General features: G+C 36.1%; 2 protein-coding genes across 3 annotated transcripts; one reads left to right on the forward strand and one right to left on the reverse strand.

Moving 5' to 3' along the window:
- Positions 1-29886: 29886 nt before the first annotated feature.
- On the forward strand, positions 29887-35232 carry LOC114299973 (ankyrin repeat-containing protein At5g02620). Its single transcript, XM_028244809.2, has 4 exons — positions 29887-30248; positions 30449-31033; positions 32740-33149; positions 34185-35232. The coding sequence occupies exons 2-4, from the start codon at positions 30535-30537 to the stop codon at positions 35040-35042; spliced, it is 1767 nt and encodes a 588-aa protein (XP_028100610.2). The 5' UTR covers positions 29887-30248; positions 30449-30534; the 3' UTR covers positions 35043-35232.
- Positions 35233-39737: 4505 nt separating this feature from the next.
- Positions 39738-60608, reverse strand: LOC114299971 (type I inositol polyphosphate 5-phosphatase 13-like). Of its 2 annotated transcripts, XM_028244807.2 has the most exons (11): positions 59542-60608; positions 55359-55611; positions 54133-54946; positions 52824-52948; positions 52525-52609; positions 42100-42265; positions 41957-41997; positions 41596-41863; positions 41232-41355; positions 40790-41150; positions 39738-40684 (listed from the first exon to the last, which is right to left on the reverse strand). In XM_028244807.2, exons 1-11 carry the CDS (start codon positions 60347-60349, stop codon positions 40070-40072), a joined length of 3660 nt encoding a protein of 1219 aa, XP_028100608.2. In that variant the 5' UTR covers positions 60350-60608; the 3' UTR covers positions 39738-40069. The 2 variants fall into 2 exon arrangements, with proteins under 2 accessions (XP_028100608.2, XP_082734449.1); XM_082878323.1 differs by having other exon boundaries at positions 41957-42265.
- Positions 60609-60948: the final 340 nt, after the last annotated feature.

The following is a 60948-nucleotide window of genomic DNA, read 5'->3' on the forward strand; positions in this document are numbered from 1 at the left end:
ATCCAATAATCAGTAAAAAAAATTTACAAGTTTTGGTATAAGTATAAACCAAATTTTAGACCTTCAAAGACTGCAACTTAGAAAACACAAAATTGAGCCTGTGTTTGGCCTTTATGGTCAGGTAAAGATGTTTTAGAATGTCAAAAAGTTTGCAAATGAAGCATGTGTGCATGGTGCAACTGAAGTCTTCACATAGTGCAAGTCTACATTGTGCATGGTGCAAAATATGGATTGTGGATGGTGAAAATTCATTCACATAGCAAATATTTAATTAGAGATATAATACTCAAAAGGTCATAACAACAACTTTCATAGTCCATAATAAGCAAAATATATAATCTACAGCAGGGGTGTAAATTTGGCTCGGCCCGACCCGGCCCACCTGGGCTCAAGCTCGGGCCCAAGCCCTCCCACTGTCGGGTTTTGCAGGCTCTCTCCAAAATTCAGGCAGGGTTGAGCTAACCCACGTGGAAAAAATCAAAGCTTGCTTTTTAGTTTGATCAATATTGGAGATTATTTGATTAAACCCTACAAAAATTGAAAAATAATATATATTTTTTCCTATTGTTTTTGTTTGTTGTTGTTATGTTTTTTTTTTCTTTTCAGATTATCAATATTTAGCACATTTTGCTATGTTTTTTCTATGATACCCCAAAAATCAGGAACATCAGAGAATATATTAGCAAATAAATACAAGATTTGCGTAAGGTTACAAGAGTAGGAAACGTCGCTAAGGAGTCCTTTGGTTAATAACCAAGTAAGATCCCAAGAAGGTCGGAGGAGTCAATATAGCCTCTCTTCGAAGTCCAACCACCTTACATAGCAAAGCTACCATTTTGACAGATCTTAACAAGGTATTATCACAAGGACTACATGAGTCGACGGGAAAATAAGGAATATGTAATATAAAATATATGCTTAGATATATAATAATTACAAAATCATGTCTTAAATACAATAAGGGATTTATCACTTACAATTTCAAAACACGTTTACAGAACTAGTTTCTAATTCTCCTAGGGTAGTCGTACGTCCTCAAATAATTCAGCCTTGCCTTTGACTGATCTAATAGTCTTCAGCATGAAATGCCATAAGTTTTGAATGCCCTGTAAACGCACACACACCCCGTCCCTTTTTCCCAATCCAATACACCATCACATTTATAACAAGCAAGTTATGAAGCATGATATTCAAGTCAATAACAAAGCATTACAAGGTTAGATGTTAGTATTCTAGAAATCCCTGAAAGAGATTTTGTCCTCCCAATCAAAAGAATTGGACTCGGATTATTCAGTATGCCCCGTTTTTTGCTGATCTACAAAACTTACCTCGGATGCCTACCAACGGTTACATACCGCATAGCGCCAACCAAGGACCTTAAAATAGGCAATAAAAATATATAACCACCTCCACCTTTATCCAACATAAGTACCTAGGGGTCTGAATGCAACCAGTCCATTCAAGGGTTCCAAAACAACCATTTGCGCAAGACTTAACATTCGGTTAAGGAACACGTCCCATCAATCCATACTTAACACATTATCATCTCTTCATTATTCAAGTGATCGAAAACCCAATACCACCCCAATTAAGTTTTTCATTGAGTTAGATGTATTAAAGTTATAACAACTTATCAAGACAATAATATCCACATAAGCATGAGCATCATCCAATAATTATGGTAAGAAACATAATTATAGTACATGCAAATATCATAACAAGTCATGAACAAGTGACAATAAGCATTTCTATGAGTTCAAGAACATAAGTTCGTCAACAAAGTAAATTTCCAGCTTTGGTGCACTTTAAAGATTGCAATTAAAGAGACTCTTTTAGCTTTTTCCTAAACTTGGCCTTCCTATGGTTTGTAGATAATTGTACATAAAACTGAGATTAAGGAGATTTTTCTGCATTTTTATAGAATTTTCGCCAGTGGGCTGAAAAATCGGTTCTTTGAGCAAAAAGCTTGAAATAAGAGAAAAAGTAAGAAAAGAGGGTAATTATGGATACTTTTTCACTCTATTGTGATGAAAACATGATAAATAATATATATATAAAATAAACTAAAAATTTGAATTGAATGTGTGCCTTTGGAAATTATGAAAGATTGATGTAGAAAAGATAGTTTTGTACCAATTAAGAGAAAACACAAGTAGGGGTGGAACAAGGCTCAATTATTTTCATTTTTAACACAAGAACACCATTAAAGCACATTTGAAAATAATATATAGAACCTCTAAGAACATGTATTTGAAAAGGAAAAATAAAAGAGAGGGTTGTATTATGGCTTACTTGTTGCCTAGCTAGGATGTTAGCACAATTTCTTCTCTTTTTCCTTTCCTCTACCACCAAAGCTCTTTTTTTATATTTTTTTCTTTTCTCAACCATGGGCTAGTGTGTGTGAGTATCATGTGTTCAACAAATGGGGATGACTGGTATATTTATAGAGAATTTTGTGCAAAAAGTCCAAAATGCCCATTGGTTCAATTTAATTAAATAGTGCCTTGATTTAGTTTGAATGTAATGGAATGAGGGATTATTAGGACCTTAATTATGTATTTAATTATGACGTAGTTAGGTTTAGGATTAATTAAGTGTCTTCTAGTTACAAATACATATATACATATATTTATCAAAATCTAGTTTGTACCATGTATGATGGCTTTCAAGATTTAAGGAATTTTTTGTCCTAAGTATATCCTAGAATATCCTAGTGTATCCTAGGGGGAAAAAATGGTTGGCCATGTGCTCACGATTTGGAGAATTTATGTGTATAATTAGATGTAATATTTGTAGATAAAGATTGAATTAAGGTACAATCATATATATATGATTTGATTATCATGATTTTAGAGAATAGTTGATTTGATTCTCATTATAACCTAGGAGGTGGTATGATGGTTGGCCATGATGAAGATTTGGAGAGATTTTTTATTAATCACTTTGTGTACAAAAGATCTCCCATGTGCAACTTGTTTAATTTGAAAATTGGTAGACGTATGTATACACACACACACATATATATATATAGGTAAATATTTCCATATATTCTCCATATCTTTCCATATCCTTCTAAATCTTTCCATATCTTAGATTTGATCACCAAAGTACACCTATATATATAAAGATGAGGTGGCTAGCCATAGTACTTCGATTTGGGGAGATTTTTTCTTGATTTTTGTGTACAAATGGTATCTAATTAGAACATATTTGTATACAAAATAAATCTAAGGTACAAATATGTATATATATATATGTTAAATTACTAATTTGGGGTCAATTTATAATTCAAGAAAAAAGTGAGAGCTAAGGTCTTAATTTACGAATTAGAACATTTATGTAGTATGTAATTTAACTAGGATTTGGAAATTCAATTCAGTTAAAATTTATTTATTTCGAATTAAACAGCGAATTGTAATGGGAATCGGAAACCTAGGGTTTTGAGCGAAAAATATAATTATGGAATTAATTTAATTATTACTAAGGCTTTGGAAATGATCCCTGAGCTCTCGAGTTCAATCAAGGCTTGCGAGTTTTTAGTTGGTGTACGTTTTCAGCTCTACAACTAAAATTGAAAACAAATAAGGTTTCAAGGGTCTTTATTATAAAATCTTAAAAGTCAAGACTTAATAGGGTTTACAAAAATTAGGGGTCTCACATTTTCACTATAATTTCTCCATTTATCTATTTATTATTATTATTATTGGTAATATTTTGGACATTACGGTGAGTCTCTGACAATGTTATTAACATCCAGCGAACAATCTGGATATTCCAGCAACTTCTAATGATATTCAGAACACTTCAGCGAACTTCCAATGATACTCCGGTGACTTCCCAGTGATGTTGAACATTCCAGCGAGTCTCCAGTGACCCTCTGAAGGAAGTCCAACAATGGTGGGATGTAGCAACATTTTTAAATTTATGATTAAAAAAAATTAGTTATAATTAAAAATATAGACTAATTGCTGTAAGTGTTTTGTTTTGGGACTAAATGAGTTTTGAACTTTTTGTATGGGACTTACCGATAAGTGCCCCTTAAATTAAATAGATAACATTTAATGAATAATTTTTATTTCAAAATGAAATAAAATATTACAAAAAATTTCGGGCCAATCGGGTCGGGCTTCAAAACCAACAACCCAGGCCCAAGCCTAACCAGGCCGGTCAGGGGCAGGTTTCGGGTGGGCCACAGGTCGGTGGGCCAGATTTACACCCCTCTACACCAATTCTACAATTTTATGTTATATTCACTAGTAACGTTCTATCTTTCAATAACGAACATTTGTATTATTCTACAAATAGCTGCAATTCTATAAAGCATTTTCCTCCAAATCTTAAAAACAATATTTTTTAAGAAGTATAAATTTGTGAAATATCTGTAACAAGTTGTCACATTTGCACTAAACACGGAAACAACTTGCACTACTACACAGTATGCACTTGCACCCACCACATGTAACTATTGCACCTATCACGTTTCAATAGAGCCTAGAATATGTTATGGAGTCACCATGAGGAGGGGGTCTTGTAACAACTTGTTATGGGATACCGCTCGAGTGGTAAATCAATCACTCAAGCGGTGAAGCAAAGCTCCCAGTATCTTGTCCATTTGTAGGCGTGACCGTTCAAGCGGTAAAGTGGTCGCTCGAGCATTGAACTGAAGCTCCTAGTATTTTCATTATAACTCTATAAAACTTCTGAGACCTTGCATTTACCGCTTAAGTGGTTTCTTTATATTATGTGCATCACTCAAGCGAAGAAAAGTTCACTTGAGCAGTCTGTTCGGGACAACAATTTTAAAACTCGATCTAAACCCATTTTGGGCTCACTTTTTCACACTCTTTCTCTTTCTACCACCCTTTTTTTGAAAACCCTAGTATTAAAACAATAGATTTCATCCATTTATAGCAAGGATCCATCCTCGTGCCTTCATCGTAGTTGTTAATCTCACCGAAAGCTACATTTTAAACCAATTAGATCGTGTTATTTTGGAAGTTCATTCCTTTGCTCTTCATCTCTTCACTCACAACCCTTGAGGTAGGAATATCTTTACCCTTGTATATCTATATTTTCTTTTGAATATGTGTTGATCTCGTGATATAGATGTGTGATTTGGAATGGGTGATATATATATAGACATTAATGGTGATAGTAAATTTTGCCCTAAAAATTGTGGAAGAATTGATTATTTCTTAATGAAAAATAATGAACACATCATGTACCTTGGAAAAATAAAAGAATGGAAGGAAAAACCCTAATTATTGTTCATGGGTCTTGGTTGGTAATAGTAGAGAAATTAATGGGTAAATTGGAAATGTATTGAGATCCCTTGTGTTGAGAAGAAATTTGAGTTTTGGATAGTTGTTTGTTGTGTGATATGGCCTTACCCGTGCGGGGAAATTGAGGTTCTCACATGCCCAGTTGTGTAAGGATGACAAATGTAGGAATGTTTGAGGTGTCCACGTTGTAATGCCCCCAAATTAATTAAATTAAAACATTTCTCATAACCTAATTAATCTGAAATCTTTCCCAACCAAAACAATAACATCAATATCAAAAGTCCTCCTTTCCATTGAATTACATATCAAATAGTACAATTTTCATATTCTTGTCTTAGTAATAATAACATTTACACAGTTCATGTCACACCCCAAACTTGCCCCTAAAAGTTTGGGCATGACCTATTATGAACCAGACACTTAACCTGATATATATATATATATATATAAAATATATGGGGCTTGAGCGGAAGCATTTAATCAACAAAAATAAAAGAACTACATCCATTGAGCGACCACTTTCATGATAGGATCACAACATAACATAAGGCAGATAAACATACAGTGACGTGCCTCAGAGAACTCAGTTATGTACATATATATAGACCCAACCCTCAAGCTTGGGCGTATAACGAAACATTGAAAGGTAAAGGAATTAAGTATACTAAAAGCTTAGTAAAACTTCATAAAATGAGCTGTCTTCATAAAAGTGTCTGGACCCGCTGAGGTTGACAAAAGAGGAATGGATGCCATGGGTTAAGACTGACCTCCAAGTGGAGTGCCTACAGAAACAAACATAACACAAAGTGAGTCAAGCTCAGTGAATAGTAGTACGTAAACAATTTAATGAGTAACTTGAATTATAATGTACCTACATAAGTGCAGAGAACACATAGTTAACTTAATCTTGTAATTATTTCTAGAATGGCCTTAGGCCTAAACTTTAAACAGAGTGGCGTTAAGCCCTTATCAGAATGGCATATAGCCCTTATCAGAATGTATGAACTCAAGAGGTGTCTCTCATGGATTCTAGAGGTGACTCGCATGGCAGCACTCAGTTCCGTGCAGCACTTTGCTTCATACTAACAGATTATACAGAATGGCCATAAGCCTCATAGCTTTCACAAAATGGCCATAGGCCTCAGTTCACATATGTATGGACTCAAGAGATGGCTCATACGGATTCTAGAGGTGACTCGCATTGCAGCACTTAGTTCCGTACAGCACTTTGTTCCATACCAGAAATCATTAGGTCTTAAAGACCGGTCAATCCATATCATGTCATAGCATAACATAAACAGAACGGATAAACAGAAACAAAGTCATACATGTTCTTAATTATGCTTGCATCATAAACAGAAATCAGAATTCATGATTGACTATACATGGTACATTCAATAGCGCTAATAAATCAATATAGAGCATACCTTTTAGTTCCATAAAGGAACCTCTCGTACCGGGGACTTATACATACTTGAACCACGGTATTATTACCCCCGGGCTAGGGCCTTGTGCTAAGGATGTCCTGAATACTTTGATATATAAGGACAGTCATTTACTGATTCGAAACATAACATATCAGAAAATAGAGCTTTTCTTGTTATCTCGTCATTACAGTACACTTAACAGAGACAAAGCAATACACTTTCTAACGTGGTTTACATAAAAATGATAAACCTTTACATTCATGTCGTATATACTAAACAACTTCAGACCCCTTAGTAGCAAAATAGTATGCTCTCATATTCACACCATAACGTGAATCATATAACAATATCATTGATATTCAATTCTTGACATCTAAGGCAACCCATGGTTCTATCCGATTTTCATTTCGTTTATCCATTCTAAACAAATGTCTATGTCATAAAACATGTGTCGAATCAAATAAGACTATAGAAGTTCCTGATAGAACGTTCAAATATCATATCCCCATTAAGCGGAGTTTATATTCATGATTTCTTCCCGTTAAAGTCTTAGGTAATTTACAAGTTATAGCACATTAATAATAACCATTAACTATAACCAGAATGCAGAGTAGTTCCAGAGTCATACCGAGGTATGCATGATCTTTCAATGTTCTCACCGATCGTCAAACAACATAAATGTTAACGTAATTGCTTATGTAAAAACAAAGCGTTAAGAATAAGAATTGTTAACGGTAAGTAAACGTACGATTACAGTACTACTACTCACAGTGTTGTGGCAGAGCGCTACTTCCCCCTGAAGCGTGTCCTACACACATACAAAGTTCACAAATTAACTTCCCTCTTTCCTTGTCAAATTACTTCCTGACTCATTACGTTTCGAATAAAATTACAGCCATCCTAAGATCATCAGAAAAATATTTTAAAAATATCAGAGGGTCGAGCACGCAAAACGGAGCAGAACATTTTTTCCAGCTTGGGCCGCACGTACGGCTATGAGCCCCGCACGTGCGGCAGTGCTTCCCACACGTGCGGCAGTGAGCCCCGCACGTGCGGCAATCTGGACAGATTACAGTTCAAAATTTTCAGCAAAACTCAGTTTTTGGCAAGCTTTTACAAGGCTCTAATTAGGCTCTTTAATTGATGATACAAGGTTCAAAAATCATATACAAAGACATTTCAAGCATGCAACAATTGCACTATGAAGTGATTCCTCAATTCCTTGCAATTCACAATTATAAATTAAACACTTTGACCCCCTACCTTAAAGTTCCCAAATCAATTCCATGATAACACATCTTTTTAATTTAACCAACACACACCCTTAATTTGCATGATTATCAAAGAAAATCTCACTCATTTTCAAGAGAGGACTTACTTCAGGCAAAATACACATACCTTAAGCTTGAGATCCTACCATCCTTCCCAATTTCCCAATCTTTCTTCTTGAAGAACTTGACCTCTTCTTCTCAAACCCTCTTCCTCTCTAATTCTTTTTCCCCCAAAATATCTTGAGTAATGGCTTTTAGTCAAAAAAATGACCCAATTGCTACAAGAGACTCACATTTATATTAGAAGTAGAATAGGACAAGACTCTATCAATTTAATCATCCCAAATCGAATTTCTACAAACATGCTTATTATTACTTAAAAATTATGTTGATCATAAATGTACATTCATTTTCAGATTATTAAGCTTCTAAGGTCCTCAATTTCTGATCTGAACATTTTAATTGTGACAGATATGTTTTCTTATTAAACAGATATGGATCTATAATTATAAGGTTCACTTAATTAAACTTAATTTCTCATGAACTTTCACAATAAGCATGTAAATGCACAGAATAAGGGACTGAAAATATATCAGAAAACATGTACGAGGGTCGGGTTATTACAATTCACAAAACTACAAAGTAAAAATAATAATGCCTTAATGGCATACAAACACCAAGGCAAGGCCTTATTACAACAAAATGGACATATGGTCCCAAAACATATATGCTCGAAGCTTCCACGCAATACATCCATGAGCCGTCGTGCTCCAACAAAACAAAGAAGTCCACCTCCTTCTCATAGGGGTGATTGCGCATTATCAATTCATGAAATTGTTAGATAGGAATGAGCTAGATGCCTAGTAGAAATACTTTTAACAAAATATCTAATTATTTGAAAATCCATATGGCATTATCACAACCAAAACATATTCTTGTTAAACTTATGTTAAAGGTCTAAGCACAAAACTTAGATTATATAATTTCCATGAAAATCACATTTCAATACCGGGGGCTAAATACACCATGAAGTCTCTATAGAGAGCCCCAAACCACATATACAAGTAATTTCCATTTAAAACTACCCCACATTTATAGACTATTATACGACGGGGCATGGGCACCTAAAATCATCTGTTTTTCATTTTTACCAACTACAATACAAGAGGACCAGTGGACACCCAAAAATATTTTCCCACATTCGTCCAGCAATAAGCTCAAGACAAGGCAATAGGGTAGCTTGACTCCCCGCATGGGTACCAACAACACACAACTGTTTTCAAAAAGAACCGACTCCCTACCCGGACTCCCATGCTATTTACCACCCCCTAAAATAACCTTTCCAAGATTTCCACAATATCCAAGACTTTATACATCCATAAGAACAAAGGTAAATATCACCATTCAAATAATTGAACTATTATGGATACATAATCTTCATATTTCCAAAGAAAAAATCTCAAAAGCTTTCAATTTCATGAGTCTCAAATCAAAATATATCTCAATCCCACAATTCAATCATAAATTTAAAGAATTGAAAGTTAATTCCAATTAAATACATCATTATTCAATTTCAACAATTAGGGTTTTCATCAAATTTGGGGCTTTTGCCCCTCCATAGTGTAAAATGCTATTTTTCAACTAAAGTTTTCATAATCCATAGACATTAATATAAATTTTGAGGGAATATATGAGAAATTCCATTTTTGAAATCAAAACCCACTTCTTTGTAAACTCAAACATCAATTGTAAAACCAATGTCACAATAATACCAATAAATATCCTCAAAGTAAAGAGATACAAAGTTAAAAGTAATCATACCTCCAAGATGAAAGTAAAGAAGCTAGATGAAGGAGATTTCTTTGAAAAATCTATAATCCAATCGGTTAAAATATTGTTCTTCACTTGTTCTTCACCTTTATTGTAAGATCCATGGTGGATTGTTGGTGAAAAATTGATGAAATCAAGGTTTGGAGGTCAAGGGTTTCAGGCATGGAGGAAAGGGAGAGAAGAGAGGAAGAAAGAATAAAGATTTTGGGCCAAAAACTCCTTTTAAAGTACCTGATATTGACCTGACCGCTCGAGCGAACAAAGCTTGGCTCAAGTGGTGAAAAGAAGCTCCCAGAATCTCTGAAATCCGCGCAGACCGCTAGAGCAAAGAAAAGTTTGCTCGAGCAAACTTGCTTCCATCATAGATACTCGAAATTCAAATGGACATAACTCTCTCATTTTAGGTCGTTCTTATGTCCAAATCGAAGCCCCATAAACAAGATTTCCAATGGTTCTAGCCACACATCCAAATTCAAAGTGTGGAAAGAGAAACGGGTAAAAGAGTGTAGACTACTGATGGGACAATTATCGAAATCAATGTTCATAACACCACCTCAATCAATATTCCAAAGTGAACCAAAGCGGCTCCAAGTACAATAACAAGAGTGTCAAAAGCAATCCCATGAATTCAAGAAGTACAAGGTGTTACATACGTACCCGATCGCGTGAGAACGATAAATGTGGAAGACTTGAGGTGCCACTGGCCATCCGTGTGAGGACGGAGAAATGTGGAATTAAATGGAACAATGTGCATTGGGATATAAAGTTGGGAGATTATTGTTCATGAGTAAGGGGCATGGTTACACATAATTTAAATCAAATGTTTATATACATTGTTAAATATATTCTCTACTGGATAATTGCTCATTCTTATCTAACAAAATTTCAAGATTTGGTGAGCCGCAACCACCCCAATGAAGAAGAAGCTGACAAACCCTTTTGTCTAAAATTCAAAGATATTTTGAAGTTGTAATTCAATTGTCGAACTTTAATGTTGTTTTGAAATCTAGGGCCCTTTTGTTCATTGAAGGCCATGTCTTAAATATTGTAAGCCCGTGAGGCATTTGTTTAACTTTCTCTAACTTCTTGAAATGTGAAAGTTCTATATGTATTTTTTAACGTGAAAGTTATAGTTTAATGAGAAAGAGAACTTTTGGGATTTGTGTTGTAAATTTGAGGTTGTTGTTATATGTATATCTCTGCCGTGTTAGATAGTTTATAGTTTTAGATCTGGGGGCATTACAGGTTTTTTGTGTTATGGCCCTTCAAATTCTAAAAATCCAAATTACAAGCTCAAACATTTGAGAAACTTAATTCATACTAATAAAAAAACTCAAAATCTAGAATGGTTCAATACAATCATTTATAGATCTACAAAATTTTTGAAAACCCTAACTAAATGAAATTACAAAATTCAAAACAATCATCTACTATGCTCACATACAGTCATGTATATAAGAAACTACAAAAATGAGAGAAAATGAAAGGAAAAATAGAGGTTGAAAGATATCTATGAAATAGGTCACCCTATTTATGGGAGAGAATCAGTGCCAATGTGAAGGCCAACTTGTGAAAGGGAGAGAGTCGATCACCGGTCGCTGGTCATAGGGGAAAGAGGGTCGATGAGAAAAGTCGGCCATGAGTGAGGAAGTTTTTGTTGTTCAAATTGTGAAATTAATTAAATAGATTTATGAAGAAATCAAAATTATATACCAAAAACATATACTGATAATTACAACTAAATTTCAATAGAAATACACGAAACAATAAAATGATAAAGAAACCAAACCGAAGCATGCACGGTAGCAGTTTCCTTAAAACAGATTTCACCGCCTCACGGGTCAAGTGCTTGAGGAATCCCGGCGTCTGTCTCCCAGCATACGACGGTCAAAAACCAGCTACGGCAGAAGCACTCTCTATCTAACTTAGCGAACAAAAATAGTGGCAGCACTCTCTCACAATAGGAACTTTCTGGCAAACTGACTACAGAATGGAAGAAACAATTTCTGTGTTGGAGACTTGACAGGAGGGTCTCAATTTATACATGTATAGGGGAGAGATGAGAAGCCTCCAGCCTTTATGACTGGTCACTAATGCACCATTAACCTCTACAATAAAGGCAAGAGTTACAAACCCCATTAATGCACTATTAAACTCTGCAATAAAGGCAGAAGTTACAAACCCCATTAACTCTTTCATGAAGCTAACTTCATGGGACAATTTTTCATTCAATTTTCAATGGTTTTGGCTATACTATTTGTGGTGTAAAGATTTCATTGCAAAGTATCTAGACCCACTTGGACCCAACACAATAGATGGTTGGGACCCACTTTAATATTTAATTAAAGTCACCAAAAAACCATTTTTTCCAACAATCCCCCATATGAATAAAAATTGACCAAAAGACTCAACAAACGGACATTGATCAACAATAATGACTCGAAGAGAGAGTGCAACGAACTAACCCCGACATCAGAGAATGTAGCTTTTGGCTTTGAACCTCTCCCAGTGAAAACCTATCGAGTTTACTGGCTGATCAGTGAATAAGACATCTTGAACTGCTCTGCCGTTTATGTAAACTGAGACAATAGATCTCACACGGAAATTACTCCTACCACCATTCTGTTCTCACTAGTGTGCCCTGTGTGGCCATGGGCACTAGCCTGGTTCAACAAGTGGTTTCAAAGAATCTTGGCCTGCCCAATTCTTCTAGAAGCGGCCCCACTTCACACTCACATAGGTGACTCTACTTGAGTATCCTGCTATACTCAGCTCAACAGCTTAACACACTAGAGTCATTAAAAGCTCAGCTTAACCTCTACACTTGCAAGTATCACTGATAGAAGGAATGGCTGGAGGTTTAACCTCCTCAGTGACATACCACCGTTACACGCAATTAGGTTGTCCCATTGAACCTAGATCTTGGGATCTCCAGTCAACTAGGTTGGGTTTCCATTCCGGTAACTTCCAAAGGCCTCAATCACATTCCTCTTGACGACGTTTCGACTAACACTCGAGAGTAGTTGTCGTATGGAATTATGTCTACGACGGATATGTCTAGACTTTCCATTATACATATTACTCTGTGCCCTACCAATTGCAGATTGACTATCACAATGAATACAAATAGCTGGCACAAGTTTAGACCAACGTGGAATATCTTCAAAGAAATGGCATAGCCATTCAGCTTCTTCTGTTGCTTTATCTAAAGCAATAAACTCCGATTCCGTCGTTGATCTAGATATACACGTTTGCTTGGAAGATTTCCAAGACATGGTTGCCCCACCAAGAGTGAACACATATCCACTAGTGGACTTTGAGTCCTTTATATCTGATATCCAATTTGCATCACTGTAGCCTTCAAGCACCGCTGGATGTCGAGTATAATGCAGCCCATAATCCCGAGTGTAGCGTAAATACCTTAACACCCGCACAATGCCCTTCCAATGAGAAGCATCGGGATTACTTGTGTATCTACTAAGCCTGCTAACTGAGTAAGCTATATCTAGCCTAGTACAACTCATCAGATACATTAAACTTCCAATTACCCTAGAATATTCTAACTGAGAGACACTTTCTTTATTATTCTTAGTAAAATGTGGACTTAAGTCTACAGGTGTCGATGACATATCTGATCCACTAAACTTCTCAAGTATCTTATCAACATAATGAGACTAAGATAGTACAATTCCGCCAGAGGTTCTGGTAATCTTAATTCCCAGAATAACATCTACAATGCCCATATCCTTCATGTCAAACTTAGAGTTTAACAACTTCTTGGTAGTTTTGATCATTTCATCGTTACTACCTATAATGAGCATATCATCAACATATAGACACAAAATGACATAACCTCTGTCAGTGTCTTTGACATAAATACACTTGTCACATTCGTTGATTCTAAACCCATTTGACAACATTACGTTGTCAAACTTCTCATGCCATTGTTTAGGCGCTTGTTTCAAACCATACAAAGATTTGACAAGTTTACAGACTTTCTTGCTTTTTCCTAGAGCTGAAAACCCTTCAGGTTGCTCCATGTAGATTTCTTCATTCAAATCCCCATTTAAGAAAGTTGTCTTTACATCCATCTGGTGTATTTCTAGATTACGCAATGCTACTATCGCAATCACCATGCGAATGGATGTTATCCTAGTTACAGGTGAGTACGTATCAAAGTAATCCAGGCCTTCTCGTTGCCTGTACCCTTTGATAACGAGCCTTGCCTTATACTTGTCAATTGACCCATCGGCCTTCATCTTTCTTTTAAAAATCCATTTGCAGCCTAAAGGCTTGCAACCTGGAGGTAAATCTACCAACTCCCAGGTGTGGTTCTGTAAGATGGAGTCAATCTCACTTTTGATCGCTTCTTTCCATAAAGGACTCTGAGGAGAAGTCACAGCTTCGTGAAAAGTTTGAGATTCGTTCTCAACCATATAAGTCAAGAAGTCTGGACCAAAAGATTTGGATATCCTAGCCCTTTTACTCCTTCTAGACTCATCTAAAACCTCAATTTGATCATCACCTTGATCATCAACATGATCATCATCACTACCAAGCTCATCAAATTGCTCCAAAGACCTTGGAACCCTTTCATGGGTTCGGCAAGGAAAAATGTCTTCAAAGAAACATGCATTCCTCGACTCCATGATGGTATTCCTGTGTATGTCTGGAATTTCAGACTTATGTACAAGAAACCAATATGCACTACTATTATGTGCATAACTAATGGATATACAATCCACGGATTTCGAGCCTATCCTAACCCGTTTGGGTGTAGGAATTGTCACTTTTGCAAGACACCCCCACATTTGAAAAAATTTATACGAAGGCTTAACACCTTTCCATAACTCATATGGCATCTTATCCACCTTCTTCCGGGGTACTTTAATCAGAATGTAATTTGCAGAGAGAATTGCTTCCCCCCACATGTTCTGTGGCAATCTAGAACTTATCAACATTGCATTCATCATTTCCTTTAGCGTCCTATTCTTCCGCTCAACAACCCCATTTGATTGAGGAAAATAAGGCGCCGTGGTTTGGTGGATAATCCCAGATTGAGCACAAATCTCAATAAACGGTGATTCATACTCACCACCACGATCACTTCTTAAAGCCTTAATCTTGCGGCCTAATTGATTCTCAACTTCATTCTTATAAAAAATAAACTTGTCAATAGCCTCATCTTTGCTTTTGAGCAAATAGACATAACAATACTTAGTGCAATCATCAACCAAAGTGATGAAGTATTTATTGCCACCACGTGATTGTATAAACTTTAAGTCACACACATCACTATGCACTAAGTCCAATCGCTCTGAACTTCTTTCAATAGAATGAAACGAAGATCTTGTCAATTTCACTTCAACACAAGTCTCACACTTGTGTTTTGGATTAATCTTAAAAGATGGTATGTGATCTAACTTGATTAATCCATGTAAAGATTCAAAGTTCACATGTCCTAGTCTACTATGCCACAAATTGGAAGACTCAAGCATGTAAGCAGAAGAAGATGCATCTTTATTCATCTTTGGGATAACAGTTATTACATTGAGTTTGAATATACCCCCCAACATATAACCCTTACCCACATGCACTTCGTTCTTGGTCAAAACGACCTTGTTGGACTCAAAACAATGCGAAAACCATGTTTGCTGAGAAGAGACCCTGAGACAAGATTCTTACGAATATCCGGAACATACAGGACTTCGTTCAAGGTTAGCTCATTTCCTGACGTCAACTTCAGGACCACCTTTCCTTTCCCCTCAACAATCGAGGTAACAGAGTTTTTCATAAACAACTTCTCACCGTTTGTAACCGACTCAAAAGTTGTAAACAGCTTCTTCTTGGAGCAGATGTGGCGTGTAGCCCCAGTATCAATCCACCATTCTCTTGGATTTGAACCCACTAGATTCACCTCAGAGACAACGGCAGATAAGTGCATATCATCTTCCTCATGGGAGTGCTCTTGTAAATCTGCCATATGAGCACGGGGTTTAGTCTTGTACAGCTTCTTCTGCTTGCGGCAGTCACTAGCCCGATGCCCCTCGCTACCACAGTTATAACTCTTCCCAAAGAACCGATAACTTAGTTCCGGTGGCTTGTAAGCCGGCTTCTTTGCAACACCACCTCTAGGCCCCAACTTAGAGCCCTTGTTCACAGGGGGCTTCTTTCTTATCTCAGAAGATTTGCCATGCTCAATGACATTGGCTTTTACTAAGGAGGTACTCCCTCCCTTCTTTCTATTATCCTCCTCAATCCGGAGTCAGACAACCAGCTCTTTAACTGACATTTCCTTGCGCTTGTGCTTCAAGTAGTTCTTGAAATCCTTCCAACCGTTGGGAAGTTTCTCAATGATCACAGCAACTTGGAATGACTCGTTCAAAGGCATCCCCTTAGCATGAATTTCATGCAAGATCACTTGAAACTCCTGGACTTGGCTCATCACAGTTTTTGAATCTACCATTTTAAAATCAAGGAACCGGCCAACCACAAATTTCTTTACCCCGGCATCCTCAGTCTTGTACTTTTTATCCAGAGATTCCCATAACTCTTTTGCTGAGCTCTTGGAACAAAACACACTATAAAGTGAGTCTGTCAAGCTGTTAAACACATAGTTCCAGCAAAGATAGTCTGTCTGCTTCCATGTGTCAAGCGCCATGACTTTCTGCCTGTCAGGCTCATTCTCTGCCACAGCTGGAGGATCCTCGCTCAAAACCTTTTCAAGGTTTAGCGTGGTCAAGTAAAACAGCATCTTCTGCTGTCATCTCTTAAAGTTTTTCCCAGTAAACTTTTGTGGGCGCTCATGGTGACTAAGCGGTCCTCCCGGAACAGCCGGAGTAACGCCAGGGTTGACCACAGAGGTCACAACAGTAGGGGTCGGCAACCCAGTTGCCCCGGGGTTCAGATCCCCACCAACATTAGTAGTAGCAGCAACATCAGTGATAGTTGCCATTTCTGAAAATTACACCAGAATATCACTTCTGTGTTCAAGAAATTAAACTTAACCCTTAGAAAATCCCTTAGATGAAAAGTTAATTCAAAATTAGTCTCACCACAAAAACCTAGAATCGAACATGGTCAAAAAAGTTCCCAGGAAGACTGGGTGGGTCACACCGGTCCCACTTAAAACCCAGTTAACCTTTTGATAAAACTTTTAAGAGCATGTTGACTCCTAGTCCGTGATAAACAATTTTAAGAATTAAATTTTCTTAGGGATGAACTAGGTTAAAACCAACCAAGGTCCAAAACTTTTACAAGCAATGTAAAATAATTGCTATAACAATATAAGCAAATAAAACTTGCTACTACAAATTGGTAAACAAACCAACTACATCTCAAGCAAACATGCTTCAAACATTTAAATAAAATAACCAATCCATAAGGATTCTATTTAGTCCAAAAGCCTTTCCACGCTTAGGTATGCCTACAAAGAGAGTTAGTAGCAAACGACAACATAATATAAAGCAACTAATCTAAAGCAATTGTACATACAATCAAATATTTTTTTTAACCTTCTAGCAAATCATAGAATAACAAAATAACTAAGGAATTAAAAGACTATACAAGTTACAAAACCTTATAACTCCTACATTAAATTAAAAATTAATTGCCATAAATTATATAAGAATTTAATTCACAATAACCATGTAAATAAATATAGGCAAGTTACACAAATTTTATAACTCCAAAGAACTACATTTAATTCAAACTTTAATTCATCCAATTAAATCACATTATTCATGGAAATAAAACCACACATTACAAATCTTAAAAATTATATAAGAATTTAAATAATAAACATGGAAATAACTTATGTGTATAACTCTAGAAAACTAGAAGCAATTTCACATGCAAATTAGATAGTAAAGCTAGAAGCATGCAAAACCAAAATATGCATATACAACATTAGTCAAATAGGATGAAACCAAATAAGTAGCATGCAGTTTATGTAAATAATTTGAATTGTTTATATGTAATAAACTAATAACCAAGCACTTCAGGTATATAACCATTTAACAATTAACATGCAAAAAATTCTAAAGATTAAATCATGTAATCTAGTCTAGAAAATAATAAGCATGTAACAAATTAAAACCTAAAATAGAATTAGCATGTCAAAATTGCAACATCCATAAATTATATTTTATAACCTTAAAATTCATGCAAATCATAGAAGGGGAATGATGAACCATACGCATAAAATAAGATCAGATTAATACAATTAAGTATACAAATTATGATAGAGCATTCTAATTAAACTAAGCAATTAGAGAATCACATTGCATAATTTACAATCATTGAAATAGGGAGCAATTCCACAACAGTTCCTAGTAACATTATACAAGTGTCTATATAAATCTATTCGATCAATTTCATAGAAAAAATATATATAGAAATCTGCTTTAAGCTTGTTGTTCAAATTGTGAAATTAATTAAATAGATTTATGAAGAAATCAAAATTATATACCAAAAATATATACTAATAATTACAACTAAATTTCAACAGAAATACACAAAATAATAAAATAATAAAGAAACCAAACCGAAGCCTGCACAGTAGCAGTTTCCTTAAAACAGATTTCGCCGCCTCATGGGTCGAGTGCTTGAGGAATCCCGGCGTCTGTCTCCCAAGATACGACGGTCAAAAACCAGCTACGGCAGAAGCACTTTATGTCTAGTTTAGCGAACAAAAACAGTGGCAGCACTCTCTCACAATAGGAACTTTCTGGCAAACTGACTACAGAATGGAAGAAACAATTTCTGTGTTGGAGACTTGACAGGAGGGTCTCAATTTATACATGTATAGGGGAGAGAGGAGAAGTCTCCAGCCTTTATGACTGGTCACTAATGCACCATTAACCTCTACAATAAAGGCAAGAGTTACAAACCCCATTAATGCACTATTAAACTCTGCAATAAAGGCAGAAGTTACAAACCCCATTAACTCTTTCATGAAGCTAACTTCATGGGGCAATTTCTCATTCAATTTTCAGTGGTTTTAGATATACTATTTGTGGTGTAAAGATCTCATTGCAAAGTATCTAGACCCACTTGGACCCAACACAATAGATGGTTGGGACCCACTTTAATATTTAATTAAAGTCACCAAAAAATTATTTTTTCCAACAATTTTGTCATGAGCGAGAAAGAAAGCTATGTTTGTAAGGAAAATGGGGCTAAAGGGTAATATTATCCTTGAACATATCTTGTTCCACCATTTTGCATTCTTTTTTAACTTTTTACATATCCTACAATATGAGGAAACACCCCCACTGAATTGAAAATATTTCTTGTTAATACCATTTACCTGCAATTTTTTCATTTTTTTATTTATAATTTTTTGGGAAAGGAAAATTATATTTCAATCGAAAATTTAAAAAATATTTACAAATTAATGAAAAAATTTATAAATTCAATTATTAACGTTTATAAACTTTACTACTAATTTAAAAATATTTGTAAAACGATGGGTGAGTTGTAATTTTTTTTATTTTTTATTTTTTTTTCTTTTCAATTGTGAGCTGGACACATGACGCATCAAATTTAGGTTGGTTTCTTCGTTCGGCCATTCCTTTCGTTCTTTCTTAGGAGTCTATTACTCCATAGCTGACTATGATGGATTGTGACTGGAATGGTCTAAGTCAAAATTGTTAAAAAATAAATATAACACGTGCAAATTAAGAAAAGTGTACCCAACCTAACAACTTCAAAGCTGAGTTGATTATTGTTACCAAAGCCACCAATGTTTGACCATCTTCTATCACTAGATTTATTAAGATCAAGTTTGGCATCTACTAAATAATACAAAAAGTCAAAAAGTTATTATCCTATTTAAGTCACATCATCTTATTTAAATCACATCATCTCTCTAACACATCACATCAAACCCAACCCAAACCCAACCCATATAAGCTAATAAGTCAAAAAATGTACTTTTTTAGAACATCCCAAACCAACCCTAATTATAAATAAAAAAAAAAACGATTAATATTTTTTTTTTTTTTTTAGGACAAAACAATGAAAAATCTTGAAAATATTATGTAATTATGTCACTCACCAATTACTAAACAACATGGTCATATTATTTCTTTTATGTCCTAATACAAAATCATGTGTTCCATTCCCTCCCCAATCACTACCAATCTCCATAACAACTTTAGTTCAATATCGGGCTTTAATTCTAGAAAAAGCTAATCATAGTTGAGGTTTTACAATTATTATTTTAATAATTTTTTTTTTTTAAAATTTTAAAAAGGATAAATTACAAACACACTCCTGAGCTTTATTCAAATTACAAATTACCCCCTCTGGTTCTAGAATTTACATTATGCCCTTTAAGGTTTCTAATTTCATGACAAATATGTCATTTTATTAATAAATTATCAAGTTAAATAACATTTTTTAATAATATTAAAATTTTATTTCACTTAATAATTTAGATAATTTTATTATTGTATAGGTGAACAGTTAGAAATTTCACTTTTTCAATTAATTCTGTTAAATAAAAAATTCTGACAGGGAGGTATTTGTAATTTTTCAAACCACAATGGGGGCAATTCTTATTGTAAGTAAACCTCAGGAGATGTATTTGTAATTTACCTTTTTAAAAAATTGATGTGTTCGATAACTGTTGACGGAAGTTTATTTAAAACTTAAGGCAAAAAATTTAGAATAAACTACCAATAGATTTTACGATAAATTACAAATACACCTTTTGAAATTTGTTTAAAATACAGTTTATCCGTTGTAATTTGAAAAATTACAAATATCCTCTTATCAGAATTTTTTATTTAACAAAATTAACTACAAAAAATGAAATTCATAATTGCTTTCATATACAATGATAAAATTACTTAAATTATTAATTGAAACATGTTTCTAAAATTATTAAAAACTATCAATTTGTTTGATGATTTATTAATAAAATGAACGATTTGTTATGAAATTAGAAATTTCAAGGGGTGTAATATAATTTTCAAAAATACAAGGGGCTATTCGTATTTTATTCAAACATCAGGAGGTGTATTTATAATTTACCCTAGATTTTAATAGTTTGACTTAATTCTCATAAAATTTTATTGAAAATAATTTTCGCTAAAAATAATTTTTTATGACAATTTTTACATATTACTAAAAATTGACAATTAGTAACTTTTTTTGTTGTGAAATTTATAAATTGTTGCCAAAACTTATAATTAATGACGTTTTTCTGTGATGAATTTCTCAAGCTGTCACTGAAAGTTAAAAATTAGTGATTTTTTTTGTAAAGATTTTTTTAAACCGTTGCTAAAACTTATAATTAATAATATTTTTTGTGACAAAATTTTCTAACCGTCACTAAAAATTAACAATTAGCGACGTTTTTTTAATAGTATTTGATGAAAAATGACATTAATTCTCTCAAGATCTATTGGACAAACCCAACTATTAGGACCCACATGTAAGTCTCTAAAAAACTTAAGGCCTTTTATAAATTTTTACATCGTAATTTTTTTTGGGATTGGGCTTCCATCCAGCCTAAGAGGGTGCTGTCCAAATTCGTTAGGTCCACCATGGATTTGATTTTGATAATTCGAATTATTCATTTGACCGGGTCCTACGTTTATATCACCCATAAAAAAATTAGATCGATCCAATATCTATAGCCCTTTCATTTTTTCAAGTTTGTCTCTAAAAATATTAATGGTCAGTGTACTTTTAAAAATAGATCATTTTTTTTTAATATAAATATGATAAAATAGATGAGTTACAAATATCAAATCGATCTATATACACACAAGACCCAACAAATAAAAATTTTAGATCATAAAAATAGGCTTGATAGCCCTCATAGCCTCAAACAGGACCCTCCAATTCAGTTGACAAACCCTTTTTTTTTTTTTCCACTTTTTATCATGAAAAATTAATAATTATATTTCTATATTTAAGTTTTACTAATATATTATTCATAAGAAGTACAATTTATATTTAGAATTGATTGTTGCTAATGTAATTATACTAATAACATAAAATTAACCACAAGACTAACCATAAAATCACGTATGACAAGAGGTTTTGTGGTTGATTTTGTTAACATTTTTCTTGTTTTTAATTTTTTTAATCGGCAAAATAGAAATATTATTGATGAAAGTCAAAAGGCAAAGATACAGCAAGAAAAACAATGGGACAAAGATGCATCATAGCTGGGCAGGAACATGATTTTTTTTGTTTTTTTTTTAAACAAGAGATACATAATGATGAGAATCTTTTATTTTAAACAAAAGAAATGTCCAATGAGAAAGGTTTTTTTTTTTTTTAAATAAATAATGATAAAAAAATGTGAAAAATCATTTTCAAATATTGACGACGTACCTTCGTCAAGATGAGGGTATGAAGGATTTTTGGAGCCTAGAGCTCATTTTTGCTTTCTTTTTGTAAAGCCAAAGGCTTAAATGTATGTGGGTTTAAAATGCTCTTTTGATATAATAGGGCAATATGCTTATTAAAATTTGTAAGATTTTAGGGCATCTATTTGAATGTTGTTTATTTTCATGTCTTGTATATTACATGCTACATATTCAAGTCTTAGATTGTGAATGTATAATCACATGTAATTATATTTTTGTAAATCTCGAATTTAGACATTTTAATGAAATACAAGAAATTGAGGTTTATCTGTTTGTGACAATTGATCCACATTGAATTATTCAACAGCTTCCACATATGTAATCAAGTGATTAATGGGTAATGAATATAGATTATATCTTATGGGCCGAAATTGAAGGCATTACAACTTGATATCAAAACTAATCAAGTTTGAATACCTTGAGTTTATGGAATGTGATTTTTACTATAATGGGTTCATTTCACTAGTTAAAGATGTTTGTATGACTCATGTGCTAAGTGATAATATATTTATGTGACTAAATGGGTATGAGATTAAATTTTTAGTATGTTATTTGCGTCTATGAAATGACAAGATATTATAAGATGGTGATACTAATACTATGATATGACTTTAGTAAAAAAAAAAAAATTCCCCAATCTAACAGACTGCCCTTACTTACCCAAAAAAAAAAACAGACTGCCCTAAATAAGAAGTATTTTATTAAACAAGTGTATTCTTAGATAACGAAGGGTTACTTAAAATGTTAAACCCAATCTAATTTGCATGGTAAAATATAAGGTTTATTGGTGATAAATTCATTTCTATGAGAGATATGGTATTAGGTCTAAAAATTGATCTTTTGTCTAAATAAGGACAAATTTAATAAAATTATTTAATGAGAAGAACAAATTATTGTTTCGATTTTTAGTTTAAATGAGGACATAATTAATGTTTTTTTTTTCATTTTTATCTCACTGTCGATCGGTTACTAGACCGCCATCGGCGCCAAAAAAGTTATTAGCAAAATGGCTAGAAACATCACTGGGGGACAACGACTGTAGTTAGCAGTTGCAATTGGTAGTGGTGGTAACACGAATAAATAGACAAATGAATAATAAGTAGATAGATGGATGACATATGGGCATATAGATTGATAATAAACAAATAGACAAGAATGATATGATTTTTTTAATTTTTTTATTCATTTTAACTTCACAAATTTTGAAATTGAATTTATAGAACAGTCTTCTAAAATGTACTCCATGTCAGAAAAAGAAACATAAGATGACTAAGAAAAAAATTCGTATATAAAAGCTACACCTCAGGGGTTGAAATACGGGCATGAGTTATTAACTTTTTGTATTAGAGTTTAATTACGATTTTTGTGACATTTGATTATGATTTAATGTCGTGTTGGTTATTAATTATGATTTAATTATAATTATTTTAATTATGATCAGAGATACTTTTAATTATAATTCAAGTGGTATTTGTTTTTGATCCTTTTAATTATGATTGAAGTAATTTGATTATGACAAGTAATATAACTTGCATATAGTATGTATTTTTTTCGAGAATTAACTATCCAGTGATATTTTAACAAAATATCTACAAATACATTAAAAAAAAAGTTTATAATTTTAGTTATCAAAATTGATAAAGTTCACCACTGATGTGTAATTTTTTTTTTTTTTTTTTTTTTTTTTTTTGAAAACTTATACCGAAGTGCAATTTCCCCTATCTTTTGTAGGGTGCATTGAAGAAGGACTTTAGAGCTAGTTATTGTTTTTGAACGAGTTGTAAGAAAATATATATATATATATATATATATTTAAAATAATAATAGGAACAATTAGAAAGGCATCGCTCTATAAGTTTGTGTAAGAGTTTAAGAACAATAACAATTTATTTGCTAGTTAATGTTTCTAAGATTTCAAATTGTAAGAGAATAAGAAGGGAAAAAAAAATTTGACATAAATGGGCCAAACATTAAAAAAAAAAAAAAGACCTATATATCTTTCTGTGATGTCTTTTTTGTGCCCTCTCTCTCTCTCTACCATCAACAATTACCGTATCTATCAGTGTTCGTTGTTGCTGCTGCTACTGCTACTGCTACTATCATCTCAACCGCATCCATTGCCATCGTCATCGTTTTCTTTGTCGTTTTCAAATCTTTACATCTTTCTTCTCTCTCTCTTTCTCTCATGCACACAACTTACTCTTCTCACACACAGAGTTTTCTTTTCTGTATATCTCTGTCTCTAACAACATACCTATAAAGGCTCCGTTTGGCAAGAGCTAAACGGGGCTTTTTTGGCTATTTTAGCCACAAAAGACAAAATAGGCTATTTTAGCCACAAAAAACAAAATATCACATCAAACCCATAATCATTACATTCTTCTCTCACAAAAAAAGTCAAAAAAGCCAAAAAGTCAAAAAGCCCTTCCCAAACCAAACTTTTTAGCCCAGGCTAAAATAGCCAAAAAAGTCAAAAAGTCAATGTCACGACCCAAACCCGGCCCTATGGGTTTAGCACCGTAACCGGCCAGTAATCCGAGATTACCGATGGCCTGCTTAACAGTAGTACAGTAAAACAGAGTACAGGGCCTAGCGGAAGCCAATACAGTAATTAAACAATGCCCAATGAGTTGTGACAGTCTGTATGCAAAAGGACTTTCCAAACATATTTACATTCAGTGGAAAGGTATACACAAAATAAACAATCATTCAGAATAGGGACCCAATCCCTATGTAACGGTACAGTAAACATTCAGTCTATACAATCCATTGGTTATTACAAAACAGCAAGACAGTACAGAAGGGGGAGTCCTAAGACACCCCTAAGCCTTAGCATGATAGGCTTGGAACCTCGCAGTGAGGCACGGTAGTTCGCTTGACAAAACTGGAGTAACCCTGACGCTCCTAGCCGCGGTCTGGTGCCTGAACACCTACATATATATATAAGCAGTGAGCTAAAGCCCAGTAAATAACATAATGCATAAAGAGGTTAAGAATGAATGTCCTTACAGTATGAAAACAGTTCATTAAATCAGTATTTCAGTCGTTCAGTCAGTACAGTCATATGTGGTACATCCATTAGCATAACAGTACAGTAAACAGTAGGTCTTAAAAGACCGAGCAGTAAATGATGGCCATCAGTCAGTAAACAGTAGTGGTTCCAACAAGGGAACCAACAGAGATCTCTGTAACAGTAACAGTAACAGTAACAGTAACAGTAACAGTAACAGTAGGTGCTAAAGATGCCACAATACAGTTCAGAACATAAGACATATATTCAGTCAATTAACAGTATTAGTTCAGAAAGTAGTACAGTTCAGTTGTTCAGAAGATAATCATTTCGAACATATCTTTACACAGTTGTTACTCACAGAGTTTGGGCTACAGTATGCTAGAGCGTGCCTCCCCAGTCGCCAACCCTACACAGTTAACAGATTGAACACACTAAGCTACACAGTTGGGAAAGATCATAACTTAATCTCTAATTTGCCTTGGTGTGTTCTACATCTATATCCTTAATAAGATGTCTTAAACTAGGCCTAAGAATGCCTAGAATGGGATGATAATGCAAAGATGTACTTTTAAAAGCATTTTCAGATTTTTCAAAAAACAGAGGTCACGCTCGAGCGTAGGTCACTCCGCTCGAGCGAACATGCAGACAAAAGTACCCGCTCGAGCGGTAAATCCCCCACTCGAGCGTACTGCAAAAGTACTGGATGGGTGAAATCTCCGCTCGACGGATGCTCGACACCCGCTCGAGCTTGAGACACATGACTCCGCTCGAGCGCCCAGTCCTCCGCTCGAGCAGATTGTAAAACAGTGCAGAGATACTGGATGCTCGGATTCCACGCTCGAGCGTCACTTTTCCCGCTCGAGCGGGAGTGCAAAATCTGGAAAACCCAAATTGCACCTCCAAGCCAAAAACCAAGTTCAAAAGCATCAAAACCGATCCTCTTGGGCCCATTTTCTGGAAAACTCTTATAAACTCATAGTTAAACATGATTCAAAACTCAATTTGAGAAATCAAAGCCCAAGGGTGTTTAATTCAAACCCAATTTCAAACCATTTTTCAAGAACAATCCTCAAACATGACATGCATGATCTTCAAATAACTTTCAAGCTTCAAAACATGCTCTAATGAGCCAATTGATTCACAAACATGATGAAAACATGGCCTACACTCAAAACATGGACATGCATGTGACGATTTGCCAAGAACTCAACTCAAAATCCAACAATACTAACATGCATGCATGAATTATGCTCTATTTCAACATGCTAGAACTAATCCATGGCTCAATTCTCAACTTTGACATAAACCATGCAAGAATCAAGCTCAAACACATCAATAAAGGTTGATTTCTCTTACCTATGTCTTCAATTAAAGGCAAGGGAACTAGATTAGCAACCACACTTCAATTTCCTTCAAATTCTAAGCAATATTGAGATGAAATCAACTCCTCAAGTCTCTCTCTCTATCGACTAAGGCAAGGAGAATGGCTGAGCAAATGTGTTATGTGATCAAGTGTAATGGAGCTCACAATGAATCAAGTAGTGGCCACTAAGGCTAGTTTGGTAAATAAGGCCAACTTAAGCAATTGATCAATATTTATCTAATTTAGTCATACTAGATCACATTTTAGATAAATACACCATAAAATCACATAAATTATAATGATCAAGACACACTAATCAATTTCGGATTCGGCCGCCGATAAGGCCTTCAATTAGCAGTTTAAACACTAAAACATGAACAGATAGTCAAACAGTCAAACAGATGGATTATGCATTTAAACAGATAAACTCAGTCAATTCAGTCATAGATTTCAGTCAGTTAGTTCAGTATTTTAATCAGTTCAATTATCAGTCGTAATCAGTTCAGTTTGACGATAATCAATGTTTATCGGTAAGCAATGGTGAGGGTTATTACAGTCAAAAAGCCAACTCACTTCCCAAACGGAGGCAAAAACCAACAAAACATCTTCCCATCCAATGTAATCACGTCCTTGGACTATTCACTACCATTAAATAATGGCGTAGAAGATATGAACACTTCTATCGAGAACAACTAATGTTTGCCAAGAATACATAGTGACTCGGGTGAGTTGAAACTAATTTTTGATGAGAAAACATATTAAAATATCTGTTTTATTGATTTCTTAGATAAAATACGTAAAAATGTCGAAATTAGTAGTGAGAGAAATTTCATTGACCTAGACAAAAAGTCAATGAAATTTCTCTAACCTCTAACATTTTTATCCAATTTAGACTACAAAATTCTGTGAATTGTCACTAACTAAGAGATTCAAAATTTGAATGAGCAAATTATACTAATAGTTCCTATAGTTTGAGACTTATGCCATTTTAATTTATGACTTTTCAATTATGATACATTTAACTTTGAATTTTGAATCTTATTCTAAATAAAGACAATCAAAGATATTTCCTTTGCAAATGGTTCATTTTAAGAGTAAAGTCGTCATACAACTTATTTTGTATTGGTTAACTGATATATTGTTTGAAATGTAATGGCATTTTTTTTCAATGAATAATGTTGAAACTTTTTTAGTTATAAAGTTTTATTTGGTTTGGTTTTCATAATATATTTTCAAAAAAAAAAAATAAGAAACTAAAAATTAAATTGGTGCAAAACAATAAAAATAAAAATAAAAAACACATCATTTTTATATAATTTTATCTTTTGAGAAGGTAGAAATGTTTTTTTAAATTTTTTCTTTGATATTTATTTTTATTAAATTAGTTTTTATTTTTTCAAAAGTCAAACATGACGGCAACTTTAATGTCATTATTAAACCAATCTATTAAATCAAAAATTCAAAACTAAAAACATTTCATATATTAAATATATTGATTACACATATAAAAAAAAAAAACTAATAATCATTCATTATATGATAACCATTTAAAAATGTCTATTAAAAATAAATACAACCATGATAACCATAAAAAAATTAACAAAAACAATCATACATTACATGATTGTCATCCAAAGGCATACTAACACTATGTTTGGGAACCCATGAGAGAAAAGAAAAAAAAATAATTACTTAAGTTATAAGAGAAAAGAAAAGAAATGATTGTGATTTCTCTCCTTCTTGTTTGGTTAGATTTCATGAGAAAGAGAGAGAGAGAAGAAAAAAAAAAACTATTTTATGTTATATTACCAAAAGCTCTTGTGCTGGATATGAAAAACCCTTGAGAACATGGGTGTCAATCATTTCATTTATTTTATTTTTACAAGGACAAAGTTGGTATTATGAAAATATAAGAATTTATTGGTTTCTTCTCTCTCTCAATCTCTCTACTTTTGGGAAGATTGAAGATGAAGGTTATAAGAGAAATGAATTTCTCTCCGTTTCTCTTCATTTCTCTCAATTTTTCTCCACTCAAGTTATCCAAACAAGTAAAAGAAATATATATCTCTTCATTTCATTTCTTTTTTTTTTTTCTCACCAAATCACTTGATCCAAACATAGTATAAAAGTTAATTTGGTAAGAAAATAAAAAAATAAAAATGTAAAAAAAAAATCATTTTTATATACTCTCTCCGTCTCAAAATATTAATTATTTTTTGAGAATCTAATATTTTTTGGTAGTACAATTATTATATTTTAAAAAGATCAACTTTTCAAAATTAACTTTTAATCATTTTTTTTTTGGAGAACATTAATTGCCATAATTTTATTTTTTATGTTTTTAATTTAATTAAAAAAATGATAAAATATGAAATTCATATTATTTTTTCATCAAATTGTAAAAAAAAAAAAATCACTGATAATGTAATTAATTTCTCATGAAAAATAAGAGTGACAGCAGAAGTTTGTGCTGATTTTTCACCATTCAAGTGTCCCTCAATCACGGCCTGGGGCCGTGGCAGCCTTGAATTTGTTTGTTTTGCTTTACGTTTTGGAGCCATTATCAAACTTCTTCCTTCCACAATCCGCTACTGCCTACTGCCTGCTGCCTACTGCCTTGTGTTTGAGGGGTACCACATACCATATCAAGAGGGATCTAGAATTATGTTTTTGAGGACGATTCTATAATTTAAAAAATTAAGAAATTATTCTATATAATTTTAAAATTATTTATAAAAATTTTAAAGGTACAAATTTTTATAATTTTAAATTATTTTAAAAAATTTAATATAATATATAATATTTTTAAAAATACAGCCGCCCCTAACCCCTAGATCGCCATCATTCACACGCCACTACCACACACAAAATGCCCTCTTCGTTAGCACCACCAATTATCAAAATGGAGTTCACAAAATTAAGGGAAATTTTAACCTACACACACTTGAAAGGATTTAAGATTGCACCTTATACATTTTTAATTATGATTAATTTTTTTTAATTATAATATTATTTTAAGTATGAGTTATAAATTTTTATCTATACCTCATGTTGTATTTACTTATGATACATGTTTTTTATTTTTTTAATTATAACTAAAAAAATATAAAATTATATCTTTACATATGATACTCACACTTTTTAAGAGATATGTATCATAATATTTTTCACAATTAAAATATGTATTTTCTTTTTCTTTACCAGAACAGGATTAAGGAGAAACAAACAAAACAAAAGTCAGAGATAAAAATACTTTGTTTTGAGTAAAGTATTTCCTCTAAAAGCAATGTTAATGCTAGGAATCCCAATATTTCATCCTATGTCCATGCAAGTGTGTGAAACCTACATAAAACCAACATGTAAAACATTTAATACAACATTTATTAGAATGTTTAGGTCCCTGCCATTTTTCTTCCTCTAAACCACATGTGGTGTGGAGTGGATGGTGTTTTCTTGCTCTTCTTGGCATTTGGAAAAACTCTTTGTGTATTGGTCTGTTTCTGCAATTCTCTGAATTTGAGCTTCTGGGTTTCATCCAAAGTGAGTTTTTTAGTGAAAAAATTGGCAGTTTTGGGGGGTTCAGTTCTAATTCAAATTTGAAGGCTTTATTATTTTGGTTTCTTCTCTCTGGCTTTGATGCTTTATTATTGATTTGTTGATCATAAATACCAAGGTATTTACCATTCATTTCTTTTCAAGTCCTATATGAAGAAGCTGTTATAGGGTTTTCATTATTAAAAAGCAAAGTATTTGTCATTTGGAATAGGTGATTTTTAATTTTTGGATTTGTTGTATGAGTAATTACACCCAATAGAATTTGGGTTGGGTGGCTTTTGTTGGGATATCTAAAAAAAAGCTGTATCTGATCATCAGGGCAAAACAAAAGCAGTTTTTGAATCTGGAAACAAGAAATGGTGTTCTAAATTAAGGGGGGCAAGTGTAATTTGTTGGGATTTTTCATGGAAAAACAAAGTAGTTTCCGTGGTGCTGCAACTATGGAAAAGCAGCAAAGTTTTCGAGGAGACAAGGTGATAAAAAAACAGCTGAGTTTTGGTGGTGGAGTAATGGAGAAAGAGCAGAGTTTTCGTCGTGGGTTGATGGAGAAACAGAAGAGCTTTCGGATAGCAATGGAGAGGCAGGTCAGTTTTGGAGGAGGAGAGAGAAAGAAGAGCAAAGAGTCACCAGGAAAAAGGGGTGATTCTCCAATTCATTTGGCTGCGAGAGCAGGGAATTTGAGTAAAGTGAGAGATATTTTGCAGAGATTTGATGTTAATGGTGGAAAAGAATTGCTATCAAAGCAAAACCAGGAGGGAGAGACTGTTTTGTATGTGGCTGCAGAGAATGGGCATACCCATGTTGTTGGTGAATTCTTGAAATATTTAGACCTCCAAACTGCATCTATGGCTGCCAAGAATGGCTATGATTCCTTTCATATTGCAGCTAAGCAGGGTCATCTTGGTATGATTTCTATTTCATTCTTTGCTTCCTCTTTTTTGCTTCTTTTTTATTTTTATTTTTTTATTTTTGGTTTGGAAATTATTGACATTGAAAGTTTCTTGACTTAAATTATGTTGGGCTTTAGACCAAAGCAATAAATCTTGTGTCAGCATTTGCATTAATTTTCTTCATTGAGCACAGCAAAGATTGTTTCACTTTTTTAAAAGGAAAATAATAATTCTATGTTAATTTCAAAGGACGACAACGTTGACTGCTCTAAAATGCTTGAGATGCATTGATAGGATTTCATAATTAAAAATTGCCTAATTTGCTGACTTCCATATTCTGGAAAGGGGTGTTGTTAACTCTGGTAATTTTTCAATTTATGTATTTATTTATTTATTTTAATCCCTTTCAGTTTTCAGCGACTCCCCCACCATTGATATATATACTCTTCATTACATATTTTAATTACAAGCTGGAGCTGAGAGCAGCTCCAATCCATTGAAACTTTCCGTTGTCCCCACACAAGTTACTTTTTAGAAGTATTCGTTCTTTTTCTTTGAAATCGTAACACAATCAATAATCTTTCCTGCAATGTCTGAGCTGCTAAATGATTTCCAAAAGCTTTTGGTATTGCATACCGTGCTAACGACCAAACTGCTGCTTATCCTGTTGTCTCTCTTGTCTCTACATTCTATTGGAAAGTCCAGTGTTATGTCACCATTTTTTTATTGAGATTTTTCCCAGTAATCATTCACCATTAATAAGCTCTAATAATTTACACAATGATAGTTTGTGAGAGTCCAAAATGTGAGAATGGATTTGGCCTTTCACACTGCTATATTGCGGTTTTTCTTGTTGGAGGGAGTTCAAAGGGTCACCATTATGCTTGGAAAAACTTGTAAGAAAATATCACTAGAAAACGAGTTGATAGTGACTCCTGCAAGTTATTAGGTGAAATAATCTAGTGTAACGAATCCCAATGCTTTAGGCAACTCGAAAATCAAGCTGTCTGTCAAGTGGACAAGTTTGCTTCTCATTTAAGTCCTTGATGGATGTCATGTGGTTAATCATCAATTTGATGTTGATTTCCTTGCTGTTATCGCTTAAACATTCATGTATGATGTAAAACAATATATACATATATATATATATATTTTCACCAAAGAAGAAAGGGAAAAAGATTAAAGAAGGATATTGGTATTGGGAATGCAGCTTGAAGAAAACAAGCAAGGCGTATAGTCATAGTGTGTAGTCTTGTATGTGTTGTATGTGTGTGTGCGGCTTCCCTGCTTTGTGTATAATCATCCTTCTCATACAAAGATTTGAATGGTAAATCTATTACCAATTGCATACCACTTTAAGCACCATATCGAAAGCAAGTTACTGATGAGATTTTTGTCATAATTATTTTAGATCTATAGCCTGACACACCCGATCCCAGACCTACAGTGAGGTATTGACTGTGATTCTCACATATTTCAGAACAAAATATAATATAGTAAGATAGAACTTAATAGAAACAAAGACAGATTCTTGTGGCTAAAGCTTTCTTTTCTAGAATGGATGAAACAAACAACAAATTCAATCATAGAAAGAAGTGAAGGAAAACATATCTATTGGTATTCTAAGCCTTTGTTGAGAATAGATAAAACATGTGTAATATTACTTTTCTGTTCTTGCTCTTGCTTAAGCTTAAGCCTTTCTTTGGCATGATTTTGCAGAGGTACTGAAGGAACTTTTGTATTGTTTCCCAAACCTGGTCATGGCCACTGATTCAACCAATTCTACAGCCTTACACACTGCTGCAGCGCAAGGGCATATTGATGTAGTCAATCTGCTTCTGGAAACTGACTCAAACCTTGCCAAGATAGCCCGAAACAACGGCAAGACCGTGCTCCATACTGCAGCAAGGATGGGCCACTTGGAAGTCGTGAAATCCCTACTGAGGAAGGATTCAAGTATTGGTTTTTGGCCCGATAAGAAAGGCCAAACTGCATTGCACATGGCTGTCAAAGGGCAGAGTGTGGAGATTGTGCATGAATTAAGTAAACCTGACCCCTCAGTCTTGAGCTTGGAAGATAACAAGGGAAACACAGTTCTGCATATTGCAACAAGGAAAGGCAAAGCTGAGGTATTTTTGTTTGCCCGTTCTTTGATTTTTCTCTTTTTCTTTATATGCATATATGTTAGTAAAAAATTTGTTAGGCCTCAATCGACAGAACCTCAACACAAAAACTCCACAATCAACCAAACTATAAAGCGACTGTGTGAGGTTCGAATGCCTTGAAAGATTCAAGGACTTCCAAATTTGTGTGAAGAAAAACAAACAACAAAAAGAAAAAGAGAAAGAGAGAAGAAGAAGATGATGATGCAAAATAATTGAATGAACAATCCAATTACAACTGAAGTACATTAAAGCTACTCCTAAGTTATGTCTACTCCTCGGATAGTGGAAATGATAGAAATCAACTTCTTTAATTTGTTGGAGATCCAAACAATGTAGCCATGAGTGGTTTTTATAGACAAACTATTGGAAAAAAACTATTTACATAAACAACCTACAATGCCATGTGCCTTTCCTTGTATCTTCCATAAAAACCACCAATTTGTAACTTCTTTTAACTTCGGGTTGGATAAGATAGTGCCACATGTCCTGCGTAATAATAATAAATGTGGCCATAGTTACTTTTTTAAGATGACTCATGGCTTGAATCAACCGGCCACAATCACCACGAAATAATTTATGGTGTAAACAATATCATTTACCCATGTTTTTTTACTGATTTGTAATTAAGTTTCTTATTTAAAGACCATACAAAAAAATTTAAACGTGTAATGGACTTAGTTATAAATACTTTACCATAACCGTTTGTCACCTTAACGGTAATAATACTTTACCATACATATTGTGTTGCTTAACTGTGGGTAGCATTTCGTTTGTCTGTCTTAACAACTGTATGTTCGTGCATATACACAATACCATGTTTTCAAAATTTAATAGTTTCCTTTGTGAAATCTCATATCTTTGTCAAAATAGGCTATACTTGTGAAGGAGAAGGAAGAGAAATTCAAAGCACAATCATAGTTCAATTTGCTATGTGAGGAAAGGAGATCTATTGTAAAAATCTAGCTTTAACGATACTGAAATTGCTTTGTGCAATTGCAGATTGTTCGTTGCCTATTATCAGTTGATGGGATTAACATCAATGCCATAAACAAGGCTGGAGAGACCCCCCTTGACATTGCTGAAAAGTTTAGTCCAGAACTTGTGCCCATTTTAAGAGAATCCGGGGCTACCAATTCTAAAGATCTTGGAAAACCCCCAAACGCGGCAAAGCAACTCAAGCAGACCGTGAGTGACATAAAACACGATGTGCAGTCCCAACTCCAACAGACCCGTCAAACTGGCGTCAGAGTCCAGAAGATTGCAAAAAGGCTAAAGAAGCTTCACATCAGTGGCCTCAACAATGCCATTAATTCAGCTACGGTTGTAGCTGTTCTCATAGCTACTGTTGCTTTCGCAGCCATCTTTACTGTTCCTGGCCAGTTTGTTGAAGAGAAAACACAAGGGTTTTCACTTGGGCAAGCCCACGTAGCGCAAAAACCAGCTTTCATAATTTTTTTCGTGTCAGACAGTGCAGCTTTATTCATCTCCCTTGCTGTCGTTGTAGTCCAGACATCTGTCATTGTGATAGAACAGGAGGCGAAGACGCAACTTGTGTTTGTGATTAACAAGCTCATGTGGTTGGCTTGCCTGTGCATTTCGATAGCCTTCATTTCTCTGACCTATGTGGTGGTGGGATCAAAAGAAAGGTGGCTTGCTGTGTCTATAACACTAATTGGTGGTGTAATCATGCTCACTACAATTGGTTCAATGTGTTTCTGTGTAATTCGGCATAGGATGGAAGATTCAAAATTGAGGAACATAAGGAGAACCGAAACCCTGCCACGTTCATTCTCAATGTCTATGGCATCTGATACTGAGATCTTGAACGAAAAATATAAGAGGATGTATGCACTTTAAGAGCAAAGAAAATTTTGGAGAAATAGAAAAGAAGATTGAAACGACGATGAGGAGTTGGATTGCAAACAAGAAGGTAGGCGCCTGTGATTGATGTATCTGCATGTATGTCTCTGCATAATCCAATTCTGTATCATAATTGTTGATCTGCATCTAAAAGTATACATAATTATATTCCTGTTCTTTTCCTCTAGCCCTTTCAGTACCTACTAGTTTTTGATTTGGTTAGAACATTTAATTTAAAAGTAAGTTACACCAATCTCCCTGAGGTTTGGCGTAAATACAAATGACCTCACAGTTTTGATATAATTACATTGCGTTGCCTTGAGACCATAATACCCCTCACTTGTTATATAGACTTCCCACCTCACCTCTATACGCATTCCTTTTTTTTCCTTCCCTTCCCTCTCCTCTCCTCATTTCGTTATGAGGGCAGTGCCTCGCCTCCCATTTCTGTTGCAGTGTGTTGTTGTAGATGACGACGACAATAACAGCAAAAAAATTGAAACACGGATTACAAAGCAATATCAGTAGTTCCAGAACAGAAGAGGGAAGAAAAGTGAAGTTTCCAGTGTTTTAGCAATGAGTATCCTTTCACTGAAATGAGAATGTCAAAAAGCATGGAAGGAAGAGAGAGAGAGAGAGAGAGAGAGAGAGAGAGTGGCTGCTCCTTGTAAGATTCAGAAGCTTTAGATAACACTTGAGAGAACTTCTTACAAAAAAGTGTTTGCTTCTCTCATAGGTTCATAGTCCGATAAGTAACGCTTAATCTCTTTGAAACGTTAGCATCATCTTCAGATTTCACTTTAGACAAGGGGGAGAAACAGAGAGATCTACTCCAATCAGCTATCTAAATTTGAATCCCTTTTTCTATGCTTTAGTCTTATGATAATCCTTTTGTTCCCACCACTATTTCTCTGTTTTCTGCTCAAGAGAGCAATCTTTTCTGCATAAAGTTATAATAAAGCTAACTCTATGATGCAGGGAAGTATATCGGAAAGAAGAGCAAACAATTAGATCAAACCACAAACAAATCCAAACTAGAGATACTCTCTCGATGAACGAATAATATTGAGAAAATTCTCTATTTTTATTATTCAAATATCGACCATCTTGTCGTAAGGCTTATATCTTTATTTATAAAGAAGCCTAAAAAAAAGAAAAAGGTATATTCTTGCTAGTCAAGAATATTTTAAAAGGAAAATACAATATTATAAAATAAAAATAATTCTTGTGTGCAACTAATTCCGAATTTTATGATTAGATTTTTTTTTTCCGGAAAAAAAATTTAACTGAAATGTCTACAAAGATTCAATAAGTGAGTGTCCCTTGCTTAGTTTTGAAAATTTTCACAATACGCCTAATTCACTGTTTAAAATCATCAAAAATATTTATCTGCTGAAACCTTTTTGGTTTTGGTTTCGAAAAACAATTTTGAGTTTTTTTGTTTTTCATTTTTTGGTCTTTCATGACTTTTATTTCGTATTTTAGTTTTTTTTTTTTTTTAATAAGCTCTTCGGATGCACATCATCTTGATGAATCTAAAAGGTAAAATATTTGTAAAAAAAAAAATTTTAAAAATTTACTAAAGATAAAAATAAAAATAATTTTTATCTAATTTTTATTTTTAGTGAAATTTTTTCATATTTTTTTATAAATATTTTACTTTTTTATGTGAATCAAAAAAAGTAAAGAAAAAAAAAACAAATATAATTAGGGTTGGGCAGCAGATATTCCAATCTACGCAAACCAACCGAATCAAACCAATCCGTTGCATTTTGGATGAATGCGTGATGACAAACGGACGGTTGTGGATTGATATGTTCAAAATTTGTAGAAGTTTAAATTGTCAAACCGCATCCGTCAATCCGGCAGACGGATGTGAATTGATTTTTTTTCAATCCGTCAATCTAGCGAACAAATGGCAGATTGAAGGTTCTCTAACCTCAACCGAACCACGAACACCCGAAATGTAATTGTTCAAGAAATTATAAAATTATACAATATAGAAATTGTCTCAAAATCTCAAGAATTGAAACTAGGAAAACTTATTAAAAATAAATAAATAAACATAAGTTTATGTCCAATACAAAGCTAGTTTGGTAAATATGAACGAGTGATTTAAAATACATAAATTTTATCTAAAACAAATATTTTAATATTTTTAAAGTTTAAAATCGTAAAATAACTAACTAAACAGTTCATTAATGTCACCAACGTGAGTAATGTTGCACAGTGCTACACTAAAAGACAAATCAATCCGAATTATTTTTAGAAGTTCAAAAAAAATTTAAAACTAAAAATAAAATCAAAATCAAGGAGACTTCAAGGTCTAACAAAAATTTATGAGATCTAACCTACTTGTTTGAGGTTAATTCAAACTTAGGTCAAAGATTTTTAGAGGAATGCACAATAAGGAATAGAGGGAGCTTCTATTTACACACACCAATTACCCTCTTTGCACACACTTAATGATATTTAATCTTATTACAATTTTATCCCTAAATGAAATTACTATTTTAGACATCTATCCAATTCAAAAGTCTCAATGCACACACATTCATCACGTTAAAGCTCCAAGTTCAGCACTCATTCATTAAGCTGAAGTCAGTCATCCATCACGTTGGACTCACCTTCACAGAGCATCACTTATTCTTCATTCATCATTGTTCTAGAGGATTTGCGTTGGAAATGAGCAGAGTCGGATTTGCCTGTGGAGGATATTCAAATGAGCATTACTTTTTTTTTTTTCAGCGTCGTTCGGATAACCAGGGTCGTATTATATTATTTGGTTCGGAAATCTACAACCGAAATAATTATTTAATTTCGGAAGTTGTTGTCCGAACAAAGTTATTAATTTCGGAAGTTGTTGTCCGAACAAAGTATTTAAATTCGAAAGTTGTTGTCCAAACAAAGTTAACATTTACAACATTCAACTTCCGAAATTTTAAAAAAAATTCGGACAACTACTTCCGAATGAAGTAAAATTTTGTTTTCCCATTTTATATTCCAAATTTGCAAACTGCAAACTAAATTTACAGTTTCGAATTGCAAATTTATGTTTATAATGCCATTAAAAATTTGTAATGTTATACAAAACATGTAGGAATATGTGTCAATTGAAAGAACTCAGGTTTGCGCGGATTTTGTGTTGGATTACACTACTCAATTCACATGGATTTTATGTTTCGAATTGCTCACCAAATGTAAATGTTTGATAATAAGAAAACATCACTTACAAAATCAACGACCATTGTTACCATTCCATTCTAAAAATAAAATGTCATTACAATACCATTGTTGCCATTCCATTGTAATAAGAAAAATGTTAACCACTGTTACCATTACAACAATATCATCTTACAAAAATCACCAAAAAAAATTCATCAACACGCAAATAACATGTAACGAATCAGCTGTATGCCTACGCCTAGGCCTACGACTGTATGTCGATGTCGGGTAAAAAGGCGTCCTCCACAGCAATGTCAGGCATATCATCACCTTCAACTCGTCTTTGGCTTCGGCTTCGGCTTTGACTGGCACTAGGGATATCATATTCTACCGAAACTGGATCACAACCTCGACCTCATCCTCGCCCACACCCTTGTCCCCGTTCATGGTCAACATCCAATTCACAACGTCGTCTATTTGAAGGAGTAGGTGGGACACGTTGTTGATATTCAAAATCCATATTCTCTGCAAAAATTAAATACCCAAACAAAATAAAATTTTAAAAAAAAAATGATTCAAAAGTATTACCATGGATGCTTCAATGGGTACTAACATGGATGCTTAAAATATTGAGATTACCACAAATGTAAAAATAATACACAAAAGAAGGGAGAAAAAAAAAACACTGTTCGGAAGTTGCAATCCGAAAATATATATACTGTTCAGAAGTTGAAATCTGAAACAAAAAATTAATTTCGGAAGTTGATTGTTGTTTGAATTTAATGTATTCGGAAGTTGACTGCCGAAATAATCAAAAAGTTTCAGAAATCGACTGTTGAAATAAATAATCAATTTCGGATTCCTACTTCCGAACAAATTCCTCAATTTCGAAAACCCAATTCCGAACGGTTTGTTCACGATCCGTGGGTCTTCGTTCGTTTTCAAAATGAAAAAAACAAAACTCTACGTTGCAAATTAAATAGGAATGATGATTCAAAAGTAAACTCACCTAATGAGGATTGAAAATATGATGGAATGCTTCAATGGGATGCAGCTTGGTGAATAAAATGCTTCAATGTATTTGTACACCTGAGTTGCACACGGAAAGCTTCTATGTGATGGAATGCTTCAATGTATTTGCACACGATAAGCTTCAATGGGTGTGTATATCCTCAAGGTTAAAGATGGAGCTCAGCTTCAATGGGTGTGTGTAGCTGGGTTTGGAGTCGGGGGTGTGTGTGTGTGTGTGTGTGTGTGAGGGTAGATGTGGAATGAACTGTGTGTGTAGTGAGTAAACTAATTAGGAATTAATTTTTTTGGTGTGTGTAGTGAGAAGGATGTGCAAAAAGAGTATTTGGTGTGTGTAAATAGATGATCCCAGGAATAGACAACAATTTGAGCAAAACAAAACTTGCACATATACATTTGTCCAAAAAAAAAAAAAAAAACTTGCACATATACATGGGCACAAAGGAATGACTTGCTAATATAGAGCACATTATGAATAATGCTTATTGGCATCACAAATTTCAATGAGAGAATTCATGGAATATGTAACAGCAAAGATTTTTTTGTACCTTCTTCACATTACAGTAGAGCTTGCAGACAGAGAATTGTGTAAGCCAAAAAAATAAAAAAGAAAGGCCTGATATACAAAAAAGAGAAAATGATGGAACAACATGGTTCGGCCCGAAGACACCTGAAATGGAGATTCAATTAAGCTCCATGAATCCTTCTAAGTATTTACATCAACATTCTTACTGCTGCTGTCTGATGATGATGAGGAAATTGAACAGCCTTTTTTCTTATAAAAATTTGCAGTAGATAAACATTCTGTTTTCGCTTCTCCCGGCTCTACTTCATTTATCCATTTTTTTCCCTGTTTTTTTTTCAGTTTCTTTTTCTTTTTTTTTCCCTGTATGTTCAGATTCTTTTTCTTTCTTTTTCCCTGTATTTTGAGATTCTTTTTCTTTCTTTTTCCCTGTATTTTCAGATTCTTTTTCTTTCTTTTTCCCTGTATTTTCAGATTCTTTTTCTTTCTTTTTTCCTGTATTTTCAGTTTCCTTTTCTTTCTTTTTTCCTGTATTTTCAGTTTCTTTCTCTTTCTTTTTCCCTGTATTTTCAGTACCATGTAGACTTCGAGGCTCATCACCCAAATCATTGGCACTGCCAACATGCCGAAGGCGATGGGAATTCTCTCGGGATTTTCTAGAACTGTTATTTCTTGAATCAATAAGGACTGGCTTGGCTGCTGCTGAGAAGCAATGACGCACACGAACTCTATGACATCTTGTCTCAATTGAGCAACTGCCTTTTACATTCACCACCAATATCACTTCTTTATCTCTGGTGTCTTCAGACCACCAGCTTTGTGGAACCCCATCAACAAAATCTTCTAGGGTATGGAATTCTTCATGATGTACTGAGATCTCAACTACTTGATCAGGTTTGATTATCCCAGCTGCTGGTAACACCTAAAAACCACAATTATTATTTTTTTATTATTATATAATTAAGAAAATAATCATTAAGGAGATCATCATAAAAAAATTTAAAAAAAAACAAAGCATTATTACTACCTCAAGCCAACGGGGAAAACCAAAGGAAGCTCTTGGATAATACTCTGTAGGTTGTTCATCCTCTTTAATGGTAGACTGACCTTCACATATAATTTGAAATATAGCATTATCTGCCCCGCTTTTGTTGGTGATTTTTAGAATGGATGTATCTTGGTTTTGAAGGATAATGTAATTGGTACTGACAACCGTTTCTGGAACGAAACATAATTCTTGAAGTAAAGACCTGATTTTATCATTGCTTTTCATAACCTTCCCAAACTCTTCTCTCCTCACTGATCTATCAACACGTGCAATCTCAACATTGAGTTTGCACCGCACAGGTTTGTGATCACTTTCTGTCACATCCATACAAGCCTCATACCTATCAAGTAGAAGGAGATATAACTAGTTTTAAAACCGAACAAGCCAAAAAAATAAATAAATAAATAAATAGAAAACCTACTGCAATATTGAAGCTACTACAGGGCACTCTAAAGTGGACTCCGATGTAGACGATGACCGGTTGTCACGATATAGTATCCTGTCACACCAAGCAGGAATGCGCTTCTTCTCTCCAGAATCATATCCTGAAAAAGATAGACACACACACACACACACAAAACAAACAAGCAAAACAAGCGTCATTCAATATCAATGCTTTTGGGCCAACCCAGAGTGTAGTATAGGACAAACCCTTTGAAAAGCAAATGCCAAACTGAGGTCCTTCCAAACAAACAACTTCTGTAACTGGAAGAGATATTCACTTCTAAAACTAAGTTGGTAAAAAGTTCCAAGGAAAATAATATACCACTATCATCACATCATACCTCCTAAACCCGCTTTTCCCCTTTCGAACTTGTAAGTAGGAGGAAATTTGATGAGTGCCTCACGCATTCCTTGAAAAACTTTGCCAGCTTTCATCTCTGCTCTAAGTTGATCCTTTTCTCTAAGCCAGTCAAAGCTTCTTTGTGAAACAAAATCCCTTGCTTCATCATAAGATATTCCAAAAAGCCGATAATTAAAATCACCCAAAAATATGACCATATCAGCATCAGCTAAATCGGGTCTTCCCTCTTCGGGATTTTTTTCCCCATCCTGTTAAAGCAGAATAGATATTTTATATGAAAAGCCAGTGATTTAGAAACAAGAGAATTAACTTGAGAATGAAAAATCAGAATATGGTCTTACATTTGTACCCCGAAGCATTTGAACAGAAGTTGAGACACCAACTGCAACAGAGAGGACCAATGGCAAGCCAGAAGAATAAAGTAGCCAAAATAAATATGTGGAGAAGGCAAGAGAGCAAGACAAAAACAGGTATGGCACCATACCAGCAGCAGTATTAAGGAGGTTAGATGAGCGGCTGAAGACCATTGTCCGATAAATATGATCAAAGTCGGCATTGCGGCGATTAACTGCTTCCAAATGTGCAGCCAAGTGACAGTTAACAAAACACATTATGCGATCATATACTCTCAACCTCAAACCTACACCCCCCTGTTCAGAGACATATGCAGCCATGTAAATCAAAGCTTAACAAGAAATTATGAAAAAAGGGCAAAGAAGAAAAAGATGCATAATAAACTGGTTAATCAAGCTTAAACATTAGCTTTCTGCCTCATTTTGGGTGACAACTTTCAGTTGCATAGCAACTTTTCACTCTTGCAAGAAAATTGTAAGTGTATATATACACATGGCCATATTTGGACCATAAGAGAAGGAAAAATGAAAGAGATCTTGACATCTTGTCGACCATAGAAGTCATAGAACTGAGACAAGTCTGCAACCACATGAAGTTATTATCAGCAAATAATAGCCTGGTCTCATCATTATAACAGATGCGATCAACTAGAACTTAGGGATTCTATTTTTTTTTTTTTTTTTCTAATTCCTTGAAATGTGATATATCAGTAACATTCAACCTTTTTTGTACAGAGCATACTATTCCACTAGTGTCATATAATCAAAATCAAAACAAAATTTATCGTAACATAAACACCTGACACTTATTGCTGAAGTAGAACCTTCTGCAAGTCAACCACGTTGCATTCAACATCTTGTTACCACATATTTTGCCTATGTAGGAGAGGGTTCAAGAAAGGAGTTGGAAAATTCGAAGATCTTCAAAGATCCTTGAAGAACAACTTCGAATTCTCTAGAATATGATGAGAGGCTTAGATTCTTCAATAATCTCAACTTAGGAACACAACAACAAAGGAGATGATGGAGATAAGAGATTGGGTGAAGAAGAAGGCAAAATGGCTAGAGAATAGAATAATGGCAAGGCTCTCCCATGGATCTCCCACTTTCACTCTCAAGGTTGATAATGGAGAAGGGAAATTAGTTCTTTCCCAAGAGTTAAAAATCTCCAAAATCCATCCCTTGTAAAGCTATGGGTGGGTGCTATTTATAGGCACCTCATGATGTAGGATGGAGCCCATGTGCAAGGCACATGGGGGATATTTTCTCTAACCACCTTGTCCGAGGGGGTGACCTCTCCGAGGAGGTGACTTCTCCGAGGAGGTGACCTCTCCGAGGAAGTGACTTCTCCGAGGAGGTGACCTCTCCGAGGAGGTGACTTCTCCGAGGATGAGAAAACCCCGAAGAGGAGATCAATCCCTCGGCGAACCCTTCTTCTTAGCCACACCTAACCAATGATCCCCAATCATCCCAAAGGGTCAGGGGTAGTCCCAGAGGACGTCCTGCCGCAAAATATTGCCGAGTCTCATGGACCCCCCGGGGTCGTGCCACCTCGACCCGGGTATAGGCTAGTTTAACCGAAGAGTGAATTTATCTCCACTCACCGTCCTCGGGATCGGGTCCTTTGTTCGGACTCCATTACGCCCATGGTTCTGGTACGTAGACCCCGGAAAGCTCCGAGCCCGCAAGTGTTCTGGGACTCATTAACGGAGCGACTTCTAGATTGCGTCTGAATCCGTTCGAAGCCAAGTACTTCGGATCTCTAGATTCGTGGATCCGAATCCTTTCGAGTCCGAGTGCCTCGGATCTCTAGGCTTGCTTAATACCCTTTCGAGTCCGGGCACGAGTAAGTCTCTAGGTTCGTGGATCCGAACCCTTTCGAGGCTTAGAGCGATTCAATCCGTTTGATGGCGATAAATCTGGGCCCACCGATTCTTGGACTTGCGATAAATTCGGGCCCACTAATCTTGGGCTATTGGGCCTAAATAATTTAGTGGGCTCAAATTAGCCCCTCTTACATTTGCCCCTTGCGTGTATGAGAAATTTTAAATTTCTCAGACATGCATACTGTCATTTCTTCGACCCTGTTTCGCATCACGTTCCCCAAAAAAAAAAAAAAAACGTTTTGTCACGACAGAGTCTATGGATAAAGTTGATGACGCACTTCAATTTACAGAAAAAATTGACAAGCAAAAATTTTTTTTTTTTGTATTTTTTTTTTTTTTTTTTTTTTTACTCTCCACCAACCAAACCTGGACATGTAATTAATAAGGCACCAAATAAGTTGCTCAAAGAAAATAATAATAATTCTTTTCTTTTCGTGAAGCAAATAAAATCAAAAGTTTGACCATTTTTTTTTTTTTTTAACTCCAGAAGCCCAAATCAAAGGCCATCATTTATATATATATATATATATATATATTCAGGATATTTGAGAGAATATGCTAAGAATCAAACCTTTTTTTTTTTTTTTTTTTAATATAAGGGGAAAAAGACAAACCCTAATCTATAGCTAAATGTTTGTTGCCCACAGCCATTCGGCTTTCTCTCTCTCTACACAGAGAGACCAACCCAGGTCTCTTCTTCTTTTTTTGTTTTCTTTAACAAATCAGAGGCTAATAACAAACCAGAGGCTCTATTTCACCTGTTTTACTTCGGCTTAGCGGCCCAACTCCTCAGAGATCCAGGCACATCGGAGCTCGATTTCGCCGACCAACACCGACGCTGACTCGTCTGCGACACCACTGTCGCTGCTGTCTTGCGCCACCAGCTCATGCTATCACTAGCCTAGCTCGTCACTGAAGACCCACAAACCACCGTAGTCGGCCTATCCGAGAGTCAGCCGTGGCACTATTTTTTGCACGCGACCACCCAATTCGCGTAGCATGTGCGCTTCATGTCCAGCACCTGTGAGATCGCTGCTTCTATCAGACGCGACCGGCCAGTGCCGACCACGTCGCCCTCGCAACGCGTCGTTGGTCCGTCTAGCATCTTTCTTACATAGATCTCGGCCTTGCTTTGCTCTTCTGCTCCAAACACTGTCTACTTTGCCACTGCCAATCGGTGCCGTTACTTCATCACAGCAATGTCTAGCCGAGCGCCGTTCACCGCGCCGTCGGCCTTCAAGAGAACCAGCCGCAGTCTTGCCTTGCGTGGACAATCTGTACTTATGGCTTATGCCATTTGTTGTTTCTTCCTTCTTTTAGCTTCACGCCTTAACCATTGTTACATCAGATCTGTGAGCAAGTATTTGAAGTCCTCTTTTTGAACTTCTTATTTGTATAAATTCTGATTTATAAAATTTTGGATAATGTAACCCATAAATTTCTGCTGTTGCACATCTTGATGAAGAGATCTTGATTTTTTTTTTTTTTTTTTTTTTTGTGTGAATATTGGAATAATCAATGTTGAATCCTTGCTAATTTTATTGAAGAAATCTGCCTTTGTTGTCTTGAATCCATGCTATTGAATCTTGAACCTGTGTCGATAATTTTGACAATAATTTTGACATACATACAGGTCTGATGTTGAATAATTAATTATTGTCTTGTCGATCTTGTAGATGCTCGGAAGATAAATAGTGGATGCCCGATGCTTTGCCTTCGTCTTCGGCTGTTCAACGCGAACCACACGTCGCCCACTCAACGCGATGTGTGGTTTTGCCTAACACCATCCAGCTCGTTAGTCTCACAGTCCGGCGCTTTTTTTTTTTTTTTTTTTTTCGGAGTTTGAATCTCGATTTTTGCATACTCACTGGATTCGGCCGTGATTAATCAACGTGGACCTCGTCACCCTTTCAACGCGTCGTGTATGGTCGCCACCTTCTTTCCGACACCATTGCTGCCTCCGGAAAGAAGGTATGGTCGTGTATGGTCGCCACCTTCTGTCCAACGCCGACCACGCACGTTCGCCCACTCAACGCAACGTGTGTGGTCTTGCCCAGCCTAGCTCAGTCCTGTTGATTACAGTCTATAAAACCTCTCTGATTTCAACTTGAATTTCCAACATCGGCTTCGGACTTCACCCCTCTAACAGTCCCAAATTTGTGAGTATGAAATTCGGCTCCCTCTTCCTCTCGTTGAATAATAAAGATGATATATTGTTGTTTGTTTAACTTGTGGATGCTTGGGAAATACATAGCTGATGCCAAAATTTTGTGTGACCGTTGTAGCTTTACGTCGGCTTGAGAGGAGCCGGCCCGAAGAGACAAAAACTTGATTGTTGCATTTTTTCACAAGCTCGCTCAAAGGAGTAGAATTGTTGTAGCTTAAATAGATAATTATTATTTGTTGATGTTGCCCCATTCTGATAATGCCTGAATCATGATCTGAAATTAATATTGTTTGTCTCATTTGTTGGCTTTGCTATTTCAGGCAAATGAATTCTTGATTGAAATCCACGACCTCGGGGCCCTTGGAACCCGCACTAATGAGAGCAAGGGCTGTTCCTCGGAAGTCCGAACAAAAGCAAGACTGTCCCTCGGGAGTTCGAGCAGAAATAAGGCTGTCCCTCAGAAGTCCGAGCAGAAGCAAGGCTGTCCCTCTGAAGTTCGAGCAGAAATAAGGTTGTCCCTCGGAAGTCCGAGTAAGAGTCCACTCTACTTTGAAAAGAAATATCCTCGGAGCTCGTATTGATGAAATCAAGGGCTGTTCTTCAGACCCGCACTAATGAGAGCAAGAGTTGTCCCTCGGAAGGCTCTCCCTCTGAAGTTCGAGCAGAAACAAGGCTGTCTCTCGGAAGTCCGAGTGGATGGACACTTCTACTTCGGCAGCTAATGGAAGCAAAGGCTATTCCTCGAAGCTCGCACTGGCGGAGGCGAGATCTGTTCTTCGAAAGTCTGAGGCGGAGAACACACTCTACTTTAGTAAGAAAGATCCTTGAGACTCGCACTGATAGAAGCGAGGGCTGCTCTTCGGAAGTCCGAGTGGGAACACACACTCTGCTTCAATAAGAAAGATCCTTAAAGCTTGCATTGATGGAAGCAATAGCTGCTCTTCGGAGGTCTGAGTGGGAGTATACTTCTACTACGTCAAGAAAACTCCCTTCAGGTTGGTAACTGAGTCTACCATTCCTTTTTCTTCTTTGAGGGGCAACAAAAAATTGAAAACTGTTTCAAGCAACATAACACAATGAAGATATACAATGTAGAGAAAATAACTTTTAATGAAGATACATAATATGGAGGAAATAAATTTCTTCATAACATAAGAAAGATAGAACTTCATGGACAATGCAGTAAATGCAAACTGTAAATGTCATAGGTAGACTTCTTTTACGGAATGTTGAAATTTGCCCCTAGAGTTGCAAGATCATTTGGAAAGCTTTCACCAGCTGCTCGGGTTGTGGCCATCATGCACCATCATAAATAGTACACCATCTTGCCTCCTTCTCGAACTTTCATCACCTTCCGAGGAATAGGCGGACTTTCTGGTCTAGACATTGCCTGCTTACTTGACTCTGCCATCAGCTCCTTGTCATCTTTGATATCCTCCCAACGAGGAATTTTGACCCCTCGAGGCTTAGAGGTGGTGGGAACTTCTTCGACAGCCAGTTCGGTGAAGTAGATGGCATCAGAATAATGAGCTTCATGGATCTCGAAAGGCCTTTCTGTAGCCTGAATTGTCACCGTCTTCTTTCCCCATTTTGCCTTAACACACTGATGATAACTCGATGGTACAGCCCCATATCTATGCATCCAGGTCCTCCCTAGAATGATGTGATAATTTGTCTCAGAATCGATAATATGGAACTTGGTGGCCGAGCGAATCTCTCCAACGGCTAAATCAACTGTTACGCATCCGATAGTAACTCTCCTTTCTCCACCGAAGCCAGTGATGACTATCGGCTGCTTCACAATGCGTTCTTCAGAGATTCCGGCCTTTTCTAGAGTAGCGCGAGTCATAATGTTGATAGAGGCTCCACTATCTAGAAAGGCCCTTTTGAACTCAACCCCGTTAATAAAAGCAGTCACATAAAGCGGGCGATTGTGAGAAAAAGGATACTTCCGATCAACCTCGGAGAAAGTAATGGCACTAGACTGCTCTTTTGCCTTCCTCGGGATAGATCCCTCAGTCGACATGCATCCCTCATGGTGTGCCTCGGCTATATTAATGATAGACTTGGTGATTTCTGTTCTTGCCTCCTTGGAAAGTCCAAACTGGTCAAAGAACTGCTTGAACTTTACACAGTCTTGCAAGGTTTTGGCATAGTGATCCGGATCTTTTTCCACTCTTGGAGGCTCGTAGTTAACCATCTCCTCGGTCTCTTCAAAATAAGATGCCACATAAACATGGTGTCCTCCTCTTCCGTAGTACTCTTCTCCTCCTTCTGGATCAAAGGGATCTTCGCCATGAGTCATAAATGTTCTGCCCTCTGGATCGAGAGCACTTCCATAGTAAACTTGCTCACTTTCTGGCTCGAGGATGTCGTCCAGATAATAGTCATCGTCATCGAGATTAGCGATAGCCTCGATCATTGGGCCTTCATAGGCTATCATAGCAACATTCTTGCCCTTGTCTCGGTGTTGAGGATATGGTTGTTCTCGGATGTCTTGAGTCCCTTGCTTTTTGAACCTCAATTCGTCTGCCTCGACTTTATCTCTGAAGATTTTCCTGAGAGTCCAACACTTCTCTGTCGGATGTTTCAATGTACGGTGGTAGACACAGAATTCAGGGCTCTCACGGTCCTTTTTTGACGGCATTTCTTCAACATAAGGCAATTTTAGCTCTCCGTCAGCCACCCATTCCTTAACTAGAGCTTTCACTTCCTCGATTCCACATGGATAAGAAACATTCCCCTTTTCACCATTATATTGCTTTCTCTTCTGGCCTCTATGACCTCCTCCTTGTGAATTTCGGGTATCTGGGGCAGAGGCAGCAGCAACAATAGGTCCACGAGACGATTTGAAACTAGTCTTGTAACTGGCCTTAAATCCGGACTCCTGATCATGAGGAATGCTAATGTTCCGAGCTGCTTCTATTAATGCCGAGAAGGTGGGTAGCTTGTGATTAACTAGAAACATTTTGTATCTGCTCAATGCCCCTTCTAGACAGATTTGAACCAGATAACTCTCCTCGACTGCTTCATGACAATCTACGGCCTTGTCCTGAAACCTTTTGACGTAGTCAAGGATGTCTTCACTTTCTCGTTGCTTCTCTTTACACAATGTAAGTGTGGTCACCCTCTCCGCCACTTGAAAGAACTTGGAGTGGAATTTGTTAACCATTTCCTCCCAACTTCGGACAGAGTTTGGGGCCAAATTAACATACCAACTATATGCTCGGTCGGTGAGGGACTTAGAGAATTCTCTCAGTCGGAGAACGTGGTTTGAACCATGAATACCTAGAGTCTCGATGAATCGCACAACATGTTCTCGGGCATTTCCTTGTTTGCCGTCGAACTTGATGAACTTCGGCACTGTATACCCCTCAGGGTATGGATAGCTCAGCATCTCAATGGGGTAAGGCGGCTTGACGTCTGGATCAGGCAAAGAGGGTAAGGTCCTCTTGCCCCGTTCGAGATCGAACATGGCCTGCACATCGGCGAGAGTGAGAAACTGTTGAGGGAGAGAGTTTGATGGTGGTATTCCCGGGACTTGGCTTATGTACCCGAAGACTGAGCTAGGGGCGTCTTGGCCATTCTGGTGCTGCGAATTCATCATTGGTGAGGACATTTGACGATACAGGCCATCAGCGCCTATAGACAAGCCAGTTGGTGATGGGATATTGAATTGAGGCCCATAGAGTCCACCGCATGGCGCCGCTATACCGGGTTGTGCTTGCAGATTTGTTGTTGGCACCAAAGGAGGCCCGCTTGGTGCTTGGGTAACATTCACTGGTGGCGTAACAAGATTAGGTACGGGCATAGCTCCCTTTTGCGCCATCATGCTCCTTATGTTTTCCTGGACACCAGCAGTCGTTGGAGTGCCATTCATTACACCAGAAACTCCCCTAGTCACCATTGGATCTTGGCTCGGCACGCCATGGAGCCCGGGCATGGGCAAACTGCTACCGCCTACTGTGGTTTGAGCATGTGTTACTGTGGCTGTGTTGCCATGAGCCACAGGTTGATTGGGGCCTACTTCTCCTTGGATTTGATTTTGCGCTCCGGAGAGAATAACTCCACCACCAGTTTGATTCCCGTTTGGCGCCGGTGCAAAGTTAGAACTCATCACCAACATGGTGTGAGTGAGATTCTGAAGAGTGGTAAGAATCTCTTGCTGAGTATTCTGAAGTCCTTGAATGGCTTCAAGCAAAAGTGGTTGATCTGGAGTCATGGTTCTGTCATCACCACCATTAGAGGATCCTTGTTGGTGAACTTCATCTTCTCCCGCCATTCTTGTTGGAGTTGTGTGGATTCCAGATCTCGTTGAGACCATTAACCAATCCGCCTCCCCAGCGGAGTCGCCAAAATGTAGGAGAGGGTTCAAGAAAGGAGTTGGAAAATTCGAAGATCTTCAAAGATCCTTGAAGAACAACTTCGAATTCTCTAGAATATGATGAGAGGCTTAGATTCTTCAATAATCTCAACTTAGGAACACAACAACAAAGGAGATGATGGAGATAAGAGATTGGGTGAAGAAGAAGGCAAAATGGCTAGAGAATAGAATAATGGCAAGGCTCTCCCATGGATCTCCCACTTTCACTCTCAAGGTTGATAATGGAGAAGGGAAATTAGTTCTTTCCCAAGAGTTAAAAATCTCCAAAATCCATCCCTTGTAAAGCTATGGGTGGGTGCTATTTATAGGCACCTCATGATGTAGGATGGAGCCCATGTGCAAGGCACATGGGGGATATTTTCTCTAACCACCTTGTCCGAGGGGGTGACCTCTCCGAGGAGGTGACTTCTCCGAGGAGGTGACCTCTCCGAGGAAGTGACTTCTCCGAGGAGGTGACCTCTCCGAGGAGGTGACTTCTCCGAGGATGAGAAAACCCCGAAGAGGAGATCAATCCCTCGGCGAACCCTTCTTCTTAGCCACACCTAACCAATGATCCCCAATCATCCCAAAGGGTCAGGGGTAGTCCCAGAGGACGTCCTGCCGCAAAATATTGCCGAGTCTCATGGACCCCCCGGGGTCGTGCCACCTCGACCCGGGTATAGGCTAGTTTAACCGAAGAGTGAATTTATCTCCACTCACCGTCCTCGGGATCGGGTCCTTTGTTCGGACTCCATTACGCCCATGGTTCTGGTACGTAGACCCCGGAAAGCTCCGAGCCCGCAAGTGTTCTGGGACTCATTAACGGAGCGACTTCTAGATTGCGTCTGAATCCGTTCGAAGCCAAGTACTTCGGATCTCTAGATTCGTGGATCCGAATCCTTTCGAGTCCGAGTGCCTCGGATCTCTAGGCTTGCTTAATACCCTTTCGAGTCCGGGCACGAGTAAGTCTCTAGGTTCGTGGATCCGAACCCTTTCGAGGCTTAGAGCGATTCAATCCGTTTGATGGCGATAAATCTGGGCCCACCGATTCTTGGACTTGCGATAAATTCTGGCCCACTAATCTTGGGCTATTGGGCCTAAATAATTTAGTGGGCTCAAATTAGCCCCTCTTACAGCCTACTAGTGTATAACCTGCTTTCATTAATGTACCACCACTCCAAGTTATCGTGATCCCATAATTACATTTAATATTTATAACCTAGACCAGACTGCACCATATCATGAAACTACCAGAACATGAACTGAACTGGTATCACATCATGTTTACAAAAATGTTTTATATGAAGACACGTGCATTTATCACATGTAGCAATTGTATGGCTATTATGAGTTATTGACTGTACTGTCTCATACTTTTGCTGAATTAGTGGGAGAAAAATAAAGTACAAATAAATAAAGTTGTGGTTCATAGTGCTGCAATTGAAGGACAGATAAGAGGATTCTTTTGGGAAGTGTTTTGGATCAGAAGGTACAGAGAGAAGAATGAGAAGAGGGGAACAAGAAATTGGATGCTGTTTTCTCTAGATTGACTCTATGTTTTACTATATTGCAAAACACCTCCTTGACATCCTTATTGATGTACAATCTGATTACTCCGACAATCGAGTTCAATAGTTAATAGATGAAATAAAAGGTTGAAATATTACTTCAGAGGATTCAAACTCAGGAAAATGAAATACCAAACCCATCAGATAACTATTATCCATTAAACTTCCAAGCTTAGTTTACTGAATCTGAAAAAGTGGGATGATAAACCATGAGGTCCATAGGCATAAAGCAGGCTAACACCTCTAAATCCAAGCCCTGAGCATAAATAATGAAACTACCATTATGTGACAATAGATTAGAATAATGTAAGTCAACTATTCTTCCAAACACTCGATCTCATTTTCAAGCACACAAGCCAAATTGCTAAGAATGACATAGGAACTGAGAAGTACAAGACTTTGAGCAAATCTAATTAATGAGTGACAATGAGGCAGGACACCATTGAGAAATAGTTATCAGGCACATGCCAGCTACACAGCATCATGTTATACCACCATTGGAAAATGAAAAGAAAAAATAGCATCAAAAATCTCAAAGACATCGCAGATGATCACAGTGAAGAAAGACATACCTTATTACCAATTGCACGACCTAAGCCACAAGCAACAGCTGCAACATCCAAGTCCCCAACATATGTTCTAAGAGTCTTTCTTACCCTAGAGGCAAGAAATATCAACCATAGCATAAGGAATAAAGCAGTAAAAAAGGTAGACGCCCTAATGAGAACATTTTAGGCAGAAAAAAGATACCTTATCAAATATACTTTAAGAGGAACCAAGAGACCAACTGTATGTAACAGGTTTGACTCCCATTATAAAAATGAAACCAGACCACCTAGTGATCTTCCAATGATAAACATTAAACACTTACCAGATAGCTATTAGCAAGCCTGCCAGCTGTCTAGATCCTACGCGTTCAAAATTCGAGCCTTCATCCAAGATCTTTCCAATTGTGTCCTGCCACCATTGCCCAACGGAACTCCCTTCAAGTCCTACCTACAATTGACATAAAAACCAGTGAGCAAATCATACGTATGATGTTATGAGCATACACAATTCTGAGAGAGAGAGAGAGAGAATTAGTAAACATCAATTGCATCTTACAACTATACAAAGTTCACTAGACCAGGAAAACCTAAACAAATTACAATCGTAAAAAATTCAACATTTGTGCAGCTCGTTTTAAGGATTCAATGAATAATCAGCAAGAATAATTAGAAATTTGAATGTGAACAGGGATTCTTGTTACATAGATTCTTCTAGCTTACCCACATCAGCACATAACATCATAGGTACAAGGATGGATGTGTCCAACTCTGGTATCTATGTTACATGGAATCTTCTAAATGCATGAGGTATCCAAGTCAGACACTTGATATTTGGGGTTTGGGATATGTGTTCGACATGTGTAGTCGGAAATCACCTAGCAAACATATTTTGTAATTAAAGTTTACCATAAATCTATGCATAAAACCCCCATATTAGGAATGAAATGCTCTATCACATCTAGTGAACACCATTTCACCCTAGGAAGGGGGGGGGGGGGGGGGGGGGGGGGGGGAAGAGTATATTATAAAATATGAATTTGTTGTTGTGTTCCTGTGCCCTTGGAGATGAGATGAATCGGGCATTTAGACACATACCCACAACTGACACCCATACTTGAATCTATGTATCATAGCTGGTATCCAACACACATCCAACTTGGACCATCAATACTTAACATGTGATCATGAAGAAAGAGCTTACATTTTACAGTTTCTGCCAACATGAAGCGAAAGAGAGAAATCCCTTTTCTCCACATCCCATTTAATTTACTTCTATTTTGGTACAACATACTATATGTATGAAATGTGCCAAGTACGTATCCACACACTGTACTGCCAATTTTCAGAAGCATTTCAAGCCAAGTCCTTTTATTCAAAGATGCAAGGTTAAAAGGTTAATGTGCTGGTATTCTTATGTTATTAAGACAAAAATTAAAAATAAAATAAAAGGAAAGAAGAGTTCCAAAGTCAGTCAACTACAGTGACAATCCACTTGAAGTTGTTCACCAACTTCAGGCACAAAAATATGTCCAAAATTTTAATTTTTCTCTTAATTTAGAAAACAATTTCCAATGAAGTTTTTCCACATTGAGATTTCCAACAAGAAGCAAAATAAGTTCAAGACGGTCTTACAGTTTCTTTTGCTGCAGACATTGCCAAAAAACCTGCACCCATTTCCACCTCTTGCAACCCAACAACGACAATGCCAACATCAGACACTACAGAACCCAGCCATGACATAAGTGCATCATGAGAGGCTCTTCCTTGACCAACATTCCATGTGCCAACTAATATTTTAACATTTTCTTGTCTTTTGTACATTAGTTCGTTTTTAGCCAAATCTGACCGCAGTATGTTATCTATTGGTCCAGGAGATGAGATGTTCCATCCACGTATGCCACCATGAGTAGCCAAACTATAAACATAATCTCTCCCAACAACTAATTTTATTATAGGATTATTATGAGCAACCCAACCTGCAATTAGATTTCCCTCCAGATCTAGTATCTGGACCATACCACTCACATAACCAACCCATATTCGTGACCCCAAAGTGCAAAAGCATTGAACAGTACAAGGATGGTGATGGAAATCTTGCAAGCGATTTCCATTTCCATCCCACTGCACAAGTAAGCCATTCGAACATCCACTCCATATCATTCCATCTACAGTTAGCACTAGTGCTTCTATTCTTTTAGCATCTTCTGCAAATGCCCCTGTACCCTTAGTAGCAACCCGACGAACAGCATCTGCAGCTCCCATTATAGCATTACGTGAACGTTGCAGAAAGCTACTTCCTTGGGGTTTCTCCTTTTTTGATTTGGAAACAAACTTTACATTCATCTCATCTTCAGCTACTTGATCTGGAACCGATGACACTTCACCTTTATTGTCAGTCTGACCATCTACATTATATACTTTTACAAGTTCCCTTGTACGAGCATCCCTGCATTTCACCAACTATCAGGATAATTAAGATTGACAAATGAAATACAAAATTTCCTTCACAAGTAACAACGCATTCAGAAAGCTGTGCATTTTGTCCCTCAAATTTTCAAGCAAGAAAAATGGAACGGAAAAGTAAGGTTTTCCTTTCAAATTAAAAAAAAAAAAAGAAAAAGAAGACAACAAAAAAAGCCAATAAATCACTAAAAAGAGATTGCTAGGTCAGGTCCATAATTATTATGATTGTATTCATAGCCCCTTCTCTCAACAGGGAGATCTGTGGTTGCAACCTAAAAGGTTGTGGATTTAACAATCTCCAAACAAGAAGCAAGGTTGCTAACTTACTAGATCAATAATGTACAGTCCAGCAATAGATTATTCTAAAGGTGACTATTTATAATGTGCAAACCTACCACAAGGACAAGGATAAAGACCCAGCTGCCCACACTTTAGCTCTAACATTATCAGATAACAAGCACTTCACATCTGAAGAAGATATACTACAGGCACCATTAACTGTAACTTGGCTTCTAAGGTCAATGGCTGATCTTTCCACCAGTAATGTAGCCATGTGTTTTTCCTCTGGCGAGAGAGAGAGAGATTTATCAATCGCTTCCCACGGCCAAATCTTTATAACTCCACCCTCAGAACCTGACCATAGGTCACCTGAATCAAAGCAACAAAATGTTAAAAACAACTACATAATGTATAATAGCCTCTGAAAGACTTTTGTCATTATATTTTAGTACATTCTAACGAGCTCATATAAAATTTGGTCAATAAATGTGCCTAATTGGAGCATTGGACACTAATGCTTGACCAAAATAATGTTGTACAAATATCAGTTCACCAAGTTGGTAGAGTGAACTGATTCAACATTGTTTCAGACATGGGGTTAACTAATTAATCTATCCCAATAAACATGCATAGAAACTGAAATACAGATGGTGGAAATAAAACTTGGTTTCACATGTTTCTAGCACCAATTAACAGAACTATGCACTCATGTCAAATATTACAACGAAAAGATAGGTCATGACCCCATTATGTAACATGTGTTTATTTATTTAATTTTGAATGTTATTTATGTGTTTAATGTGTATATGAATGCATATCTATTCATTGTTCGAATATGTGTTGTGATCTCTGCCTAAAATCTGAAATTGAAGGTCTTAATGACTTTAGAAACCGAAATCGATAAGTTTAATTAGGATGACATAATTTTTAGAGCCTATTGGAAAGTTTGATTAAAATTTGATTCAGTTCAGAAAAATTAAGTTTTGATTAAATTAACTTAAGTATAATTACTGAGCTTAAGCCTCAATTAGCACCTTAAGCTAATCAACTCTTATATATGTGTTAAGATTAGAGATTTCATTATTTTGAGCTCAAAAATTTGAGAAGAGTTCTAGAGAGAGAGAGTGAGGCCATTCTAGAGAGAGAGGAGCTAGAAAGCTTGGATTTGTGCAAAGGGATTGAAGAATTGTGAAATAGAACTCAAATTCCTGCTAGATTGAACTAAATTGAAGACCTTAGGTAAGTGTTTAACTCTCAATTCATGAATTTAAAGTCATCAAATATGTGAATTCAAGAAGATAAGGAAGATGAACATGAGAATTAAGTTAAGGATGGTGAAATTGAAGTTAATTCATATATGCATACATATTTCATCATTTTTGAGTTTGATTTTCCAAGAATTCTTACATGCATGGAATTCATACTTGTTGATTTTAAGAGTTCTTCAAGAATTTACACTCAATATTGTATATGTAAACATTTTGAAAGAAAATAATTGAATTCCTTGCATGCATGGTTGGATTATGAGTTTTATTTTGAGAATTGACAATGGTTTTGAACATAAGGTTTGGAATTAGTTTTGCATTCATGTTTTTGAAGGAGTATTCATGGTTTAGGATATGTCATGCAAGGGTTTATGGCATTGAATTTGTGTTTTGAAGCTTAAATTTTGTTCTGAAAAATCCAGAATTCGACCACATCGCTCAAGTTGTGAAACTACCACTTGAGCGCACATTTCATGCATCCAGTATTTTTGCCGAGGCATTGCACGTGGCTCGAACGACCAAGTGACCGCTCAAACGACCAAGTGACCACTCGAGCGATCTCAGTTTATTTTGAACATTGGCTCGAGCGACTATCGAGCCTAGATTCGGACCATCCAGTACTTTTGTAGACCATGTGGTCCGCTCGAGCAACCATTCATCCACTTGAGCGAAGTGCCTTGTTTCAACATATTTTGAAAAGTTATATTCTTATCACATTTGCATTCTTATTCCATTCTAAGCATTCTTAGACATGAATTGAGCCTCCCAAAAGAATTAATGAGTAAGAACTTGACATAAGAGAATTGAATAAGTTAAGAATGATTTGATTAAGCAACGAGCCTCAAAGTGTGTACATGTTTATGTGATATGTAGGTTCATCCGCGAAGACGTGACAACAACCAAATCAATGTAAGTAAGTAATATCTTAATAAAGATATTTTTATATACGGTATTTTCTAAATGTTTCCAATGTGGCAAGTTTTTTCGAACTTATATGAATGAGCCTTCTATATGTCTGAACAACATGATATCTGTGAATATGATTGATGAGATACGAATGTATATGATGGACCTAAGGTCGTTCTGTATATTTGATAAGATGGATCCAAGATCATTCTGAATATCTGATAAGTTTGAATATCTATTATGTGTTGATCAAATGATCATTATACAACTGTAATTGATTAGACCCAAGGTCGTTCTCTAAACTTCTGTTATATGCTAGATCAGAGGTTGTTCTATCAAGTTTTGGACTTGAGGTCGTTCCATTATGATGAGAATTTGAGTATGAGGTTAAATATGTTAAATAATAGAACTCATTCATATAACTTCTTTACTTTGACGTTATTCACCAGGCGTTAGCTCCCTCCGTTATATATATATGTATGTAGGTGACAAGCGGGATGTCCAGCCCTAGTGAACCTGTAGAAGATTACCATGTTTTGTGAAGTCCGCTAAGAGTGCCTCACCGATAAGGCTTTTACTTTCGTTCTTTTGTTTTCTTTTATTGGTCATGTTTGACTTGTACATATGCTTTTTGATCTGTATGATGACGACTTGTGAATGATCTTTAGACATGTAATATTTATTTGTAGAAGAATGGATGTGAGTTATTAACGTATTTGTTTATGTCATACATGCACAGCTCATTGGACAAAATTTTATAATTCTACTTCTACTTCTAACCTCATATAATTAAATATGATTTAAATTTTGTCTGAGACTGTAGGTAATCTCATGATTACTGACCGGTTATGATCCAAACCTCTAGGGGCGAGTTTAGGTCATGACACCAGTCTTCCTAGATTGTACATGATTCCCAATGTTGGTTATCAAGCAAGGAAGCATGCTATATTCACTATTGATGATCAATCACAAATCGTTAGAGCAATCACCAATGAAGCACAGATAAGGACTTGAGATAGGGTAACACAAAACAAAAACAGTGATAAAAAAAAATTCTCAAAAAATTAGGATACATTTACAATGGGGGCACCACATTAATTATACATGTATTATATATTTGTACTACATACATTAAAATATCTCTTTTACATATGAGAAGTATACTCTTTGTGATAATATTAATTCGTTATAAAATTATATTATTCTCAATTCATATTTGATAATAGGACCAAACTAGGCAAGCTGGAAGTACAAGTGGAGGTGTTAGGGTGGTGGTGGCGGTAGTGGTGCAGTGGTGATGGTAGTGATGAGGTGGAGACGGCGGCGGCAGTTCTGGGCGTGGCAGTGGTGGTGTGTGGTGGTGGAGATGATGGGTGATAGTAATGTTGTGGCATTGATAAAATTTTGATTCGAAAAACATTTTCGGCTTTTCAAAACTCCACCCAAATAAGCTTATTTTCTATCCACTTTTGTTTTCCATATTACCAAATACCAAAAAATGCCAAACAAACGGAGCATTAGTATAATCACTGTATTCTACTGTTCTGGTCTTTTGGGACCCTCTAGAACCCCTTTGTAAATTTTTGGATAAATTACAAATACATCTCCCAATGTTTGTTTAAAATACAGATTAGTCTCTGTGGTTTGAAAAATTACAAATACCCCCTTATTAAAAAAATTTATTTAACAGAATTAATTGAAAAAATAAAATTCATAATTGCTCTCATATATAATAATAAAATTACCTAAATTATTAATTGAAATATATTTTTAATATCATTAAAAACTGTTAATTGACTTAATGATTTATTAATAAAAAAGGTAATTTGTTATGAAATTAGAAACCTCAGTGAGTGAAATGTAATTTTCAAAACCACAGAAGGCGATTCATATTTCAATAAAAATAGTTTAAAATAATTTTCAAAACCACATAAAGCAAATTTTTTTTTTTTTTTCCTTTGTACACCAATTAATATAAAAATGGTTTAAAAGAATGTCAACAGACATATATATTTTTATTTATATATAATTTACTATAAAATTATGAAGTATGGTCATTGTCCAGGTCAAAATGTAATATGCATGTATATGAATTGAATTGGGGAACAGAAGAGAAGACGAGTTTTACCATGAGAACTTATGACCATGGAAAGAATGGGACCGCGGTGAGCCAACCAAGAGAGACCTTCCTTGAAAGGAGAATCATCAACAACAGGTTGATCCATCTTCCAAGACCTAACCCTACCATCCTTATGGCCAGACCAAACCAATTTAGTACCAGAATCAACAATCAAACACATTGTAGGCGAAGTGTTTCCGGATTCGTAGAAGGGTGCAGCATCCTCATCCCCTCTCCGAGCCCTACCTCCTACTCCAATACCAAGATGGTACGCATCCATCAGGTTCCAAAACCTAACCCCGGACTCTTGACCAGCCCAAAGCTGGCTATCCGTACAAGCAATGGTTCTCAAGAATTTCCCAACCTGAGTCTCCCTAAGCGGGTGTGGCCTCAGCTCCAGCCCCGGCGGACGCCCCGGATGGACTGCAGCTCGCCCCGGGACCTTGAAGATCCCGGTGCCGCCGCCGCTGGCCACGAACTCCGTCATAGAATGGCGGAGTTCGTCGTCGGGGCTGCGATCGAGCTTCTGGTAGTCTTCGGACCCAGGGTCTCCAGGACCAGGACCAGAAGAAGCAGTGGAGCCGGTGGCGGTGGCGTAGGGATAGAAGTCATCGTCGGAGGAGTCGTAGTAGCGCTCAATGTTACGAGGGATTCGGTCCTCTTCGAGGCTGTGGTTGCGGAGTTGGTGGTGGCGCTTGTAATAGCCGCCGGTGTTGCTGCGCAATTGGTGGCTGTAGGAATGTGCCTTCCGGTGAGGCGGCGCGTCTGCTAGTGCCGCCAACGCCTCTCTGTCATCTTCTTCGAGCCGTTCACCCATTGTTTTGGGAAAGAGAGCGCTGTGTGTGTGTGGGAGAGAGAGAGAGAGAGAGAGGGAGAGAGAGAAAAGGAAAGAGTCAAAATGGAGATGGGGAGAGAGGGAGGGAGAAAGAAGAGGGCATCGGTTGGTTTGTGTGGGAAAGGAGCGCGGGAAGTCGGGCTAAGCTCCATGGCTTCGTACGGACAGGAATTTGCTTTTCGTTACAAGGTTGTCTCGTGTGCTTTTTAATGTGATTTTGAAAATATTAATTAACTTTTTCTCCAAATATCAAAGAGGAAAACCCTAACGTTAAACCGGTTTAGAAGAGATTTATAGTGAGTGAATTAATAATAAAAGAATTGTTAATGAGAAATTATTAAATTATTTGTATATAAAATAATAAAACAAATAAAAAAATATAAAAAACTAAATATTATGTTTAAAAAAAATTCCCAATATATAAAAAATAAAAAAATAAAAAAATTTATAATCCTCTCACTATTTTTCTAATATCATCTCTGCCTTCTCCTTACCAATCCCCCTTCCTCCTCCTTACTAATACCAAGGGATTACTAATCCCCTTCCTATCTCTCAAAACAAACACCCCATTCTCAATTCCA

The sequence above is a fragment of the Camellia sinensis genome, chromosome 7 (genome assembly GCF_055761805.1).
Source record: "Camellia sinensis isolate YWXY chromosome 7, ASM5576180v1, whole genome shotgun sequence".
Taxonomy (NCBI): domain Eukaryota; kingdom Viridiplantae; phylum Streptophyta; class Magnoliopsida; order Ericales; family Theaceae; genus Camellia; species Camellia sinensis.

Bases quoted from the DNA above. Each gene is read 5' to 3' on its own strand.
- LOC114299973 (XM_028244809.2), top strand. From the start codon at position 30,535: ATGGAAAAACAAAGTAGTTTCCGTGGTGCTGCAACTATGGAAAAGCAG. The intron at 31,034-32,739 runs GTATGATTTCTA...ATGATTTTGCAG, and splicing joins AGCTAAGCAGGGTCATCTTG to AGGTACTGAAGGAACTTTTG. The intron at 33,150-34,184 runs GTATTTTTGTTT...GTGCAATTGCAG, and splicing joins CAAGGAAAGGCAAAGCTGAG to ATTGTTCGTTGCCTATTATC.
- LOC114299971 (XM_082878323.1), bottom strand. From the start codon at position 60,349: ATGGGTGAACGGCTCGAAGAAGATGACAGAGAGGCGTTGGCGGCACTA. The intron at 55,612-59,541 runs GTAAAACTCGTC...GCTTTGATTCAG, and splicing joins CATGGTCATAAGTTCTCATG to GTGACCTATGGTCAGGTTCT. The intron at 41,356-41,595 runs GTATGATGTGAT...TATCTTTTTCAG, and splicing joins GGGAAAAGCGGGTTTAGGAG to GATATGATTCTGGAGAGAAG.